The following is a 72,089-nucleotide window of genomic DNA, read 5'->3' as shown; positions in this document are numbered from 1 at the left end:
ACCGAAATAATATGTCGGGGATGGACGCCTCTTCTATATCATTCAGCAGCTGGTTATTCCCGAGAATTGGTTTTGATGTTCTACCAATTTATAGGACCTGAGAATGAAAAAATCTACTTCAATGCTTATGGACAACGATTGGAATTGACTAGGGAAATTATCTCCGACATACTTCAAATCCCAATGAATTCCCAGGAGTTCCTTTTTCCAGAGACATCATTTGATTCCGTCAAAACTTTACTAAGAGCTACCGTATCTCATGGTGAAGTGGGAAATAGACATCACGTTGTTCTTCAATGTTCTTTGAAACAGAATCAACGAGTTGTGCTCCATTGGTTGGGACACAATGTGATAGGTACATCTCACCAGTCAGAAGTCACAAAGTCTCAACTTCACCTACTTTGAGTTTTGCAGACTCAAAAGGATGATTTTTGTCTAATCCAACACCTCTAGAATGTGATCACCAGAAAAACAAGAAAGTCAGCACCTCTACCTCTACCTACTTTAGTCACACAAATTATGATGCGTTAGGGTTATCCAGTAATTTCTCTAGAAACACCACTTCAAAGAGCACATATTAATGTACTCCAAACAAACTACTCTATTGGTTTTTGGACTCCTGATACTCTGACAGATGAACAGAACGACCCAAGCTCAAACCCTGACCATTTCTTTGATGAAAATGCCATGATAAACATTTCTAATCCCATGGAAGGCATTCAATTTCTTCATCACGGCATGCGGGAACTATACGCTCGTCAGAATATCATCATTACAACTGTTAAGGAATTCCAAGAACGTCAAGCAATGCATGATGTTGAACAGGAGGAAATCTTGGAAAATCATTCTCAGTCCTTGAAAAATCACGCTCTCCTAATGGAGAATCAAACTACACTCTCTGCCAGCCAAGGGGACATTCAGATGCAGCTCAGACAACAAATTGAAGAACTAAACATTGTGGTGCACGATATGCGTCTCCAGTAGCATCAAAATAATCCATGATTTTCTTATTGAATAAAAATGGAATAATAATACTAGGTGAATAAATAAATAATCGTATATATTATTACGTTTTTCGTCGTATTATTAATTTTGTTCTTATCTTTGTGTCATCTTTTGTAAGAAATGCTTGCTAGAATCATTTATATTATGACTAACTAATTTTAACATGTGATTTTCAATGCCATTACAGGAGGGTTTATTTTCTTCCATACTCATTTATCCATCCAGTTGCCTTTCTCATTGCCCATTTCTTTACTTCATCCACCATGGCATCTTCATCAAACATGACACCTTCAAACTCATTCCTGAGCAATCCTTTCAGTCTATGATGGATTCCAATACTTATGGTCATCTCTTCCGTGACTACATCACTAATATTGGGTGGTCTTCCCTAGTTCTTCAACCTGACCAAACTTATTCTCCGAGTTTGGCCGCATACTTTTATGCTAATATGGAGGACACACCAGCATTCAATCATGCACATGCCTTCTACTTAGATGGGTTCACAATCCTAGTTGGTGACACACATCATATTTTTTCTGAACAACAGATTGCCCTAACTTTGGATCTTCCATATCACGAACCGGCCGCATCATGGCATTACATCTATTATAATTCTTACCGTTCCTTTCAGTGGCAAGTGTTTCGCGACACTTACGGTGATGGTCTTGAGATTAAACGAGAAGGAACTGGCCATGTACCATGGCGCGACATCACCATTCCCTTAGCAAGCATGACCATGAACATGGGGACTGCGATGTTGTTTGTACTCCTGAACATCAAGGGAGATTGGCATTTTTCTACTGTCAATGAGGCTACCTGCCCTAGTATTCAGTGCACTGGCTCAAGGTCATACATTATTTAACATCTTAGGTTGTGTTATTTCCAACCTGAAACGAGCTCGCACTTTTCAGGATCAGTATATTCTTTTTACCTAAATCGCTTGCGAAATCATGAAGACACATTTCCCATAGTTTGCAGCTACTTTTCATGACTGGGTCAAGGTAGATTCTATGTGCCCAGCAAACATAATCATTCGTTCATTAAGGTTTAGGCAATGGAAGCGTCCTACTCGGTACCTGTGGCATGTTCATTGTTACCCGAAGGATGAAAATATGAAAAACCATTTGAGGAAATCCGGAGACAAAGAATGGGCAGAAATTTGGCAGACTATTATCTTTTGGCGCGATGCTAAGGAAATACATTTCTTTATTGAGGACGCTAGACCTACACATCCCGTTGGATGGTAAATTTGAGCTTGTCATTGTACATATATCTAGCTAAAAATTATGTTTCGTGTGCTATTGTCTTTCATTATTTCGTGTGCTATGTTTCGTGTGCTATTGAACATTTTATTGTTTCTTTCTGAATAATATATTATGTTATCCAACCTTTCTGTTCCAGCAATCTAGCCCTAATTTTGCTCACGGTTCTCAGGTAATTTCTCTCTTTATTTATTGATACTTCGAGGACTAAGCATCATTCAGTTTGGGGGTGCTTTTAAACCTGTAGCAAAAATTAAGCATATTGTAAACTGTATATAGTTTTTATTTTCTTGTTAATAATTGTACTTAGTGACAAAGTCTGGTTTCTTTTTCAATGATGAAAATTGTCTAGAAATCTCACATTAGTATCTGAATTAGGATTTGTTTTAAGAAACTTAAGATAATACGTATGCAATAGTTTATACATCTTTTCATGAACATTCATGCACTGAGTATCATCGATTGTACATTGCAGTAAGTTTCTAGAACCAACGGTTAGTTACTTAAACTATAAATCCTGTGAGAATCTAACCAAAAGCCTTGACATGAGTGATTTGTGTGTGATGACACAGAAGAGTAGTTTTTCCGATTAGAGAAAATCACGCGTCTACTTACTTGATCACCACCCGAACCCTAGGCGAGAATTTAGGCCTTCTTTGGATCGACATAGCTAAAAATTCTTACCTGTTACAAATTTTACCGCTAGTCACTCCACTGAACCTTTCATCAAACCTTTTACTTCCACCAAAAATTCCTTACCCATCTATTAAACCAAATAAAAGAACCTACCTAAGTGATGAGTATGAAAAATAGGATGAAATATGGAAAAATAAAGAGAAAGACTTGTCCCAAATAAAAGTCAGTTACTTGCTTCAAGAAAGAAAAATAGATTCATGTTCTTAAGCAATCTAAAAAAAAAAAAAAAAAAAAATCAGTATCCAGAGGCTTAAGAACAAGGTTGAAAAACTCAGTTAGAAGAAGGAAAGAAAACAAGGAATTCTCTAGTATAAATATCTTAAAGACCCTATTATCTCATACTCGTAAATTTTGATTATCCATTTCCATTTTCTTGTACACCATCACCTAAGCCCCACAATACCTAATAAAGACCTCTAGCTTAATTAGGAGTAGGGTGGTGTAATAATAAGTAGTAAACGTGATTGATTAACATCGGCTCCTTTGACTGTCATGGAGATGTGAGGGAACGTGTGCCCACTGCACACTAAAGTTAACAAAACCTGAGTGGTAAAATTTTGAGTGGAATTGTGTTTCGACACATACCTGTGAGAACCCAGTTAGGTACGCTCTCCAAAAGATCCAGAAACATCCCTGCTAGTACATTTCAATGCAAAGTTCACTGTATGCATTATCATATGTAGATGTTTTAATTATTGAATGCATATTAACTTGAGTTTCAAAGAAATCAATCCTCGTTCCCTGCTAAGGAGATGTATGGATATCTGAGATTAATTTAGGAAACGAGTTTTTGTCACTGAGTCGTTGTAGTATAAATGAAATTTGTGAGTATCTTATTTGGAAAACTCTCACGAGGCTATAACTCGTCCACTAGGGAATTCCTAGTTGTTTAAGGCCTTGTTACATATGGTCAATGCAACCGCACTCTGCGAAACGAGAATTAGTTAGGACTACACATTTTGGATACTTATCTGTTTTAATGTCTCTTATTTGCTTGAGGACAAACAAAGTGCTGCTTGGGGGTAGTGTGATAAGCACCCAAAACTGTAATATGAAACCCCATTGAGACATATAAATTTGGTTAATTATGTATTTAATAATCATGAAATAAATATATTTTCGTACTTTTGCAGGTATTCGAAGTAAACATGAAAATATGTGTTAAACCTGCGTTAAAGCACGGGGAACGACGTATATATGAATTCTTCTAAATCAGCCATGTAAAGCCCAACAAATCTGTACAGAAGCATCAAACTTCCGAAGCTCTTACCTCTTGAACCAGGATTTTGAATGCGACAAGTGAGCTGCTCAGACAATCAGGGCGATGAACTCTACGCATAAGCGGGAAGTTGTAAAATTGCCAAAAGACCGGACCGCCACTGGACTGCACATGGACCCACTATACGGGCCCATAAGATTTGATGAGTCATCAATCATGGAGCATGTCAAGACAAAAATGCCAAATTATTGGTGCAAAGTTGACACCTTGCATGTAATTAATTAGATTAGGTGTTAATAGTGAAAAAAAAAAGGCAAGGTGTCACTTTGTTTTAATGTGGTGGATAAAAAGGAAGTAAATGTGGTTTGATGTTTCACGTGGGAGGAAATGAGATTTCTCTCAAATGAAGAAGAAAACAAAACAAGGGGACACTCCATTTACTCCTTTGACTTATTTTCCTTTACCATGTATTATTTTAGTTCCTTAGTTTTAGATGGTTTTTAGTTTTTATTTTGGTAAGAAATAGCTTGTAATAGTTTTAATGGAGGAAATCTTGTGTTCCTCTTGAAAAAATTTCACTTCTTCATGTAAGTGAGCATATAAATAAATAGTTTTCTTCTTTTTCTTCTCTCTCTCTCTCTCTCTTTTTACATTCCACACTTGTTTTAGTGTTCTCCCAAGGATCATGAGCTAACTTTCCCTTTTTGGGGAGTTAATAAAACTCATGTGAGGGAAAATCTTTGTTGTTTGGTTTAGTAAGTTGTTTAGGAACAACAACTAGACCTACATCCTATCCCAAAATGATAGTTGGTGTAGTGTCTAGTTAGGGATCAAAGTGATGAGCTTAGAGATAAGTCATTGCTTTGGTTCCACATGCTAGCATGTATGAGCTTAGAGATGAGTCATATATGTTAGGGATCAAGTTTTCTTTTATTAGGACTTGTCTATGAGTTCTAGGAAGATAATAATGAACTTATTAAAATTAAATAACAAAAGTTATCTTCATATGAGGAGGATTAACTCTCCACCTTTGTTTTTAGTAAAATTTTATTGTGTCTTAGTTGCATGATTTTTGTAACTTAATGTTTTTAATTTTTGTGTAGTAAAGAAACCAAGTATTTAGTATTAATATAATCATATTTAAACTTACTCACTAGTTCCCTAAAGAGTAAAACAACCAAGTTGTAGTTTGTCCTAAGCTTTAGGTTGGTTCGAATCCTTACTCCAACTATATGAACACGAAGATCGTGAGTAAGGAAAAACTTTGAATTCGCACTTTCGCCAAAGAAGAGAAGATATTCTCTAACATAGCAAAAGGCAAATATCACCACCTAATGATTAGTTTCATATAAGAATCGAATTATTCATTTAAAAGAGATCGTCTTTAGGTTTTCATGCAATGATCCAACCTAAAGCCTTAAGCTTTATCATCCCTAGCAACAACCTACATCTTTATAGTCATTATTACTAGCATATAGGATTATTACAGCCAAACCTCTTGACTTAATTATAACAATCCCTAGTTTAATTTACTATATATTTATTTTGGAAGTCATACAATAAACTAAACTCATTGAAATATATACACAATTAAATAATTCTACTAAGCAATCTATTTCTCATTAGGCTTCATAATCACTTTCTCTAATAGGGGGGATTAGCCTAATAACATTAGATTAATTAAACTAAAATAATAAAAGAAAGACATTATGTAAATAAGAATTGAATAAATACTAAATCTTTTATTGATGGGGAATTATTGGAGACTACACTACAAAACTTAACCCTAAACTACACTAACCTACCCTACACTAAAGAAAAGGGAGCTAGAAGAAAATAGTAGATTTTAGCCTTAACCCTCTTTATATAGGAGAGGGTTAGGGTTATATTTTCATGCTTGGGTCAAAAAGGGGGACTTTGGACTTCTAATGTGAGCCCAAAGTTCATTAGGTTAAGTCTAAAAAGGCCACAACTGCTGGAAATTACTTCAGTGCTTCATCCACTTTTACAAATTTAATTGCGGCAGGGCTAGGTCCATTAGAAAGCTTATTCCGAGATGGTCGTTTTGACATAAAGTAGACCTAATTCTGAGCCCCAAGTCCAAATATACACCCAATCGAAGTTCTATTGAATTTTATGTTCTTTTTCTACCCAAATTGACTTTGGCTTCCCAGCTTTGACTAGGTTTGAAAATACGTTTTCTTTTTTATTCTTGGGCTTTAAACATAGAACTTTTTTAGCGATCATCTTGACTAGTTTTTCACGCAAAATGACATCTTTACGCATATAAACAACTTTAAGACCTGAAATACACAAAAACACGTAAACAATACTAACTCTTATTTATTATAAACATAATTGGCCTAAATATAATACTATTAAGGGATTTAAACTACACTTTTAGGTGTTTATCACTCCTCTTAGTTACTTTAAAACCCCCACCATAATCAAATCTAAAAGTTACATCATTGTACATGATAAACTAGAAATTATGCTCTACTCCTACTTATGTTAAAGACAACTTTGGAAGAAGTAAACTATGTTTTCTAGTTTCTTTTATCAAAGTTCTACTCTCAATTAATCATGTAATATAACTATAGTAAAGAATTCGTTTCACTCCTAATTGCTTAGATATTAACTAAGTCAACTATTGGTGAACAATTAAACAACGTGAGAGTAATGGTTTCTAAAACGAACTAATATGGTGAAAACTAAATTGAATCTATTCTAAATTAAACTAGGGCAAATAAATATTGACTTGTGAATATGAAGAAGGAATTAGAGAGATTTGAATCCACCTTGATTAATCCCTAATATGCTAGTATAGAGTTTGTTGCAAACCCTAATCTTTATGTTTCACACAAGGTTCAAACATAAAGGTTAAATCTTTATTATCCCTAATTACTCATGGTATCTCTAGCAAAGTAATAATTAGCATGAGAGGAAGTTGAAACTCATTCTTATGGTGAATAAACTATCCTCTAGTCTAGATTTATTTTACTTATTGCTAAATAGAAAAACCTAGACTTGAAGCTCTTTAATACAACTACTCTATACTAAAATATTAAGTCTTCATCAAAGCTTCAATCAAAACCCTTCTAATGTAGATTTAGTTATGATTCATTAGACTATCATTGAGTAAATAATGAGAAAAATAAGACATAATTAAAGGAATACTTGTATTAAAATAACTTGAAGTGTTTAATGGTGGCTAGGCTAATAACATAAACCCTAAAAACTATATTGAACTAAAGGAAAGAGGTAGGAAAGAGATACTTAGAGTTTTGCCTTAGTCCTCTTTATATAAGAGAGGACTAGGTTTACAACTTCGTGCATGGGCTTTGGAGTTGTGTTTTGGGCCACTAAATCAAGGCAAAAAAGGGTTTCTTTACTAGAATTTATTGTAACACCCTTTTTGTCCAATTATACTACTCTAATCGGGTCGAGGCCTAGACCATTAGAAATCTCTTTATGAGCCGATCATTTTGACATATAATAGGCCCAATTCCGAGTTCTGTATCCAAAGATACGGCCTATGGAAATTCTATTGACTTTTCTGCTCTTTTTCTACCCGCATTGACTTTGACTTTCTATCTTTGACTTGGCTTTAAAAAGTCTTTTTCTCCTTGAAACTTGGGCTTTAATCATTGACTTTCTAGAGGCATACTTTAATCGAAACTTGGCCTTATACTAAACCTTTTAGAGGCATACTCTAATCCCTTGGTTTGTCTCTTGTCTCGTGACGTCATGTGTGATTATGAGAGCTTAGTCACCCAAAGTGTGCATATAGCATAAAGCTCCCGCTCTAAATTCGCAGTTTGGCGATTTTATGTGAAAAGCTCAAAAAAAGCGCGCTTTAGGATTTTAAAAACTGCGCTCTCGAAATTAGAAACCATGCTTTTCACTTTGGGAGCAGTTTATGGATGAAAATCAAACATTTACGTAAGTTTCTGACTAATTTTAAATCCAATCTAAACAGATCTAAAGAGAACTATCAAAGATTTTGGGAACCCATTCGATGATGATGAAAAATCTGATAGAAAGAGTAACTTGTATGAGACCTAATTGAAAGAAACAAAGATTCAATGATTTAATCAAAGTTTCATGATAGGTCGAGATGTACATGATGAGTTGATGAATTGTGGGTCTTTCTAAATTCAGGAGTTCAAAGGAGGAAGATGACTGGGCCACTATATTGTACTCCCCATCTCAAAGTAAAGTAACAACTGTACAAGTTTAATATAGTACAACCGTACAAGTTTAAAGTTTAAACAATACACGCCAGCCACTACAAATGGGTCGATATAATAAGATTTACAGAGAATGGGCTTGAAGCCCAGTGTTCCAATTTAATTACGTCAAAAAGACACAGCTTTTTCTAATTATATCAAAAGCCCATCCGGTCCATTCATTGGCAATATTACACAATTGTCCCTTAAACAGAAATCAAAACTAGCCAAATATGCAACATTCATGTTGCAGTCAACAACATATACAAATTTCGAAATCCTAGTTCCCCAAATTAAATCCAAATTTTGAAACCCTATTTCCCCAAATTAAACCCAAATTTTGAAACCCTAGTTCCCCAAATTAAACCCAAATTTCAAAACCTAGTTTCCCAAATTAAACCCAAATTTCAAAACCTAGTTTCCCAAATTAAACCCAAATTTTGAAATGAAGAACCCTAATGAAGAAAAAAGAAAAGATTCAAACGATAATATGCAAGCAAACACAAGATCTACTACAAAAAAAAAAAAAAAAAAAAAAGGGCAAAAAGGTTAGATACCAAATTTCATTGATAGTTTCACAATTTTGATATAATAGGATTTTCATTTTATGAAAAATTGGTTAAAGTGTATTGAATATATTCACTGCAACATGAGTGTTGCATCGAATATAATTGGATTTTCATTTGCACTGTCACTTACCACTGCAATATGGATGTTGCACTGTCAAATCCCAATACAACATGGATGTTGTAGTATCAAATCCCACTTTAACATGAGTATTTTGGGTCGAATGCAACATGAGTGTTGTTTGAGGTTTAAATTGGTGATGTTTGTTTGAGTTTTGAGGCATGTTTTCCACTGAAACATTCATGTTGCAGTCGTAATTGGTTGAAACAAGCTACTAATTCATTAGTTTTCTTTCAGGTTACGCAGCAAGGGAAGGACGCTAAATCTAAATTGAGCCTTCCGAAACAAACTAAAGATGCAACTACCTCAACGAGCAAAAACCCAAAAAACGAAAGGCAAAGAAAGGATAGAGGAGAAAGGTAAAGAAAATTTGGTGAAAAGCGAGTTGTTGAGTTATAGGTCCAGTTTAAAGTCAATGATTGAGATTATGGATTTGATTAGAGCTGATATAACGAAAGTGCATAAGAAAAAAATGATGGATACACCGTTTGCAAATCTTTTTAGTGTCTTTATTGAAAATAGGGTGAATGTTAAGACCACAATAAAAGCAAATATTGATGTTTGGTCAGTTTTGAAGACATACTCGGGAGTTGATGATGGGTTTAGTGTTGGGGGTAAGATTGTTAGATTTACCCCGGAAGATGTTGCATTGATTTTTGGGTTACCTTTGGTAGGGGAAACTGTGGTGTTGTATCCAAAAAATGTAGGAAAGAGTAACTTGTCGGAGTTTATGAAGACCTACTTTGGAGGAGATTACGAAATCAAATTATTAGGAGTAAAGAGTGAGATTACAAGTGTTGTGAAGAAGATTGGGATGGAAGATGATTTTGTGAGGTTGATGTCCTTATACTTGACTACGACAATCTTCTTTCCGAACCCAACAAGAATCAATTGGTCTTTTGTTCCTCATATTGAAGATTTGAATGGGATGAGAAGAATCTCGTGGCCAAAAGTAATCCATGCAGAGTTGATGGACCAGATAAGACGTAAAAGCGACAAGCTCTCGATGGTTTCTGGTTGTGTTGTTGCACCTTTGGTAGGTTTCGTTTTATTTTGCAAATGAATTTTGTTTCTAATACAATCCCTTTTGCTAATACTTTTGTTTCAAATTGCAGTATTGGTTGTGTGAGCATACAAAGATAATCACACCAATAAATGAATTTGAATATGCTGAGCCTAGAGTCTGTAGGTGGAGCTTAGACGAACTCAGAGAAGCCATGGAGAAGTGTCCTCCTCTAAAAGAGATGGATCCAAAAAATGTAAGTGTCAAGGTTATCCACTGCAACACTACAACATGGTCAAATACCACTGCACCATAGATGTTGCACTGTAAACTCATACTACAACATGGATGTTGAAGTGTCAAATACCACTACAACATGGATGCTGCACTATAAACTCATACTGTAACATAGATGTTGTACTGCAGTCTATGTTGCAGTGTCAAATGCCACTGCAACATGGATGTTGCACTGTAAGCTCACACTGCAACATGGTGTTGCACTGTAAACTCACACTGCAACATCCATATTGCAGTATTACATTGACATCAAATAAATGAGATTGCATGTTAGTTTTGAATCTTAATTGTGCTTTTTGTGCATCATTTTCAGGTATTAGTCGAATTGGGTACTAAATCAAGCAAAGAGGAAAAGTTGTTAGATCTCAACTTCAAAGTTGAAAGAGAAGTTATTTCAAATGAAGAAGCCATGCGAATTGAAAATGAAAATCTGAAAAGGTTAATTGATGAATTGAGAGATAATCAAAAGAAGGACAAGGAAAAGATTGAAAATCTCAAGAAAGGAGGTCCAAATTTTGGATGAGGAGAATAAGAGGTTGAAGGAGGAGAAGCAATTAGAGATTGTGCGTCACAATGATAGTGCTGTGCAAACTGAAGAAGAAAATCAGATTGGCAAGAGAGGGCCGAAAACTAAAAAGAATGAAGAAATAGGTTCATTGGTCAAAAGGGTAAAGAAGAGAACAATATTGGAAACAAGAAAGGAGAAAAAACCCGAGGACGGTGATAACAAGAGCCCCAAAAAAAGGAGAAAGGCCGAGAAGAAATAAGTAGATACCATACCTATAATTGTGGATGAGTGGCCTACTCCAATAGTGGACCCAATGTCATTAAAAATGCCTGGTGTCACTACAAGCATGGCATGGCCTTATTTGGAGAAAAATGAGAAAAAGATAGTTGAGCAATTTTTCAAGAATGCAAAACCAGAGTAAGTAACAAAGCTTAAAAATTACTGCTTTTGTTGATGTGTTATCCTAATGCGTGCGACACTTAATAAACTGTTTTTCTTTCCTTTTTGTTTATTTCGCAGTACTGTAGCGTGGGAAGATGAGTGGAAAGAGTTAACACTCAGTGCATCGATGGTTATCTACTCGTTTATAACACAATCTCAGACAAATGGACTCACTACGATTCAATGGTTCCAAGAAATAGCAAAGAAGGCATTTGCTTCAAAGATGCAGAACAATTGGTGAGTTGAACTTAAATTTTGAAATGTAAAGTTGAATTGTGTTATCTAGTATCTAAATGATTGATTTCACTTATATTGCAGCAAATCCGTGTCTCGCGAGTGATCAATGACAAAAGGCGTATGGAATGCTTAAAATTAATAAACCCTAAGGCAACGATAAAGTCATCAGTTTGCACACAACATAATCTAGAGTCGTAAGTGACTTATGAATTACTCAGGTCACTTTTGTTGTTAGATTTTGATGTAGAGTCGTAAGAGAAAGGCTACTTGTGCCCTTTGTATACGGTATACCGAACCTTAGTTTGGTGGCATGGAATCTGCATATTAAAATGTGATTTTCTTTGCGCATCCTTCGATGGTTTCTCTGAAAATGTGTGGGGTGGTTGATGCTTGCTAGAATTTATTGTTATAATCTTCTCGGCTTACTTTTGTTGTTAAATTTTGATGTAGAGTCGTAAGAGAAAAGCTACTTGTGCCCTAGAGTAGTATGAATGTTGCATTAACTGTTCTTAATTTTTTATGTGGCAGGGCTGATTGCGCACTCTACGTGTCTCTTCATGGAAACTTTGGTAGCCAAGGAACAAATGCCACATGCAGTAGGAAAGGAAGCTATGCATCGCAACCGGGCATCCAAAGCATACAAAATTTTGTCTGACAAACCATATTGTTGGGTGCCGAAACCTTAATGCAACATGAATGTTGCACTGTTAACTCATAATTATTTTGGTCTTGTTGTTAGCTAGCTAGCATCGTAGTTATTCGGGTCGTGGCCGAAGTGTCCTCTGTCTACACATTTTATGAAAAATTCCTTATTAGTGCTATCGGTTTGATACCTCATCAGTTTCATTAATTATATCTTTGAGAAGCTGGCTCAGGAATCTTCAAGGTTTGCAAGGTACAACAAGAAGTCCACCATCACTTCTCGGGAGATTCAGACTCTTCGCTCGTTTTTTGTTCTTCTTGGTGAATTGGCTAAGCATGCTGTTTCTGAAGGCACCAAGGCGGTTACCAAATTTACTAGTTCTTGAAGATGTTTGTTTAGGGTTTGTTTCAATGTTTCAATGTTTCTATCTTTAGTATTTAGTATTAGAATGTTTCAATGTTAGTGGTGTTGATGTAATATATAGTTGATTTGGAACCTATGAATCAGAGTTAGATCTTTTGTGAATGAAATTATTTTAGTGTTCTCTATTTTGGTTGATTTCTTCGTTCATTTTACCTAGTTCAGATCTGAGATAGTTTGATTACAATGCCAATCTGGTGTTATTGGCGTAAATTTCTGTAACCAGTTATAAATGATGATGGTTGTGGATCTTAAATTGGAATGATGGCAGTTAAGAAAATGTTAGCATAATTGTAAAGTTTGGTTACTTTTTTATGCCTAAATTTGTATCAATAGACGTTGAATACCTCATCATCCAGTTGCTTCCTAAATTCCAAGTTTCTACTAAATGGGTTTAGCTTTGTCTACATTATGAGTACATGATTCCAAAGACAAAAACACCAAGTTTAAAAGGAAGCATCAAACTATGTAGTTGTAGTACATAGCATGGCACCTATAAAATGGAGAAGTCTCCTTTAAAAGAGATGGGTTCAGTAAGTCTCACGCATTACGACTGCATGCAATATGAATGTTTCACTCTCAATTACAACTGCAACATGAATGTTGCACTCTCAATTACGACTACAACAGACTGCAACATGAATGTTGCACTATCAATTACAACTGCAACATGAATGTTGCACTCTCAATTACGACTGCAACAGACTGCAACATAAATGTTGCACTGTCAATTACGCCTGCAACATGAATGTTGCACTCTCAATTACGACTGCAACATGAATGTTGCACTGTCAATTACGCCTGCAACATGAATAATTTTATAGACTATAAATTTCATTATAACAAATGAAAAATAAAACAAACCGACTAGCGAATAATCTCAAATGAGTATCAACATTCCATAAAAGTATACAATGAATATAAATTTCTCATTAATAAATGTCGAAAGACCAAACTTAAAAATCTTAATTAAGACAACTAAAAACATATGGTTTGCCGAGAACATCAAAACTGATCATAGACTAACGAATCACACCGGTGCTTTCAATTCTTTTCTTCTTGGGTCTACCAGGACCAATCTTCGGACTACACGGATAAACCGCAGGAGAATCAGGCATGCGTCTTGGCATAGAACCATTCGGAACTGGCTTGATAGAATGTGAGTAGCATTGCCTGAACGCGATCACCGTATATCCTTCATCAATGTAGCCATAAAAGGAATCACCCTTACTACCAATACAGGCGATAGCATGTATGCAAGGGAAATTATCGATACGCCAATAGTTACAAGTACATGTTCTATTCATCAAATCAATTGAATGAATAACGTCGCTATGAACTAGAAACTGATTTTCATTGGATCTAACCCCCCTCAAAGTCCTTGCAGCTTCAACCTTGCTAGCTAGTACTATCTCCATTTTTGGACATAAAACAGAATTCCATTTCATAGACTCCTCCAATCTGTTCCAACTCATTTCCATCATCTTTTCCATGATTCCAAAAAGCATAGGAGTAATAGGCAGGAAGCGCTCCTTGGTGATCCATGCATTGAAACATTCAGTTAGTGTCGAGCACATCTCACCGTATCTAGCACCGCGAAAGTATGCATTTGCCCAATTTTCCAATCTAATATCTTCCAAAAACCTTTGCACAGGAAGACCGCCATATTTCTTCAACTTTTCAGCACAGGTAAAAAATTCATGATGAGAAGCTGCATAAGCACAATCAGAAAATAGCTTCACAACATATTTCCTCAACTTGTTATCTTTCCGTATAGCAGAACCAACATTGTTCTTCAAGTGCCAAAGACAATACGAGTGCAATGACCCCGGAAACACAATTGGAATATTTTTAACTAGTCCAACATGCCGATCACTCAAAAATGTCAAAATTCTATCACTTGAAATAACAAGTTTCAATTGTTCTAGGAACCAAAACCAATTTGCATCAGTTTCACTAACCACTATATCAATGGCCAACGGAAAAATCCCTTCAAAATAGAAAATAAAAATAAAAATGGTTAGTCTCATATGCATTAACAAACATTATTGCTAGCTAGTAAGCTTCTCAATAACAATATAATACTATTTCATGTTTATATAGATAACAAATAATCAATGCATTCTAAATGATATACTACGTTACCTTGATTTCCATTTTTGGCGGTTGCAGCTAACAAACATCCCTTATGCTTATTCTTCAAAAAAGTACCATCTAAGTACACTATAGGACGACAATGGTTAAAACCATAACTAGAAGCCTCAAAGCATATGAACATTCTTTCAAACTTTTACGTAGAGTCAATATCCAGAATAACGCGACTTCCAGGATTACTTTCTACAATTGCATTCTTCAACCATTTCAACTGGTGAAAACACAATCCATCTATACCATGAATCTCCTCCAAAGCCATCTTTTTAGCCGTGTACACATAGTAATATGTAATGTCAAGCCCGTAGTCAGTCTTCAACGTAGTCATCAAATCTTTTGGCTTTACCAAAGGCATACCGCGCACAATCTCTAAAATAAGATTTTCCACTAGCTTGCTCGACATCAAACAACTATTAATATCTTTGCAGACGAATCCACAAGAGTGCTCAGAATGCATAGTTTTTATCACAAAAAAGTCAAACTCAGAAACTGCATGTACACGCCACAAACAACCAATACTCTCCTTCTTAGCACAATAAACCATAACTCTCCCCGGATCATTCTTTGAAAATTGATATTTGTACCCAGTCTCAACATATTACTGCAATACTTTAAGACGGAAATCATTAGCATCAACAAATGTTTGACCAACATGTTTGAGATTAAAAGCCCATAATCTACTCCTCAATTCTTTAATAGGCACTATTTCACTACCAGTCCCACTACCAGAAGCACAAGAACTAACATAAGAATTAGAAGAATTATCACCAGATGTACTACTTTCACCTACTCCATAAGAACACAACATACTATCAAGTTTCAAAGAGACATCAATGTTAACTGTAGATAAGCCCTTTGCAAAGCTGTAGCACGCTAAAGATTGAAGCTCTGCATCATTTTCTATAACAAATGCCTTCCTATCGCGAGTGAAAGAAATATCAAAGCATGATTGATTTAACTCGGGCCAATTCATCGAAATCTCATTTTTGACATCGATAATTGAAGAAGACGGACCAATACGACTCACGAGAGTCAAATTTTTGTAGGATATAACTCCAAGAACAGTAAAATCCATCCTACAACACAAAATTGAAATGAAACTAAAAATTACAACAATTCCATTATCTCAAAAGAGTGCAGGTTATATTATTCAATGAAAAAAATGATCAAATACAGAGATGACGATAAGTTAAATTATCAGTAGTCAATTTCCATATTTTGCTTGCCCTAGATAACATAATAATAGAAGTGTAGGTGTAAATAAATGTACCTTAGTGGTAACAGTTCTAGAAAGTCCAGCAAAAGGAGAACAAGGAAGAAAAGAGAAAAGACGATCTCAATTTCAGTTTAAAATCACGATATGAGAAATCACCATTGCCAATTGAGGAAGAAAGAAATTAAGTAACAACTTTCATATAAAAGGGTATGTAAGGTATTTTGAAAAAACAATAAAGGTGCGGTTGGTTTTTTCTCACAAACTCACCGAAAACGAAACCTTTATTTCGCACTTTTACAAACCGGGTGGGCTTTAGACATAATTCAAAAAGTCAATGGGTTTTAGGCTAATAAAGACCGAAATCAGGGTTTTGAACCTAGTTTTATGTAAGATTTATTGGCCAAAGCTTATGTTTTGTTTATTTGTCCTTAATCTATTTTATTTTTTATTTTTTCATTTCTTACGCGTTATTTTTTTTTCCTCAAAGTTTGCAAAGGAAAAGTAGTGGTAATTACTATTTTTAATAACTTAGTAGTTCAATAATTAGTAAATTATTAGTATATAGAAGACGCTCTATGGACGCTTCCAAAATGGGAGCTTCTCAAGTTAGACGCTTTTACGCTTTCGCTCCCGCTCTACGATCTGGTGACTAAGTGTGAGGCGATCTGGTTTGTTAGGGATAGCCAAGTTTTTTCACTCTAATTTTTACTTCTTTTAGTTAATATTAAAGATAAGATTGAATCGGTGGAGGGAAAACTTGCCTCCAAAAATGTTTGACCTCGGTTGACCGAGGGTTTTTCTCTTTTTCTTTGCGATATATCTCTCCTCCATGATGGCTAATCTACCTTTTAGTATTGGTGGGGGTCGAAATCAACTAAATTATGGAAGTAATAATAGAGCTTCTTCATCGGCAACGGGGGAGAAGGATAACAACGCTTCGACAGAGACACTAAACCAAGGTGTTACCACTAATGAGGTGCAAGGTAAGAAATCTTATGTTGCTGCTGCCAGACCAAAATATGGTCGTAATGTGGACTTAGCTGTGCTACCAATTCTAGGACAGCAAGGTGAGTTTCCACAATTGCATTAATAGATGATGAGCTGGAAAAAGGTTTGGAATTTTGTATGTTTGCTTTGGTGGGTCGTTTAGATCTTAAAAAGATGAACTTAGAAGAAGTTCGAAGAATAGCATCTGCTTTATGGAAGCCAAAAGGTGATTGGTTGATAACACCCTTAGGAAGAGGGTATATTATGGCACGGTTTGATTTGGAAGAAGATTATCAACTAATCTGGGACCAAGGAACGTGGATTTTTGATAAACAGGTGCTCAGATTAAGTAAATGGTCACCCAATTTCTCAACGGAGAAACAAACCCAATCACATGCTGTTGTATGGGTTAGGTTTCCAGGACTTAGTTTGGAATACTGGGAGGTTAAGAACTTGCTTGCCATAGGCAGAGCACTGGGAAGACCTCTACATGTTGATGAAACAACATCAAAACTAACTCTGGGGTTCTATGCGAGTGTTCGAGTCGATGTGGATCTATCAAAGAAGATACCATATAAGATATGGGTAGAGTCAAAGAAATTTGGTGTGGCTTTCTGGCAAGAAGTGCTGCCTGGCGAGATTCCTGACTTTTGCAATCACTGTAAAGGGGTAGGACACCTTGTCGGAAGTTGTAGACTTCTGAAAATTGATTTGGCTCAGTCTAAGACAACCAGTGACGGGAATGCCGCCAAAGGAAAAGGGATTATGGTGGAACAAGCGGCTATGATGGATGGGTTATCCAAGAGTCGAGAAGGCGCTTGAAGAGAAAGAATAAGGATAAAACAACTGCCATAGCTTACACAACACTCGGTGGTGTTGAAATAGTGATGTTGGAGGTCAAGATACGAGTTAGTTAACGAGGTGTCGAGGTGAGTAATCCAAAGACAGGTTACAACCGATCAACATGCGGGTGGTCTTTGAGACTATGGTGGAAGCCGGGGGCATGAGCTAGTCAACGTTGTGTCGGAGGCTAGTATCCCAATTTGTTCGCGACTTCACCGTGGAAGTTGTAGGGGAGCGGAAGCTCATGATGTGTTGAAGAATACCGTCACGTAAGTCATAAACAAAGCGATGATGGAGCCGAGAAACAAGGTGAGTCCGCACGCTACTTGTAGATTTCTCTCAATACTCGAAAGGCAAGTTGCGATTGATCGGTGGTGGCACAGATTAGTCCCAATTCACGAGTTCACCAAAAAATCCTGAATTGCCAATAAGAAATAACTTTTCTGTACTAGATAATGAAGAGGATGCAGGGATTGAGTCTCAAAAAGAGGGTGATCTTTGGATGTGTTAATGAAAACCGGGCAAAGTTAGGCGATAAACGGCCGGTAGTTTTTAATACAAAGAGGTGTGACTACGAAACTAAGCAGAAGAATAAGAACAAAGAGAAGAGAGGGGGAACAAACTCTACAGTTGTAACCCTACAAGCACAAAAAGCGACCCAGTCTATTTCTAAATGAGGACATTATTTTGGAATGTGAGGGGGGTTAAGAAAGACGTACATAGCAGTAAAGAGAATAAATGATTTGGTTTTAGGTCATAATCCAGAGATTCTTTGTTTGGCTGAGCCTAAGATCAAACCCACAGTTAGTAATATTAAAAGACTTGGCTTGAATATGTATAAAGATTATGTCATACATAATGGTTCTCAAGATATTTTGGGAAATCTATGGGTGATGAACAGAAGGGATGTGGTGATTAGACACATTTTCAATTCCAATCAGTATATTATTGTTGAGTGGAATGGAGCTATAATTACTTTTGTACATGCAAAATGTCCTCTTGTTCAAAGGAGAGAGCTTTGGAGGGATCTGGAAAGAATTAAAAGCACGGCACCATGGCTAGTGGTTGGGGATTTTAATGTGGTTATGGCAAATAAGGATAAAAAGGGAGGTAGGCCGCCTTTAAGAGTAGCAGTTAATGAGTTCCATGGGATGATCAATAATTGTGAATTGATGGAGAGTCCTTTTGTGGGGCTTGAGACAACATGGTGCAATAATCAGAAAAGAGCTAAAAAGAACTTATTGCAAGCTGGACAAATGTTTCTTTAATAATGTTTGGTGTTTGAAGTTCACAAATGGAGTTATAAAGTGGGTTTTAGGATAGGATCAGACCATACTCCCCTCATTGGGCATTGCATTCATGATCCTAAGCCTAAGAATACACCCTTCCGTTTTGTAGAGAAAAAGGTGTTTTTTTTTTCTTTTTCACGTGTAAGGCGCGCCCCACCCTCAGTATTGCCTTAACAAGGACGCGCCCCGCGCTCATGCCTTTGGTACCCTTCAGTACTTTATGCGCGATCCGCGCTCAACTTTGCCTGGTCGAGGGCGCGCCCCACGCTCCACTGTTTTCAGCACGAAGTTCATTATTTCGGAAGTTTTTTGAAACAGTATAAATATAGGTTTTTTCTGTAGAAACCTAACCTAACCAAAATCAAGAAAGAGAGAGATTGTAAGAGAGCAATCCTTAGTAAGTTGAGTGTTCATTCTATGTGAGTGAATTGAGAGATCTTGTAATATGTTACTCTAGACATCAAAGAAAGCTTGGAACTCACAGTGTGGACGTAGGCAAATTGCTGAACCATGATATATCTTTGTCTTGTGGTTTGTTCTTCCTTTACATTAATTGTTTTACTTTAGATACTTGTTTATTTGATATTGAGAAGTGTTGGGATTACTTTGGAGGGTGTTGAAGTCTTTTTCAGTGAGAAAGATCGATCTTTGATAAGAGCCCAAAACTGTAGTTTTAACCCTGTAACAGTCATACTTTTAGACCAATTATGTGAGTAATAATTAAGAGTTAATACTGATTACGTGTTTTTATGCGTTTCAGGCTTCAAAGTCAATTATGTGCAGAAATGTGCCACTTTGATGAGATAAAGGAGCAATGTTGGTTACTAAGGAGTTCTGTGATTAAAGGCCAAGATTCAAGAAGACAAAGCCTTTCTAAAGCTCGTTCAAAGCTGAAAAGTCAAAGTCAACGCTAGCAGAAATAGCACACAAAGTCAGCAGAACTTCCGAAGGCCGTATCTTTGAACTCAGACCTCGGAATTGGGTCTACCTTATGTCAAAACGACCGGCTCGGAAAGAGATTTCCAATGGTCCAAGTCTTGGCCCAATCAGAGGAGCAAAAGTGGACGAAAAGTCTGTCAAAGTCAACTGTAGCTGAAGAGGCCTTTTTGGACTGAAAGTATTGGGTTTTGGGCCTGATTCTCTGGCCCAAAACATGGCTCCAAGCCCATGCACGATTTTTGGATCTGAACATATAAAAACAAAAGCTTAGCTCTTTGTTAATGGTAGCTAGTTAGACCTAAAACTATAGATAATTCTAGATCTAGTTTTCATTAAATAAAATTAAGTTTAGTTCATTTCAATTCTTGTTTTAGATTAATCTTTAGAATCATTGTTCTTCATTAGTTTGATAAATAAAATAGCTAATTTGTCAATTTCGATTTTTGTCATTTCAATTTATAGATCTAATTTTAATTCTTGTTGAGTATCATTTCTGAGTTGTTAAATTAGATTGAAGTATTGTAGTTAAATTAGCCAAGTTAGAATTTTTATATGATGTCTAGTTTTAATTCAATGGGAAATGATAGTTGTATGAATCAAGGCTAAACCTCCATTAGAGGGGTTGAAGAAGCCTTGATGAAGCTTGATCTTTGTTAAATTTAGAAATCGTCGTGATAGTTATTCCACTCTAGAAACGATTAATTCACCGTGAGAATTGGTTTAATCGCTCATATGCTAGTTATGAATTGGTAGAAATGCCATGTATAATTAGGGATTAGAATTACTATTTTGATATGCGAAGCATTCAATTTGGATCACGACGAGTCTTTGTTAGTAGGATTAAGTTGAGTTAAGGTGGATTCAATTCCTTTTAATTCTTTATCTAGATTCAAACCCTTAGCATTCTATCGTTTCTTTATTCGTAACTTGTTAATTGAATTCACCTCGTAGTATAGAATTCCCCTCGTAAATCTCTCACTAAACTTAAGACCGATTAATTATACTAGAAAACATTCCATGCTAAAGAACTAGGAGTGGAACGAATTTGTTATTCCACTCTATTTCGATAGAATTGAGAGTAGAAAACTTGATAAATTAAGCTCGTAATATGTTTTAGTTTACTTACGTTTTGAGTTTTATCGTTCATTTCATAGGTAAACTTTTATCATTTTTATGTTTATCAAATGGCGCTGCTGCCATCTTAGTTACCTTTAGCATTGTTTTCATAGTATAATTAGTCATTTTTAAGTCCCATTAAACCCACCCACCCTTGTTTGATTCATACTGTGGTTGTCCGTTTAAGCATTGAAAAGTTCTCATGAAAAAATTACACCGAAGCGACCGCTTCCAAACGCTGGAACCTTGAGCGACCAGCCCTCAAACACTTGTAACTTGAAGTTACACGAGCGCACTTCGCTTCAAAGTGGCGCGACTGCGCCCTGAATTTTTTGCCGAATTTCCACAGGTTTGTTTCGAACTTCGATTTTTTAAGTTTTTCAGTGTTCTAACTTGTTATATACACTGAACACGCATAAACAAGACGTTATTCATAAGCGAAGCAAGGACGCAATCAGGTATTCCTTTCTTCCATATCTCGCATCTCCAGTTAGAGGTTTATACTAATATATCAAGATTGTTTGGAGTGTTGTCGTGTTTAGACTTAGACTTGCATGAGATTAAGGTCTGGTCGGAGAAAAACACCAAACGTAATTAACCGTCAATGTCAACAAACAAGTCTATCGAGTATACCAATCACTACACCTCTAGCTACTATCCTACCCACCACACCTGACATAATGGCTGAAGAAAGAGAGACTCCTCTCTCCGACTTTTACAAATCCTTGAGCGATAGCCCTAAATCTTCCATCGTTCTAGCAGACCCAGTGGGGGATTTTCGAATCCCCCCAAACATATTTAATTTGTTACCCGTTTTTCATGGTTTAGACCATGAAAAACCTTATCAACACATGCGTAGGATTGAACAAGTCCTTAGAACATTCCATCATCCTACGGTTGGTGAGGAACAAATTAAACTGAGGGTATTTCCATTCACCTTAGCCGATAAGGCAAATTGCTTGGTTAACTCGCCCAAAGCCTAAACTCGTGGACTCGTGGGCTAAACTTGTTCAAATTGTTTATGGAACATTTTACCCACCCTTAAAGACGGATGAGATGCTTTCCAAGATTCAGTTTTTCGGTAATCCTCATGAATCATTTTCTCGAGGCTTGGAATCGTTTCACCGATCGCTTATAGAGTGTCCACACCATAACCCAGCAAAAGACACGTTAGTTCGTGCCTTTTTTCAAAAGGACTTCTACATCACCATAAAGAAGTCCTTGACATAATGAATGGGGTAGTTTCCTAAGTAAAGGAGCCTCGGAGGCTTACAAATTTTTAGAAGATCAAACTAAGCTAATAATAATCAGGGGGGTGATGATATCCCCGCTCTGCTAGTTCTTCTTCAACAATTAAGGCCACGGTATGTTTGAGATGAAACCCGATCCAGAACTTAAAATTTTAATCGAATCTCTAACTAAAAAGGTAGAGGCTATTTCTGTTCAACAAAAGCCTATCCCCGTCATGAATGTCAACTCCAACCCATGTAATTTCTGTTTGAGTCCCGAAAGCACCCCGACTCTATTGTCCTCTCTATGAACAACAACAATTAGAGCAAGATAATGTTTGCTCCATTAATAGCTATCCTATTCCTAATGCCCCATGGAGACAACATCCCAACTTTAGTTGGCGAAACAATCAACAAGTTACACCTCCAGGGTTTAATAACCAAAATGTTAGGCAAGCAAACAACTATAACCAAGCTCCATCTAGACAAGGACAAGGTCGGGGAATTATAATAATTATAACAACCAAAGCGCAAACCACCATAAGGTCAAACACAAGGTCGGGGGTAATTATAATAGTTATAATACCAATAGAGGTATTGTTCCGGTTAACAATAATAACTATCACACCCCGCCCATAAATAATCAACGTGAGATAGTTCCAGTCGCACCACCTGTGACTACTACACCTACACAATCGGATCGTTTCGACACCTTTATACAGGTTACCCAACAACTTTTCCAAACAATGACTTAATCAAACCAACAGATCTAACAATCCATAAATCAGGGCATACAACAGTTAGCCCAAGAGAAAGCCCAACGAAAAGGCGTGTTTCCAGGACAAGCGATACCGAACCCTAAAATAGCAAATACAGCCTTTGAGGTAAACGGTAATACTAGTACAGAAACTACAATTGTAGGTGACCTAAATACCATCACCACTCTCCGTTCTGGAAGAGTGGTTGATAACAAAGTAACTATGCCTATAGTTACCCCATCAGTACTCCCTACATCGGATATCGAACTAGATACCAAAATAGAAACTGAAGAGCCTACCACTGTAGAGGTACCAGTTAAACCACAAACTAAGAAACAGAAAGCCAAGGTTACACATCAAGTCGAGCCATACGCTAAATATAGAGCGAAACCACCGTTCCCTCAGAAATTAGCCATGCTAACCAGGGATACAAACTTTGAGGAGATTAGGAACGTTTTCAAAAATCTAATGATAAACCTTCATTTTCTCAAAGCTATTAAAAAGCTACCTAACCACGCTAAGTTTCTTAAAGAGTTGTGCACTACTAGGCGTAAGACCAACATATCTAAAGACGCCTTTCTAACTGAACAGTTCCCAACTTTATCCAAAAATAATGGAATAGTTAAGTACAAGGACCCCCGGGTCGCCCCCCATCAGAAAATGCACCTTAGGAGAATCCCACACGACGACCGCTTTATTAGACTTAGGGGCGAGTGTTAACTTACTCCCGTTTTATTTGTATAAATAAATAGGTCTACAAGAAATGCAACCTACAAAAATGACGTTGCAGTTAGCAGACAGGTCTATAAAGTATCCTAAGGGTGTAGTGGAAAACGTGCTTGTTAAGGTTTAGGATTTCTACTATCTTGCAGATTTTGTTATCCTCGATACAGAAGTCGCTAACGACTCTGTACCAATCATCTTAGGCAGCCCCTTCTTGGCAACTGCCAATGCGCTTATAAATTGCCGCGATTGTAAGATGTCCTTATCTTTTGGCCATCTTTCTGTTGAGGTAAATTTTTTTAAAATGATGAAATAGTTACCAGAATCGTCTATAGATGGGGAGGTTAGCATGATTGAGAGCTTAGCTTAAGATTATTTTAACAACACGTTTCCCGAAAACCAGATGTATAAATTCCTTTCTTTTGGAACTTCAGATTTTGTAAATGACTCCTATTTAGAGGAAGTCAACACCATCCTTGAGTCCACACCAATTGTAGACCTTTCGGTTGCTCCATATACTGAGTATGAAGACTTGCTACCTAAGCAAGTATTCATTATGCAAAATGGGGACCCTGATGAAACATCTATTGACATTCCTTCCACCCTAGTGCTTAAACCTCTTCCCCCGGAGTTAAAATATATTCAACTTGATCCGGATGATAGTCATCCGGTAATTATATCTTCTCAATTAACTAAGGATGAAGAGACACGTTTAATCAGGGTGATTAGGGAACATCGATCTACGATTGGTTGGTCCCTAGCTGACATTAAGGGAATTGACCCTAATGTTTGCACTCATCGCATCTATTTGGAGGATAACGCGAAAACTTCTCGCGAACCTCAGCGTCGTTTGAACCCTGCCATGAAGGAGGTGGTTAGGGAAGAAGTCTTACGATTACTCGATGCGAGTATCATATACCCAATCTCTGATAGCGAATGGGTAAGCCCCATTCATGTAGTTCCTAAGAAATCGGGAGTTACCATGGTACGTATCGAAAAAAGGGTGACTATGTTGTCACACAAGGTCCTATGAAATGGAGAATCAGATTGATTACTGACGCGTTTAAATGCTATGACACAAAAGGATCACTTTCCTTTACCTTTTATAGATCGGATGCTCGAACGCCTAGCTGGTCATGCTTTTTATTGTTTTCCGGATGGCTACTCGTGCTATTTTCAGATTATTATTGATATTGATGACCAAGAAAAGACTACCTTCACATGTCCCTTTGGACGTATGCCTATAAACGAATGCCTTTTGGCCTTTGTAATGCTCTTGGTACCTTCCAAATGTGTATGCTTCATATATTTAGTGACATGGTAGAGCTTTATGGAAGTTTTATGGATGATTTTTCTATCTATGGAGACTCCTTCACAGACTGCTTGTCTAACTTGTCTAAGGTTTTGACACGGTGTGAAGAAAAGAGCCTCGTTTTAAACTGGGAAAAGTGTCATTTCATGGTGAAAAAGGGCATAGTACTAGGTCACATTGTATCTAGTAATGGCATCGAAGTAGATAAGGCCAAACTAGATAAGATAGCAACTCTACCTAAACCACGGACTGTCCGTGATATTAGAGCCTTTCTAGGCCATGCAGGTTTTTATAGGTGTTTTATTAAAGATTTCTCGAAAATAGCTAGGCCTTTAACTAATCTGCTTTTGAAAGATGCAATCTTTGATTTTAATTTTAACTGTAAACAGGCTTTTGAAACTTTAAAAGCTGCCCTAACCTCTTCACCAATTATACAGCCTCCCGATTGGTCTAAACCTTTCGAACTCATGTGTGATGCTAGTGATTATGCAGTTGGTGCTGTCTTGGGACAGAAACTAGATAATAAGTCCACTATTATTTATTATGCTAGTAAAACCTTAAACGATGCTCAACGGAATTATTCAACTACTGAAAAAGAATTCTTAGCTGTCATTTATGCTTTAGATAAGTTTCGTCCTTATTTGGTTGGTTCTAAAACTTTAGTTTACACGGACCATTCCCTTAAGTACCTTCTTGCAAAGAAAGATGATAAGCAGAGATTAATACGATGGATTCTTCTCCTGCAAGAGTTCACATTAGAAATAAATGACAAAAGAGGGGTCGAAAACGTAGTTGCTGACCACTTATCTAGACTTACAAACGACGATAATAGTGATTCTGAGTCCATACCGGACTCTTTTCCTGATTAGCATCTATATGCTATTTTTTCAGCACCATGGTATGCTGACATTATAAATTATTTAGCGGCTGATGTTATGCCTTATAATTGGTCAAGAAATGAACGTAAGAAGTTCTTGGACAGAGTTAAGTTATACTACTGGGATGAGCCCTACCTTTTTAAGTATTGTGTGGATCAGATTATTCATCGTTGCATTCCCCAGTGAGAATATAATGAAGTTCTATCGTTCTGCCATGACAAAGAGTGTGGTGGCCATTTTAGTGGAATAAAAACAGCCGCTAAAGTTCTTCAATGTGGATTTTATTGGCCTACCCTTTTTAAGGATGCCCAAGTGCATTACAAGACGTGTATTTGTTGCCAACAACTTGGGCGAATCACGAAGCGTAATATGATGCCATTAAATCCAATCTTGATAGTAGAAATTTTTGACGTTTGGGGTATTGATTTCATGGGTCCCTTCCCTGTTTCCCACGGTTATATTTATATTCTAGTTGCCATGGACTACGTGTCTAAATGGATAGAGGCTATGGCTTGCCGTAGCAATGACCATAAGACAGTGGTATTTTTTATTAAGGAGTATATTTTCTGTCGTTTTGGCATTCCTAAAGCCATCATTAGTGATGGTGGAACACATTTTTGCAATAGAGTTGTTGCATCCCTAGTGAAAAAGTATGGAGTTACACACAAAGTAGCAACTCCTTATCATCCACAAACTAGCGGACAAGTAGAAGTTTCTAATAGGAAAATCAAAAAGATTTTAGAAACAACTATAAATCCTGATAGAAAAGACTGGTCGAAGCGTCTATCGGATGCCTTATGGGTGTATAGGACGGCTTTCAAAACTCCTATAGGTATGTCTCCCTTTAGACTTGTATTTGGGAAACCATGTCATTTGCCCGTTGAATTAGAGCACCGTGCTCTGTGGGCTATATAAAGCCTTAACTTCAATATTGATGAGGCGGGTGTCAAACGCAAGTTGCAATTGAATGAGCTTGAAGAAATCCGTAGCGATTCTTACGATCTTGCGAAGGATTATAAAGCTAACATGGAACGTATTCATGATAAGCAAATCTTGCGCAAAGAGTTTGTGGTTGGTCAAAAGGTTTTGCTTTATAACTCCTGTCTACATATTTTCCCAGGGAAACAAAAAACCCGTTGGTCTGGTCCTTTTCTGGTTATTGAATTCACCCCTTACGGGGCAATCACCTTGGTAAATCCCAAGGACAACAGTACCTTTCAAGTTAATGGTCAACGGTTAAAATATTTTCACGAACTTCTATCCCCTGATATTGAGGAAGTCCTTTTACAGGACCCTGTCTATGAGGATTGACCTTTGTCATTTGGTGTACTTCCTTTCACTTCCATATAGTGGTAAGTGCACCATTCAGGTAATCGGGCCTTCCCTATGGAGTGTGTGGCTGTAAGTACCGGATCCTAAGTCCACGTTTCACATAATTCACGTTTTCCATTTTTGCATGTTTTCTCAGTTTTTGAGTCATGTTCCTCTATGGGGTGAATTATGTATTTATTATTTTTCATTTTTCTTATAATAAACTAATAAAAAAATAAAAAAATAAAAATAAAAATAAAAATAAAAATTCTAAAATCATAGAAATAGCAATCCAACTAGTCTTAGGAATCTGACTTTAAACGACCCACGTTTAAAACAAATTTTGTGTTTAAAAATTTGTTTGGGGGTGGGCAGTCGGTCTTTCCATCCGGATTGCTCGAACTTTCCATTTGTGTTGCTTAGGCCCATTAGTTGTAGTTCATTTGGGTTGACGTTATCTAAAACTTAGATTTCCTTCGTTCGCATAACTTACGTCACACACGCACTTTGAGGCATTTTTCCACCTTCTTATACGTCACCCATGGTTGGAATTGAGTGTTTTATGGATCATTGGATTGGAAATTCTCTACTGATCATTTCGATAACTCATTCACCAAAATCGGATCAGTAATGAAGCGGCAAATTGAATTTGAAATTGCGCGAAATATTGGAAAAGTTCGGAATTCGAATTGGGCTTGGGCCCAAACCGCACGCACGTCTGTGCGTCTCCTTCCTTCCCAAAAACGCACAGTTGTTTCCTTTTCCAATCCCGCCGGTTACCAAAGTTTAAAACAAACCTTAAACACCAAAATAAAAAAAAAAAAAAAAAAAAAAAAAAAAAAAAAAAAAAAAAAAAAAAAAAAAAAAAAAAAAAACCTAACTACACCCACGCCAAGCATTTAAATCAAACTGAAATCTTCTCCAAACCATTACCACCACCAACCCCAACAATTTTAAAACTCCGAAAACAGCCACCAATTCAAGCTTTAACCTGCCACCGTACCCACCATCGCCACCACCGTTGTTTTTAGTCGTTTTTCATCAAACTCGCCTCCGCCACCTTTCTACAAAACCATTGCTTGTTTCAAAAACTTCAATGGTGCTACGACGAAGAATTTTGCCGGAGCACGCGTTTGCTGCCGACCGCTTCGGGCCATTTTACGACGCAGAGATGATTAAAAGGGATTGGAACGGACTGTGGTACTCGACTGAGGAGTTCTATCACTATGATTTGGTAGAACAGTTTTATAAGAAGCGAGAATTGGAGGGGGATAGGATTTTCATTAAGGTAGCAGAACGAGGAGGGAAGTAACGAGACAGGTTGTTGGGAAAATGCGTTAGGAATTACACCTGAAAGCAACCTAGAAACGACCATTCAGGAATCCCAGTATACTGGAGTTCCTGCTTTGATGAAAGATACTGTTGTGGAGGGTGAATACAACCCGAGATCTCATTCGTCCCGCCGATTAAGTCGAGAACCAACCAACCGACCGTAGCTCGGTGGATTGGTAGGAACGCGCCCTGAAAGACAAAGTCAGCGATATCGGTCTGCAATGTCTGCACGTTCTCTGGATTTTGCAAACGAATAAGTATAATTTCTGCATCCTCGATTTAATTTTTAATGTGATTAGAGGAGTGGGAAAGAGCATGGCGCCTCTTCCCGTATTGATCACTAAGATCATGCTCTTATTTAGAGTTGTCGCAAAATCTGCTCCCATTAAGATCAAATTGCATTCTAATGCAAGTATTTATACGGATTGCATCCAAGAGACTTGGCCGTTGCCTGAAGGAAATGTAGTTGAGTTGGCGGATGAAATGGAAGATATGACATGTCTGGATGAAAATGCATTAGATAGTTGTAATTCTAATTTAGAACGCGTGCAAGTGTTGCGAGACCGGGCTTGCATTGGTTTTATGGTATTTGTGAAGATATCCGAGATAGACATATTGTAGTTCGAAATAAACAAACGAACCTTCGACGAGAGTTGAAATGCTCGAAAGGGGTCGGGGAAGATATCTTGTCTAACATGGAGACTATCCACCAAATCACCAAAGCCAAGCCCAAGATGCGACTCGGGATCGAGATGGAAGCACGGCTTGTTCGAATAGAGATGCTACGACGTATACCACCCGTGGAGGATTCTTTTTCACCGAAGTCCGAGAGGCATGAGCGCCGGCGCCGGGGACGATGGCTCAAGCCATTCTTCATCCCGGACCAATCTCCATCTCGGGTCCATCTTCATCACATGGCTAGGTGTTCACCATCGGTTTGTGTTCGGCCGTTATTTCATTGTTTTATTGTTTTATTAGTTGGATTTTAATTCAGTTGTTAAATTTAAATATTAATGTGTTTGTTTTATGTTGTTTGGATTTAAGTTTTAGTTTTAATATAATTGGTTATTTTCAAATTGTGCGTGTTTTTTATTAATTAATCCCACCTTCCTAATTGTTTGGGGTGGTAATATTTATACCGAGCATAATTCGTTATATGATCATCTTCTGTAAGGTTGTCTTGGAGTAAAGGTTGAGAATTTGGCCGATATCGGCATATCTATGATTATGTGTGGTGGTAGCATGAAACCTAGGAGAGTTTAGAAGTTACTATTCTAAATCCAGTATAAAAGATACCAGGGTTGTTATAAAATCAAAAATATGGTTTGTTTCCGTTTTCGGGTTTGGAAATTTTCTATTTCCGGAAATTGCCTTAAACAATTTGGCAACTTGCCGATTCGTTTTGGAAGCTCATAACCTATTTAAACTTCCTTCATTCTACACTCACAACCCACACTACACCCCACCATTATCTCTCACCTTTCACTCCAAGCTTTTTCTTCTTTTTCCTTGTAAACTTCTGTTTCAGCACTTAGGAGCGCACTCGCTACTCTGACATCTTGTCGAAATTTTACTTTCGAGTGCACTCGCTTCAAACACTGTAAATCCAAAATCACCAGAGCGCGCTTTCGCTTGCTTAAGTTGAAAGCAACTTCGCTTCCAAACAAACAATCAAAATCCAAAACACCCGAAAGCACTTCGCTACCAAAGTGGAGCGACTCACGCCCTCCTCCGTAAACACAAAAATTTCCAATTTTCTGAGGGTTGTTCCAGGATTTTGGGAGTTGTTCAAAAGAGTAGTTGAGATGACATCTCCTATAGTCATACCTGAACAGTCTTTCGAAGATGTGTTGGGAACCGATACCTATGGAGCATCGTTCCGCGAGCGGATCGTGTAGTTAGGATGGTGCCATCTATTGGTAAGTGATGACGATTCATATTCAGCACAGCTTACTGCTTATTTCTACGACCATGTTAGTTTCTATTGTAATCAGGATGGAGAACAAGAATTCTCCGTCGTAGTCGATGACGCGACATTAGAATTCAATAAATATGTGGTAGCTTTAGTTTCGGGATTACCAATACCTGATCCTGTTCACACATGGGGATATATGACCGATAATGCATACCTTTATGATTATACATATTTGCATGAGTATTATGGGGGAGGGGTATTTCGAGTAATGGAGCAGGGGCGATATAGCATTGCCCTTGGTAGCCTGTCCCTAAACGTAGGCACCTCCATGTTATTCATCCTGATGAATATTTTGGGGGAATGGCAGTTCACTTCTGCAAACAGTACTGCTGGTGACATTTTCCTCGCTTTAGCTGAGGGATGTTGCCGATATGACATTCCCCGAGTTTTAGTCTCTAGTCTTAAAAGAGCCCAAAGCATGAGGCGCAAGTATCTTCTTATGCCTGTTTTGATAAGCCGCATCATGCGTAGTTTTTTACCTATATTCTGTGCCCAATTCACAGATTGGAAAAGGGTTGAAGTCATGAGACCCACCAATTGGGTGGTTCGCTCATTGCGAATTATGACTTGGCCGGGATGGCAGGTGCAGCCTCATTTGGTCGCCTCGTACATCCCATCAGACATAATAACACTTAACAGGTTAACATTAGTAGATGATAAATGGCGGCAAGCTTAGCAAGTTATAATGGCCTGGCAGGATGCGAAGGAGGAGGATGCTTGAGTGGGAGATAAGGTAAGTTTTTAGTTTTGTTATTGTCTGCTTATGTCCCAAGCAATTTAATTCTGTTAACCCCATAATGGATGGAACTCTTATAGAGTTGCGTCAGTTTTTTTTTTTATTTTCCTATATTAGTATGTTCTAACTTTGTTTTGCAGATGTTCCAGAAATTCACGCGTTTCCATGGTATTTTTCTACCCTCTTTATTTAAATGCTTTGAGGACAAAGCATGCTTCTTGTTTGGGGGCATAGAAACACGTGCAATTAAGGCATCTGTTAGGATATAGATATGTATAATATGCATTTGTTTTCAAGTTAAAAATTTCAAAAATATAAATAAATAAGTTTATGCTATACACTTAGGAATGTTGGTATTGTTTTCTTTCTCAATGCTCTTAACAATCTAGAAGTCTCACGTAGCTTTTGCATCAGAATAATTGTTAGAAACTTAGTTTAATATGTAGGTAATAATCTTTACATCTATCTATAAATATATTACATGAGTATTTATGATTGTTAGCAGTAAGTTTCTTAAATCTAGGCTAGAGTACTTATTCTACAAATCCTGTGAGAATATAGCCTAAAGCCTTATATGAGCGAAACATTTGAGAAATGACACAAGGGAGAAGTAAAATCCGGATAGAGAAATCACACCTCCACTTGCTTGATCACTATGCCATATCCTAAGCGAGAATTTAGGCCCTCTTTGGATCGATATAGCCAGGAATTCAAACCTATGAATTATTTTCCGCTAGTCGCCCCTCTGAGCCTTTCTTTAGCCTTCCATAAACCACAATTCCTTTACCCTATTACAAAAACAAAACAAAATAAAAAATTCAACTTACCCAATCTAGAATAAGTCTGAGAATAGAATGAGTGAAGAAAAAAAAGAAGAGAAAAACCTGTGTAAACAAAAATTAGTTAGTTGCTTCAGGAAAAGAAAAGAACTTTCCATCCAAGGAAAAGAAAAAGAAAAAGAAAAATAAATAAAAACTCCAAAAATAGAATAAAAGGGAGTCAAAAGCCAAAGAAAAGAAAAAGAAAAATATGGCTAAGGATGAAAACAAAGTATAGAAGCAAAAGAAAATAACAAGGTTTTCTCTAAGTTACATAATGTGAAGACTCTATTATCTCGGACTTGTCCTTTTGAATATCCATTTCCTTCCTTCTTAAACCATCTCCTAATCCCCAACACACCTAATAAAGACCTCTAGCTCAATTAGGAATAGGTTAGTGTGATAGTAAGTGGCGATGTGTTTGATCGACTCGCTTTCCTTTTTTTGTCATTGAGATTGTAAGGTAAAGTGTGCCCACTACACTGAAAGCAAAATGAAACTCGACTTGAGCAAAAAATCGAGTGGTTTTTGTCTTGACATTTATGTGAGGACCTACTTAAGGACGCTATTTCGAGTTTTCAGAAACGAACCTGCTAGGCATTTCATAGTATTACTCATACTATATATTTGTATCATAGATGATTGATTATTATGCATATATTAGTTTAGGTTTTTGACTTGGTTATTCTTATTCATTTACTAGTGAGATGTATAGATAGTTGAGACATGAATGAGGAAACAATAGTTTATTTCTTAGTCGTTGTAGTATAGATGAAGTTTGTGAGTACCTTCACTGGAAAACTCTCACGAGGCTATAACTCATCCACTAGGGAATTCCTAGTGGTTTAAGGCCTTGTTGCATATGGTCAATGCAATCGCGACTCAAATAAACGAGAGTAGATAGAACTCCATTTTTGTCACTTATTCTAATTTCTCATCTTTGCTTGAAGACAAGCAAAATGCTGTTTGGGGTGGTTTGATAAGAGCCCAAAACTGTAGTTTTAACCCCTCGTAATGATCATACTTTTAGACCAATTATGTGAGTAATAATTAAGAGTTAATACTGATTACGTGTTTTTATGCGTTTCAGGCTTCAAAGTCAATTATGTGCAGAAATGTGCCACTTTGATGAGATAAAGGAGCAATGGTTGGTTGCTAAGGAGTTCTGTGATTAAAGGCCAAGATTCAAGAAGACAAAGCCTTTCTAAAGCCCGGTCAAAGCTGAAAAGTCAAAGTCAACGCGGGCAGAAACAGCACACAAAGTCAGCAGAACTTCCAAAGGCCGTATCTTTGGACTCAGACCTCGGAATTGGGTCTACCTTATGTCAAAACGACCGGCTCGGAAAGAGATTTCCAATGGTTTAAGCTTTGGCTCAATCAGAGGAGCAGAAGTGGAAGAAAAGTCTCTCAAAGTCAACTGTAGCTGAAGAGGCCTTTTTGGACTGAAAGTATTGGGTTTTGGGCCTGATTCTCTGGCCCAAAACATGGCTCCAAGCCCATGCACGACTTTTGGATCTAAACATATAAAAACAAAAGCTTAGCTCTTTGTTAATGGTAGCTAGTTAGACCTAAAACTATAGATAATTCTAGATCTAGTTTTCATTAAATAAAATTAAGTTTAGTTCATTTCAATTCTTGTTTTAGATTAACCTTTAGAATCATTGTTCTTCATTAGTTTGATAAATAAAATAGCTAGTTTGTCAATTTCGATTTTTGTGATTTCAATTTATAGATCTAATTTTAATTCTTGTTGAGTATCATTTCTGAGTTGTTAAATTAGATTGAAGTATTGTAGTTAAATTAGCCATGTTAGAATTTTTATATGATGTCTAGTTTTAATTCAATGGGAAATGATAGTTGTATGAATCAAGGCTAAACCTCCATTAGAGGGGTTGAAGAAGCCTTGATGAAGCTTGATCTTTGTTAAACTTAGAAATCGTCGTGATAGTTATTCCACTCTAGAAACGATTAATTCACCATGAGAATGGGTTTAATCGCTCACATGATTGTTATGAATTGGTAGAAATGTCATGTATAATTAGGGATTAGAATTACTATTTTGATATGCGAAGCATTCAATTTGGATCACGACAAGTCTTTGTTAGTAGGATTAAGTCGAGTTAAGGTGGATTCAATTCCCTTTAATTCTTTATCTAGATTCAAACCCTTAGCATTCTATCATTTCGTTATTCGTAACTTGTTAATTGAATTCACCTCGTAGTATAGAATTCCCCTCGTAAATCTCTCACTAGACTTAAGACCAATTAATTAGACTAGAAAACATTCCATGCTAAAGAACTAGGAGTGGAACGAATTTGTTACTCCACTCTATTTCGATAGAATTGAGAGTAGAAAACTTGATAAATTAAGCTCGTAATAAGTTTTAGTTTACTTACGTTTTGAGTTTTATCGTTCATTTCGTAGGTAAACTTTTATCATTTTTATGTTTATCAATCTTTGTGTAGGATTGATCTATTTGTTGTGGGTAACGTTGTTTCCGTATTATACTATTCACAACAATTGGTATCGGAGCATAGGTTTACAACCTAGGATTTTGAGTTTTGGTGAATAACCATAGTGCTCGAAATTTGTGTAGACAAGGTGTTCGATTAAATTCCGAAGTGAAATTGTTTTTTGGGTTATTATGTGTAACTTGAAAGATGGCTCCCAAGATGTCAAATGCTAAATTTGAAGTAAAAAAGTTTAATGGGAAGAATAATTTTGGGATTTGGAGGATCCAAGTTAGGGACATCCTCATCCAACAAGGTTTGCATAAGGCTTTAAAGGGGATTAACTCAAAGGCTGCAAGTATAAGTAATGATGATTGGGAAGAGTTCGATCTTCAGGCTTGTTCATCAATCCGGTTGTGTCTTGCTAATGAGGTAATGTATAGTGTGATGGGAGAAAATACCGCTGTCGGCATTTGGATCAAACTAGAGTCTATGTATATGACCAAGAGCATGACGAACAAGATTTACCTTAAGAAGCGTCTTTATCGGTACATGATAGTTGATGGTTCAACGATGCAAGAGAACGTTAGTGAGTTCCGTCAACGTCTAGCTGATTATTTTAATGTTGGCATGAAGATGGATGGCGGCATGTTTAATATTCTCCTTGCCAGAAAGCTATGAGCATCTAATGACTACATTTATGAACAGAGAAGACGTTGATCTTAACGAAGTTCAAAGTGCACTTCTTTCTTATGAGTTGATGAAGAAGGCACATGTAGATAATAACATTGATGCAGGTCAAGGGCTAGTGGCAAGAGGAAGGTCGCATGAAAAGGCTTCTACAAGCAATGAGAAGTCTAGGTCCAAGTCAAAGAAGCCTTTGACACATGTGAAGTGCTACAACTGCGATGAAAAGGGACATTATGCAAGTAATTGTCCTCACCCGAAGAAATAGAACAAGAGAGATGGTAAGAAGGAAGGTAAGGCAAAAATTGAGGCAAGTTATGCTTCAAGCTCTGAAGGGGACGAGTTAAGTCTCTGTGTGTCCACACAAGACTATATGGCCGAAAGGTGGATTCTTGATTCCGGATGTTTCTACCATATGTGCCAGAATAGAAAGTGGTTTACTTTTTATGAGAGTATTAATGGTGGTTCCATTTTGATGGGTAATGACGTTGCTTGTAAGATGGTAGGAATTGAAACTATACGGGTCAAGATACATGATGGTATAGTGAGGACTTTAACTGATGTGAGGCATGTTCCTGAGCTAAATAAAAACCTTATTTCTCTTGGTACCTTAGATTCCAAAGGCCACAAGTTTGTAGGCAAAGGTGGAGTCCTAAAGATTGTCAGTGGCTCTTTAACTGTTATGAAGGGTCAAAGACATGGAACCTTGTATACTTTGATGGGTAGTACGGTGATAGGAGATGTAGTAGTGGTTGCATGTAGTGATAATTTTGAGTGCACTAAGATGTGGCATATGCGACTAGGGCATATGAGTGAAAAGGGTTTATCTGAGTTGTGCAAGCGAGGGTTCTTGAAGGACTTAAAAAAGCCAAGTATGGGGTTCTGTGAGCATTGCGTCTATGGGAAGCAGTGCAGAGTCAAGTTCAAGTCAAGCAAGCACACGACAACAAGCATCCTTGACTATGTGCATACGGATGTTTAGGGACCCTCTAGAGTGGCTTCAAAGGGAGGTAACCGCTATTATGTCTCATTCATTGATGATCATACACGCTATGTGTGGGTGTATATGATGAAAACGAAAGATGAAGTGTTTGAGACATTTAAGAAGTGGAAGGCAAGGGTTGAGAATCACACAGATAGGAAGGTAAAGACACTACGGTTTGACAATGGTACTGAGTATACCTATGGGCCTTTCCAAAAGTTTTGTGCGCAATAGGGAATTGCTAGACACTGGACAGTCAGGGGCACGCCCAGCAGAATGGTATGGCAGAAAGGATGAATAGAACCTTGCTTGAAAGAGCGAGATGTTTGTTGTCTAATGCCAGTCTAGGCAAAGAATATTGGGCAGATGCAGTGTCCATGGCGTGTTACTTGTATAATAGGTCACTAGTTCCAGCTATAGATTGCAAGACACCTTATGAGGTGTGGTCAGGTAACCCAGCTGATTATAGTATTTTGCAAGTGTTTGGATCGACTGGTTACTACCATATGAGGGAGAGCAAGCTAGATCCTAGAGCTAAGAAAACCATATTCTTAGGTTTTGCAAATGGGGTAAAGGGATGCATATTGTGGTGTCTAGAAGACGACAAGTTCCTGGTCAGCAGAGATGTTACCTTTGATGAGACTTCCATGTTATCTTTCAGTAAGCCGGAAAGAGCTGGGAAGAATGGTGAGTCTATAGAAGTTCAAGCTATTGAGCTTGAGTTGTCTGATGCAACAGATGACTGGTTGGTTCATGATGAGGTACCAAATCATGAAACCACACAACAACAAGAAGAAGAGCAAAAGCATCCGCAACTTGTAGTGGCTGACCCTAGGCCAAAGAGAAAAGTTAAAGAAGTGCACAAGTATGGGCACAAGAAGCTAGTGAAACACTATGGTCAAGTGGATTTAGTGGCATATGTACTGAATATCGAAGATGATGAGCTAGATAGTTTCAAGGAAGCTGTTAGAGATGCTCATTACAGAGATTGGTTGGTTTCTATGCAAGAAGAGATGGAGTCTCTTGATAAAAATCACACATAGGACCTAGTTTTATTGCCAAAGGGCAAAAGGACTATCGGTAGTAAATGGGTGTTCAAAAAGAAAGAGGTCATTCCTTAGTCTGATAGTACTGGGTACAAGACGAGTGGTAGCAAAGGGTTTCTCACAGAAGGAAAGAGTCGACTACAATGAGGTATTTTCCCCGGTGGTCAAACATACTTCCATTCATGTGTTATTGAGTTTAGTTGCTCACTTCGACTTGGAGTTAGAGCAACTTGATGTGAAAACTGCTTTCTTGCATGGGGACTTGGAGGAAAAGATCTATATGAGACAACCTGAAGGGTTTGTTGTTGCTGAGAAAGAAGATCATGTATATAAATTGAATCGGTCACTGTATGGGTTAAAGCAATCGCCCATGCAATGGTACAAGCGCTTTGACACATTCATGATGCAACATGAGTACACCCGAAGTAAGTATGACTGTTGTGTTTACTTTCGTAGACTTCGTGGTAATGACTTCATCTATTTCCTACTTTATGTGGATGACATGCTTATTGCTTCCAAAAGCATGGTCGAGATAGACAAGTTGAAATCTCAACTTAGCTCTGAGTTTGAGATGAAAGACTTAGGTGGAGCCAAGAAGATACTGGTGATAGGGTTATATACTAAAAGCATTACTTTTGTATTAACTCTAATTTTTTATATTTTGAATGAGAATCATATGGGCAAATGTTATGCATATTATATATGTTATTAGTTATATGCATGTGTCTAATACTTTATGTTGTAGATGATATGGTGTGAACACACAGAAGATCATATAATCAGTACCTTATAAAGTATAAGTAATCGTTCACAACCTAGATAGATTTGGACAAACCATTAGTACGATTGTAGTATAATCTGGTATTAGTCTATCTTGACTATAGGATTATACTAGTACACTTTGTGTGTATTGAATAGGACCAAGTGAGGTTGTTTCTCTTTATACTGACTATATAAGAGGACAAACGCCTCTGTTATTATGGATGCTTATTCTCCTAATTCGGATATAATAACGGGCACTTACATGCATTGTACATTACTTTAAATTATCAATGAGTGAGATTTATTTGTGAATCAACAAACTCGATGGATTGGGTAATGACATTGTATGTAAGGTGTGTTGTTGATTATAGAAGGAATTCGTGTCCCGCAAGAAGTCGAGTTGATGATGTCCCCTTGAGGAGCTCAAAAAGATTGTCATGTAAACCCTGCAGGTGGATTTATTCTTACATGACAATGAGGTTGAGTGGTACTACTCAAGGACATAAGAAGTTAATTAATGTAGTTGTCAGTAACTTGACTTAATCAATAGACATTCGATATCTTAAACACGGGGAGATCAACAAGCATATAATATGGAGCCCATAAACGCTGACATGTAATTTGGGATTAGGGTGGTAGTGCAACAATGACCTTTAGTGGAATAAGCCATTTGTTGACGGACTTGGGCCGTGTGTTCTGGGCAAACGTGGGAAGCCCAAGCCCTCGTCAGGAGGCCCAACCCTAATTTCTCCTCATGGTCCCTGTTGTAGCCTATAAATAGAATACTCTCTCTTTGGCCGAAATTCACTATTCACTGGATTAGAAAAAGAGGCAAGGAAAGATAGATCCAAAATTGGATCTAGCTTTGTGAGAAAGAAGGGGATTGGTAGATCGTTGCCCACACAACGTCCAATCTGTTCTAAAGGAATACAACAGAAGATCAAGGGGTTGATTTTGGATTTGATAAAGCTTTGATTCTCAGAGATTACATTTTAGCCGATTCTAAAAGGTATGTTCTCTAATCCAAAATCGTGAGAACCCATTAATTCCGCTGCGCGTGGTTCTCGCGGTTTGTAGAATATTCGTTCTGAGAATAATGGTTCCTACAACTGGGCATGGAGATTTCCAGAGATAGGAAGAAGCGACGGATAGTTGTATCTCAGAAAAAATACCTTCAGAAAGTAATTTCTCGATTTGGTATGGAGACTGCAAAGTCAGTTTCTACTCCTTTGGCTGGGCATTTTAGGCTTTCAGCTAAGTTCTCTCCTAGTTCGGTGGAGGAACAAAAGCATATGGCTAATGTTCTTTACACAAGTGTCGTGGGCAATTTGATGTATGTTATGGTGTGCACACGCCCATACATTTCACAGACAGTTAGTGTTGTAAGCAAGTATATGGCAAATCTTAGGAAGCAGCATTGGGAGGCAGTAAAATGGGTACTAAGGTACTTGAAAGGTACCTTGGATGTGGGATTAGCTTATGGTGGAGGCACTTGTTATGTCAGTGGGTTTGGGGATTCTGATTATACTGGTGATCTAGATAGACAACGATCGACTACTGGTTATGTGACTGCTGGACACAACACAAGGGTTTTATGGAACTGGTGAAAAATAATTGGAATCAGGAGTTGCGAGGTAAACCATTGTTTGTAGTGGCTGATAAACTAAAGAGATTGAAACAAGAGTTGAAAAAATGGAATTGTGAAGTGTTCGGTCATACGGATACTAACATTAAGAAAGCGCAGCAGGAATTGTTTCAGCTGCAACTACAAGCAGAGGCAGATCCTGAGGATGAGAATATGGAGTTCTTAGCTATTCAAGTCGAACACGCATTAGAAGAAGCTCTGAATAACAAAGAATCTCTTGTCAAGCAGAAATCGAGAAGTAAATGGTATGATGAGGGAGGAAGGAATTCTGCTTACTTTCATGCTCTGTACAAAATGAGGTTAGGGACATCTATGATTGAGGAGATTCTTAATGATGACGACCAAGTACTGAAGGAACAAGATGAGATCTCAGAATTTATAATCAAATACTTTGAGACTAAATTCCATGAGAAGGAAATTCAAATGGATGAACAGCTATTGGAATTAGTCCCAAAACTAGTTACTGATGGTGACAATGGAGAACTGACAAATATACCGGAATTTTCAGGAGATAGAGAATGCTATTTTTCTATCAACAAGAATAACTCTCCAGGTCCTGATGGTTTTAATGGGGTGTTCTTTCAGCACTGTTGGACCATTATCAAATGGGATGTATTTGCGGCTGTTACATCCTTCTTTGTTGAATGCCAAATACCAGGTGGACTAAACTCATACTTCTTAACACTGATTCCGAAAGAGAAAGAAACTAAGAAGTTGTCCAAGTTTAGACCCATCTGCATGGGAAACTTGTTGATGAAAGTGATTTCAAAGGTGCTCCAGTTGCGACTTTGCAAGGTTGTTACTAAGCTAGTGGCACATGAACAAGCTGGCTTTATACATGGAAGATGCATTCAATCTAATATTGGGCTTGCTTCAGAGATGGCAAATGAAATGAGGAAGAAAAGATATGGTGGCAATGTTGCCATCAAAGTTGACATCTCACAGGCTTACGATACTCTGAGCTGGGAGTTCTTACAAGCAGTGTTGGTAAAATTTGGGTTTGCACAAAGATGGATAGATTGGATTTTTTGCATCTTCAGAACTGCAAAAATTTCAGTTTTGGTTAATGGGGGGCCGTGTGGATATTTTGGTGTTGGAAAGGGTCTCAGGCAGCCAGATCCATTATCACCATTACTATTTGCGTTGGCAGAAGATGTACTGAGCAGGGGAATAAATTTTCTAAGAGAACAGGGTTACACTAAGCCAATGGTGATGATCAAAAACACTCCCGGGCCTAGTCATCTCTTATTTGCCGATGATATTTTTCTTTTTCCAAAAGGGGATAGAAGAGGCATCAAGTACATCGCATGGCTATTACAAAAATATGAGAAAACCTCGGGACAATGTGTCAGTAAGGAGAAAAGTAAACTATTCACTGGTGGTATTCATCACACAAGAATAGAGGCTATTGAGAAAGTGTTAGAAATTACTTCTGGAGTTTTTCCCAAAAAGTATTTAAGGGTGCCAATCGTACAAGGAAGAGTTACTCATGTCACTCTGAGGTGTGTCGTAGATAAGATTAAGAAGAGAATAAGTAGTTGGGCTGGCAAGCTACCCACTTTTCAAGGAAGAGTGGTGCTAATCAAATCGGTTTTGAGCAGCATCCCAATATATAACATGTCCATTTATAAATGGCTAGTGAGTTTGATTAAGGAAGCAGAAACAGTGATGAGGAATTTTCTTTGGTCTGGGGACCAAAAGTCAATTACTGTTAGCTGGGACAAATGTTGTAAGCCCATCAATGAGGGGGGTTTAGGTCTGAGAAGACTTAAAGAGGTGAACTTGTGTATGCTGATGAAACTGGGCTGGCAGATTCTAAATGGAGATGAAGAGTTTGCGAAGTTCATTAGAATCAAGTACTACAAGAAAAATGGAGATATGATTAAGTATTACAGACCCTCATCTATCTGGGGAGGCATTAAAATGGCATTAGGAGAGGTGATCCCTTGATCACAGTGGATGGTTGGAAATGGTCAACACATTGATTTGTGGAGATTGTGGTGGTAGGATTTGGGACCAAGGAAATCAACGGTCGGATGCGCCCACGACAACTTATCGCACAGAGCCGCGGTGAACAGGATCAGGATAAAAGCACGGGGTCCCGGTACGGAAGCCCTACGCGTGGAATGAAGAAAGTCGCAAGATGGGGGGACAGATGGAGGGCTAGGATGGAGTGGGGAAAGGAGATAAAAGGGAAAGAGAAAGGAGAGAGAAAGGGATTCATTTTGTCTAAGAGAGACTAGACCTAGGAGAGAGAGAGCGGCTGGAAGAGAAGAGGAGTGAAGGAATAGTGCTGAAGGTTGTAATAGTGCTTGAGACCTAGTGAACAGTGATTGTAATAGTGACAGGGATACAACATTTGGCGCCGTCTGTGGGAAACAGAGAGCAAAGAAACATAGAAATGGCAACAGGTGCAAAGAGAGGAGTAGGGCGACCAAGGAAGGTAGTGGTACAAGAGATGGAAGCGAAAATGGTGAGCAGTGAAGGAGGAGACCAAAGAAAGGAAGAGGCCACCGCTGAGTCAGACGCGGGGGAAACAAGACGTATGCAGGAAGAGATCAGGAGGTTGAGAGAGGAGAATGAAAGGCTGAGGAAGGAAATGGAAACTGCTGAGGAGGAGAGTGAGGAGTCGGAGAACAAAGAAGACGAGCCGGACCTCGTGGACAACTCGGTGGCTGGAATCATAATGGAGCAAGTCCAAGAAATGATAAACCAAGATCGGGAGGCGAACCTTCAGCAGGTAAAGACTTAGATGGGAGCGGCTAATCAGGTGGTGGCTGGGTTGAACCGCAATCCGTTGGCGGACGCTATATGGACGTCAGAGGTGCCAAAACGGTTCAACCAACTTAGGTTTGAAAGATATGACCGCAAAGGGGATCCAGCAGATCACATCCATCACTTTAGGCAACAAATGCCGCTCTGGCAAGAGGCGCGGTATGATGGACTATAGTGCATGATGTTCCCAGCTAGTCTGAAAAGAGTAGGCATTAGATTGGTACTATCGATTGCCTTCGCGGAGTATAAATAACTTTCAGGAGTTAGAGCAGGCGTTTATAGACCATTTTATACATCAGAAGAGGAGGGTGGTGGATATCGCGGTGCTGTTCAACGTGAGGTAGCGGTCTGCGGAGTTGGTGAGGGAATATCTGTGTAGGTTCAAGGCCGAGACGTTAAAGGTAGAGAATTTGGATGAAAGGACAGCGGTAATAGCATTTGAAAGGGGATTGCGGCCTGGGATGGGAGTACATCAGTTAGTGGCTAAGAATGAGATCACGACATTGTACGAATTGTATCCGTGAGTGGAAAAGTACATAAGATATGAAGATATTATGCATAAGGATTCCAAAAGGTCAGCAAAGGCGATATTATCATTAGAAAAGAGTGGGGACCATCGGAAGGTAGAATCATTAGACAAAGGAGAGGGAGGGTACCGTGGCTATCCGTCGCGGCTGGAGAGGAGTAGGGAAGGGGCCTTACCATGAACCGGAGTGAACACCGTTGACCAAGCCACTGAGTGAAATTCTGCCGCTGATAAAAAATAGGTCGGGGTATGAGGGGCCACGGAGTACACCGATTGAGATGCCAAACAAACGGTACTGTGCCTACCATCAGGTACGAAACCATGAGACTGATGACTGCTATGCATTGAAATGGCTGGTTCAGAGGTTAGTTGAAAAGGGAATGATGAGAGAGTTTGTAGCGGGTGCCCCGAATGAGGAGCAAACGCAGGCGCAGGGAAGAATATTGGGGACCATCAATGTCATTTACAGTGGGGAGGCTCTGAGTCATAACGCGCACAAGGAAAAGATAAGAAGAAACGCGAGTATTTAGCAAATCAATGAAGCTAATGAGGTTCCGCGACCAAAGCCATGGTCAGCGAAAGGAGGGGATCGAATCGTGTTCACCAGCTCGGACCTGAAGGCTATTGATTTACCCCATGAGGACGCACTAGTGATCACAGTGGCGATGGGAAACTACATGGTAAAAAGGGTGTTAATTGATTGCAGAAGTGCAGTGGATTTATTATTCAGTGAAGCCTTGGAGGAGATGAGAATTGATCCCAGACAACTCAGAGCGCCGCAGACCAATTTATATGGGTTTAATGGGAGTGTGACAGAGCCGATGGGAGAACTTTTGCTGTCGGTAACCATGGGTCCGGTGACAGTGTTTACTCGGTTTATGGTGGTGGATGCCAGTTCTCAATACAATACGATTCTGGGGAGGTGGTGGATCCACAAGATGAAGGCAGTGCCATCCACATACTACCAGGTAATGCGATTCCCCACCCCAACAGGGATGCACGAGGTCTGTGGAGACCAGGTGGCAGCCAAGAATAGCCATCAGGGGACGGTGAAACGAATGGTTCGTGGATCTGAATGAGAGTCCTCAAACCCCAGAAAGAGGCAGGCATAGCAATTATAGGTCACGACCACTGACGATGAAGCGGAGCTCGTTGCGGGGCTGAAAACTCTGGATGAGATCGAGGTAGTAAACTTGGGGGTTGGGGAGGAAGAGAAGTTCACATCAATAGGGTCTGCTTTATCAGATGAGTGGAAGGGAAAATTATTACAGTGTCTGACAGAGAACAAGGATGTGTTCGCATTGGCAATTGAGGATATCACGAGTTTGGATCCCGACTTCGCGTGTCATCGGCTGCACATGAAGGAGGACGCGAAGCTAGTTAGACAGAAAATGAGGAGCGTGAGGCCGAGGTTTGCCGAAAGAATGTGGGAGGAGGTGGCAAAACTGAAAAGGGCAGGGATAATCAGAGAGGTGGAGTTCACGGATTGGCTGTCTAATGTGGTTGCGGTACCCAAAAAGAATGGCAAGGTACGGATGTGCGTTGATTTTACAGACGTCAACACATAATGCCCTAAAGACAGTTACCCTATGCCGCGAGTTGATGAGTTAGTGGACAGAACGGCAAGATTCAAAATATTCTCATTCATGGATGCATCTATGGGATATAATCAGGTCGCGATGTACGGTCTAGATCAGGAAAATACATCCTTTGTGGTAGAAGGGGGCACCTATTGTTACACAAGGATGTCGTTTGGGTTGAAGAATGCGGGGGCCACCTTCCAGCGGGTGGGAGAAAAGATGTTCGAGGACAAGATACAGAAGGGAATTGAAATATATATAGACGATATGGTTGAAAAGAGTATGTCAGAGGAAGAACACTTGGAGGGACTGAAGGAAACATTCAACATACTACGGAGACATAACCTAAAGCTCAATCCAGATAAGTGCACATTTGGAGTAACTACCGGGAAATTCTTGGGCTACATTGTTATCCATCGGGATATAGAGGCAAACCTCGAGCAAATAAGGTCTCTTGTGGAAATGCCCTCACCTCAGAATGTCAAGGAGGTGCAGCGGTTAGCGGGGAGAGTTACGGCATTGAACAGATTCATTTCAAAGTCATCCGACAAATGCAGGTCGCTATATCGGTTATTGAGAAGGACTCTAGATTTTGTGTGGACTCCGAAATGTGAGAAGGCCTTTCAGGAATTGAAGAGTTATCTAGGAAAGGCTCCGTTATTGTCGCGACCGGAGCAGGGCGATAAGTTATACCTCTACTTAGGGGTTACGGAGTATACGATCAGCTCAGTCATCCTCGTAAGGGTAGTGGACAAGGTGGAGAAGCCAGTGTATTTTCATAGCAAAACTTTGCTGGATGCCGAGACCCGATATAGTAGAGTGGAAAAGTATGCCTTAGCACTAATATTCTCTGCCCTGAAATTGAAACCTTACTTCAAGGCACATTCAGTAGTGGTGGTGACTAACCTACCACTCAAGCAGGAGTTAAAGGTAGAAAAATCTGGGAGAATGCTTAAGTGGGAAGTAATGTTAAGTTCTTATGAAATTCAGTATCAAATCAGAACCACAGAAAAAGAGCAGGCAGTGGTAGAGTTTTTAGCGGAATTTCCGGCGGAGGATCCCACTTGGGGGGAGGAAATGCTCATGGAGCCCCAACGAGAGGGAGGGGAGCAAGATCCATTGGACCCTTGGGATGAGCGAAATGGGTGGAGGGTGTTTACGGACGGGTCGGCCACAGATGCGTGCAGCGGAATAGATATTGTGTTGGTTAAGCCGGACAATAACATAAAAATAGAACAGATTATGAAGTTGGGATTCGCGGCATCCAACAATGAAACAGAGTATGAGGTCGTGATAGAAGGACTGAAAATGGCAGAGGATTTGGAAGTGAAGGAATTAACTGTATATTCGGATTCGAACTTGGTGGTGTGCCAAGCAAACAGAGGTTTTGCTGCGCAGTGTCCTCGAATGGTGAAATACTTGAAGGTGCTGAATCGAAGAGCAGCTAAGTTCACAAAGATCAGATTCATGCATCTGGGCCGTGGGGAGAATCGGCATGCGGATGCCCTAGCCTACGTAGCCGAGGCTATACCAGGATCCGAGGAAAGCACTATCAAGGTAGGGAAGCTGATGAAACCGAGTACCGAAGAAACATAAGAGGTGTTTCACATCGCCCCCGAGGAGGCGGGATGGATGGATCCCATCAAACATTTTTTGTCTAGGGAAGAGGTGAATGACAAGAAAGAGAAGAGGAGGATAGAGCAGACTTCACAAAGGTACACCGCTGGAGGGTAAGTTGTATCGAAAGAACTTTGATGGGCCGTTGCTGAAGTGTCTGGGGCCGCGGTTGGCGCAAGAAGTGTTGGCAGAGCTTCATGAGGGGGATTGTGGGAGTCACTCAACGGGGAGAACCACGGCACACCGATTGTTAACTCAGGGGTATTTTTGGCCCCACATGAAAAGAGATGCAGTGGAGTTTGCGAAGAAGTGTGAGAAGTGCTAGAAGTTCACTCAGCTGATATTCGCGCCAGTAGAACCGTTACACAATGTGTCTAGTCCTTGGCCATTCGCCATGTGGGCCATGGATATAGTAGGACCGCTGCCCATGGCCAGTGGCAAGAAAAGATACATGCTTGCGGCCACGGACTACTTCACCAAATGGATAAAGGCTGTCCCCCTACAGCAAATAAAAGTGGAGCAAGTGATCAAATTTTTGTGGGAAAACATCATATGCAGGTTTGGGTTACCGTACCCTATCGTCGCGGAAAACGGGACTCAATTCACTGGGTTAAAGGTGAAGAGTTTTCTGGAAGCGTACCATGTAAAACAATGTTTTTCAGCCCCATACAATCCAGAGGGAAACGGACAAACTGAGTCCTCCAACAAGACTATAATGAGCAACCTCAAGAAGAAACTGGAGGATAAGAAGGGGTCATGGGCGGATGAGTTAAATCATGTGCTGTGGGCATATCGGACTACACCGCGGACGACAACAAGGGATACCCCATTCTCCCTAGCCTACGACATAGACACAGTAATCCCGTCAAAAAATGGTGGCATCCACAACACGGACCAGGGCTGTAGAGGAGGGTGAGAATTGGGGTATACTAGCTAGGGATTTGAATCTGACAAAGGAGAGGAGAGACTCCGCGCGCATCAGGTTAGAGGAGTATCACCGAAGATTGTAGAGACAGTACGGCAAGAGAGTGAGACTGCAACGTTTCCAGGTGGGAGATTTTGTGCTTCGCCGAGTAACCCCCAGTACTAAAAAGATGAGTGATGGAAAGTTTGGGCCGAATTGGGAGGGACCTTATCTGGTGGTGGACGCTAGAGGGGCTAGCACCTACAAGCTACAAACCATGGAGGGGAAGTTGATAGAAAGGGCATAGAACGTAAGGATGTTAAAGAAATTCCACACTTGAATGTAATGAAAGTCTGTCCTAAGATACTTGAGCTATTTGTAAATATATAATACAATGACACTTTTGAGGGAGTACTCTTACCTATAGTGATTGGCCTAACAACCAAAAAGTGTGAAGGGGATAAGCTATTCATGGACAAGAGGTTCAAACTAAACTAGGGCAAAAAATGAGCCACCGGAACCGAGCTTGGGGCAAAGTGAGTTGTCCCAAGTCGCGGACAAGAGATCCAAACTAAACTGGGGCAAAAATGAGCTACCCCATCACATATATGAGGTCCGAACCGAGCTGGGGCAAGGTGAGTTGCCCCGATTCGCGAACATGAGATCCAAGGCAAGCGGGGGGGAAGGGGGTTGCCCCATGCTGCAAACGGAAGGTCCGGCCTGAGTAGGGGACAAGGTGAGTTGCCCCTTGTCACGGGCATGAGCAATCGAGTTGCATAATCAAAGGAGGGAAGGCAAATCGAGTTGTTTTCAGTGGGAGGGAGTAAACGTGGGAAGATGAGCTTCATTATGATAGCAGCATTACCTTTTATTTGGCCCACAAAGGGATAGGACGTCGACAAATACAGATTTTGCAAAAGGAATAACGTAACAATCAAAATCAAATAGAGGCGATTAATCCTCACCAACGATCTATATGAAGAATAAAAGAGAATAAAGGTGTAGAGTGTCAAATGTAGTGAAACACAGAAGCATGCAGGGGAAGCAAAACACAACATGATAATAAGAAAAAGACAAGGAACCCGGGGACTAAGTACAAAACCATCTAAGCATCTTCGCGGATCACTTCTTCAGCGGCCTCCTCAATAACGGCATCCGCAGCCGTGTCAATGGCCCCAACCCCAAAATCCACTACCTCAGGAACTGAGACCACCGTAGAAGAAACAGGGTCCGCGGGTACCACAGCGATCTCGGATCCAGGGGCCAACACAGGTGCTTCTGGAAGGAGGCAGCCTTCCTTGATGAGTCGGTCGTACTCCTCCTTGATCATCTTTGCCACCCTCTTGTCGGCCAGTGCCCTGAAATGATCCTGGAGTTCATCCATGTCAGTTTCATGCTGTTTGAGAAATGCCACAGTGTCTGCCAGGTGTTTCTGGGAGAGAGCGAAGGTTACATTGTGCTTTGCAAGAGTAAGGTTTCGCGCTGATGACTCAGGCGGTCGTTAACCTTGTCCATATATGCTAGGTGGGAGGCATCAGCGGACTTGAGCTTGTCCTGGGCTTTGAGTTTATCCAGTTCTACAGCCTCATTCAGTTGTTCGAGTTGGGTGACTTCTTTCTCCAGCAATTCCACTTTGGACTTAGCACCAAACAGGCCACGGATCATGTAGGAGATATCCAGGCTCATCTGAAAGAGAGAGGAAGGGTTAGGCTACCTAGAAGGGAGGTAAAAAGCTATTAAGTTAGAGGAAAAGAGTACCTTCTCCCAGCCTATGTAGAACGAGGTTCTGTGATGATCAAAAGAGCCCCCTTCCGCATAAGCGAGGTCCTTGGGAAGGTGAGACCCATAGAACAGGGCAGAGGCCACAGCAGGGTTCTCCAAGGCCGAATCATTGGTGTTCACGATGCGACTGCGAACCTTGAAGGTAGGGCAGAAGGCAGGGGCAGCCTCCTTTCCAGACTGCGGCGTTGAACGAGCAGGTACTAAGGTAATGAGAGTGGTGGGGAGCTCATCAGACACAGAGTTCTGCGGACGCTTGGAAGCCAGTTCGGGAGAAGAGCAGGCAACAGTGGAGGGAGCAACCTCGGTGACGGCATCCTCGTCTGAGTTGCTTTCAAACAACTTCCTCTTGTTAGCACCCATGTCGGAGTTGGGGGAAGCTACAGATGGAGAATGAGGGGATAAATATTGATCTTCCCAGGTGGTCAGGGATTGGTAAGAGGGATGAGCTGCAGAATGTGAAGGGGAGCGGGAGGAATGAGGTGGGGTTTGCGGGTAGTTGCAGGGGAGGGGCGGGATTTCTTTGTGTGGCGTCTCTTTGGGGGAAGTGGAGAGTTCCAAGGTTTTCGTTCCTTGGGTGGAGGGGGACAGAAAAAGGGGGCACTATAACCACCAATGGCCTTCAGTTGAGGATCTGACAGTAGCGTAGTGGCAATGGTGGGGTTAATGCCAAGAACCATGGATTAGGAGGGTCCCAGATCGCGGATCTTCTGAAAAATGGTGGAGGAGATATTGTCGTAAGGTCGCAACTTCAAGTCTGGCCTCCAACCTGTAGAAAAGAGTTGCAAGATCAGATTGCACACCGCGATACATGCATATTGAATGGTAAATAAAAAGGATACTCACCACTGGGAAGAAAAGCCAGATGATTAAGGGTCAGTTCAGGAGGAAGATCCGCGGATAGAAAATTTCCTGAGACATACAGCGGATAATGGTGCCATACCTTGTCTGAAGTGGTGACACGGAGGACAAATGACTGTTTCCTAGGATGGACGCAGAAGGAATGATAACTGACACTGACGTCCTTTGTACTCTTTTTTATGTAATAGTGGGCAGTCATATCGTGAACCGTTATCTTGGGTACCCCAGATTCATTATGGTGGTTCGCGGCATACATGACCCTCCAGAAGTTGCCAATGCCTTGGCAAGGAGGGATGTTAAAATGGTTGCATACCTCGACGTCAAGGCGAGTAAAGGGTAAGCGGAGGCCAGCGATAATTTGTCCAACCATGGCCACGAGACACCCCGGTTTGTAAGGGACTAAATGGAAAAAGTAGGTTAGGTCAGGCACGTGTTCAAAGGTGACGTCAGCAGGAATACCATAGGCAGCCTTAACCACCTCTAGATTAGGTCTACAGCTACGAGGTGGGGGCAGCGGAAGGGCAAAGGGTTGCCCAGAAGTGGATGGAGCCTCGGTTGGATCGAAGGGAGGGTGAAATGCCACACTACGAGAAGGGGAGGAAGAAAAGGCGTCGGATCTGGAATCTGACATGTGGGAAAGACTCAAAGGAAGGAGGCACGCAATCCCAACATAACTAAGATGGAGGAAAGAGAGAATTGTAGTTTAAAAGGGGAATGCACAGTACAAAAAGGAAAAGGAAATAGAGAGAGAAGAAGACCAACCTGGGGAAGGGAGAGAGTGGCTGACACTAGAGCTTTAGTAGAAGGAGAAACACTGGGGACAGCCGCACGCTTGACCGGAGCAACCAAAAGAAGAAGAGTGAGTGTTAGAGGAAATAAATTTAGAGAAAAGCAAGAGGCTAAATGAGAAAGAAGGAAGAATTGAGTAGGCTTTTATAAGAGGTAAGGGTAAAACTGTAATTTAGGGGTACTAAAATCGAGGGGACACCGAAAGGGACCAGCCAAAAGATGATGCGTGGAGGCACATAACTTGAAGGGACATAGGCAATAGGCATGTGGGGAACGCGTGAATCCAGCGATGCAAAGGAAGTAGTAGGCCACGACAGGAAAATAGAGTAAGCCGGGCTCTCGACCCCCCGATCACATGAGGATCGCGGACTCAAGAGGGGGCATCTGTGGTGGTAGGATTTGGGACCAAGGAAATCAACGGTTGGATGTGCCCACGGCAACTTATGGCATAGAGCCACGGTGCACAGGATCGGGATAAACGTATGGGGTCACGGTACGGAAACCCTACGCATGGAATGAAGAAGGCCGCAAGATGGGGGGACAAATAGAGGGCTAGGATAGAGTGGGGAAAGAAGATAAATAGGAAAGAGAAAGGAGAGAGAAAGGGATTCATTTTGTCTAAGAGAGACTAGACTTAGGAGAGAGAGAGAGCGGCTGGAAGAAAAGAGGAGTGAGGGAATAGTGCTGAAGGTTGTAATAGTGTTTGAGACCTAGTGAACAGTGATTGTAATAGTGATAGGGATACAATAGAGATCAAATTGGTTGGGAAGGAAGTCCATTCAGGAGCACCTACAGCTATCAGATGAGGCTCTAGTGAATTGTAATGCTACAGTAAGTGATTTGATCCAAGATGGAAGCTAGGCACCACCAGAGAACTTCAAGGAGTTTCTTACCCAAAATGGCATTGATACTAGTACCATGGATAAACCCTTGACACAGGATGAGGATCACAGGATTTGGTGTCCAAACTTGAAGGGTGAATTTACAACTGCATCAGCATATGAAGATATTAGAAGCAAGGAGAGTAAGGTCAGCTGGCATAAGGTGTTATAGAGTGCTCACATACACCCAAGTACAGCTACGAATGCATGGAAACTGATGAGAAACTGTGCAGCAACTCAGGAAAAACTTTAGAGAAGAGGGGTGCAGCTGGTACCAAGATGTGGAATTTGTAAGAAGGATGTTGAAAATCTGAATCACTTGTTGTGGTATTGCCCATTTGCGAGGCAACTGTGGGAATGGATATCAAGTAAGTTCTAATTCAAAAATGGCTTCTCCAGTCTGACACAAACTAGAAGGATGGCTCAGGGCAGTAGCGTGCTAGTGAGGCATATGTGGGAAGCAACAGTAGTGGGTGGCATGGTGGCTCTTTGGTTTCACAGAAATAAGGTACACTTTGAAAATGAAAGTAACAACTTTACCTTTTGTACAAAGTATGTGAAGTAACAAGTTAATTATGTTATACACACGTCAAAGGGTACTATGTATGGTACTGCACATGATCACTTTGTGAGATTGGCTTGGGGTGCTGAACTAAAACTAAGGAAAGCTCCACAGATCAAAGAGTGCAAGTTGGTTACTGCCTGAAATAGATCAAGTCAAAGTTAATATTGATGGGTCTTCCATGGGAAATTCTAGACCAGCAGGGTGGGGTGCAACGTATCGAGATCATAATGGTGAGTTTCTGCTCGTGAGTTGTAAGGGCTTAGGGGTGGAGATGAACTATGTTGCTGAGTGTTACGCAATTATGGAGAATATGGAAGTAGCAATTGAGAAAGGTTGGCTGAACTTATGGTTAGAATCAGACTCAGTGGTTACAATAGAAGCTTTTAGTACGGCAAGATACCATGGCAACTTAGTAAAAGATGGGGGTGGTGTAAAAGCAAATTGCAAAGATGTATGCTCTCTCATACATGGAGATAAGCTAATTTTGCAGCAGACATTGCTGCAAAAAGAGGATCTAGCTTAGATAAAGATGAAGTAAGTGTGTATGTAGGTATTCCCCCATGGTTGCATAAATGGGAGAATCCTAAAAGGCTGTATTTCAGATTTGTAACATGAACTTGATATGAGGTGTTACCGACCATCATGTGGCTGGTGAGTAACTCTCATGGAGTTCATACACTTTTGTAACTTTCCTTTTTCTTAATATACAATAGATAAACTTACCAAGCAAAAAAAAAAATTGACCTTCTCTAGCAAGCAATTTGACTCCTTCCTCTTGCAAAAGTGACGTAATTCTTCATATAATTGACTCCAAGAGCTGAAATACACAAAAACAAGTAAACAATACTAACTCTTATTTATTATAAATATAATTGGTCTAGATTTAATACCTGTTAAGGAGATAAAACTACAGTTTTGGGTTCTTATCAAACCACCCGCAAACAATATTTTTCTTGTCATTAAGCAAAGATGAGAAATTAAAATAAGTGACAAAAAATGGAGTTCTAACTAATCTCGTTTCGCAGAGTGCGATTGCATTGACCATATACAATAAGGCCTTAAACTACTAGGAATTCCCTAGTAGATGAGTTATAACGTCGTGAGAGTTTCCCAGAGAAGGTACTCACAAACTTCATTTATACTGCAACGACTAAGAAATAAAATTAATGTTTCCTCATTTAATCTCAGATATCTATACATCTTACTAGCAATGAATAAAGAATAATCAATTCAAAACCTAAGCTAATATGTGCATACTAATCAAATCATCTAAGGATAAACATATATGCAATGAACTATACTATGAAATGTAATAACATATCCGTTTTTGAAACTTTGGAATAGCGTCCTTAAGTAGGTCCTCATAAATGTGTCAAGACAAAAATACTATGATTTTTCCACTCAAGTTTTGCTCACTCCAGTGTATAGTAGGCACACTTTTCCTCACAATCTCAATAATGTTCAAGGGAGCCAAGGTCGATCAAACACATCTGCCACTTACTATCACACCAACCTATTCCTAATTGAGCTAGAGGTCTTTATTAGGTGTTGCGGAGATTAGGTGATGGTTTAAGAAGGAATGAAATGGATATTCAAATTGAAAAATCTTAGATAATATGATCTTCAAAATATGTAACTAGAGAAAACCTTATTTTTACTTTGCTTCTACACTTTGTTTTCATCCTTAACCCTTTTTTATTTTGGCTTTTGACTCCGTTGATTCTGTTTTTAGAGTTCTAACTTTTTTATTTTATCTCTATTTATTTTTCTTTTCTTTGGATGGAAACTTTCTTTTGTTTTTCTTATTTTGATTAACTAATAAATTATTGGTTTTCCACGGGTTTTTCTCTTTTCTTTTCTCCATTTCATCCTCATTCAAGACTCATTCAAGGTGGGTAGGCTAATTTTTACTTTTATTTTGTTTTTATAAAATAGTAAATGATTTGTTGTTTATGGAAAGGCTAAAGAAAGGCTCAGAGGGGCAACTAGTGGAAAATAATTTCATATAGGTTTGAACTTCTGACTATATCGATCTAAAAAAGGCCTAAATTCTCGCTTAGGATATGGTATGGTGATCAAGTAAGTGGACGTGTGATTTCTCTATTCGGAATTACTTCTCCCTTGTGTCATTACTCAAATATTTTACTCATATAAAGTTTTTAGGCTAGATTCTCACAGGATTTATAGAATAAGTATTCTAACCTAGATTTCAGAAACTTAGTGCCAATACAATTATAGATGCTCATGTAATATATTTATGGAAAGATGCAATGACTATTACCTACATATTAACCTTAGTTTCTAAAAACTATTCTAATTCAAAAGCTAAAGTGAGACTTCTAGACTACTTTCATCACAGAAAAAGAAACAATACCAATATTCCTAAGTGTAGAGCATAAATACTTTTTATTTATATCTTTATTATTTTTTTTTTCATTTTTTTTACTAGAAAGCAAAGTGCATATTATATAAAATTTCGTGTGTTTCTATGCCACCCCCAAACAAAAATATATTTTGTCCTCAAAGTATAGAAAGAAGAAGGATAGGAAATACCATAGAAATGCATGAGAATTTTAAAGCACATGCAAAACAAATTTAGAGCATACTAATATAGGTAAAGAAAAATAAATGCATGCAACTCCTATATGAGTTTCACCCGTTAGGGGAATAACAAGAAATTAAATCGCTTAGGACATAAGCGGACACTAATAGAAAGTAAAACTTACCTTATATCCCAATAGTTAGGCATTTGCCTCCTCTTGTATCTCATCTTGTGAGAAGTGAGGTTCTTTTGCATCCTGCCAAGTCATGATAATCTGTCAGGCCTCATGCCATTTATCATCTACCTTTGCTAACATATCAAGCGTTACTTGGTCTTATGGGGTGTAAGGGGTAACCCAATGAGGTTGTAGATGGTGCCCTGACCAAATCATATATAGCACGTAAAGAGCGTACAATGCAATTGGTGGGTCGCATAATGCTAACCCCAACCTAATCCGTGAACCGGTTAGAGAACTCAGGATAGAAGCATAGCATTATGCGGCAAACCATGACAAGCATAAGAAGGTACTTATGCTTCAAGCTATGAGCTCGTGCTAAACTAGACACTATGGTATGGGGAAGGTCATAAAGCATACATCCCTCAGCTAGAGCAAGGAAGACATCACAAGTGGCGTTATTCACAGAAGAAAAATGTCATTTGATAAGCACCCAAAAGTGTAGTTTTGAACCCTAAATAGTTTTATATTTAGGCCAATTATGTTTATAATAAATAAGAGTTAGTATTGTTTACGTATTTTTGTGTATTTCAGGTCTTGAAGCTGATTATGCGTTTAAATATGTCATTTTACATGAAAAACGAGTCAAGATGATTACTAGAAGAGTTCTATGTTTAAAGCCCAAGAATCAAAAAGAAAAAGCCTTTTCAAGCCCAATCAAAGCTCAGAAGTCAAAGTCAATTAGGGTAGAAAAAGGACAAAAAACCATCAGAACTTCAAAAGGGGTGTATCTTTGGACTTGGGCCTCAGAATTGGGCTTACTTTATGTCAAACTAACCGGATCGGAACCAGATTTCCAATGGACCCAGCCTTGCCCCAATCAGAGCTCTAAAAATGGACGAAAAAATTAATGAATTAATTTCCAACAGTTGTGGCCTCTTTAAACTTAACCTAATGGACTTTAAGCTCACATTAGAGGCCCAAAGTCTAGCCTCTAGGCCTATGCTCGAAAATGTAACCCTAATCATCTTCTATATAAAGAGAATTAAAGCTAAACCTAACTTGGCTACTCCCTAATTAGTTTAGTGATAATTAGGTCTCTTCTATCCCCCCCTTTCTTTAGTGTAGAGTAGGTTAGTGTAGTTTAGGGTTAAATTTTGTAATGTAGCCTCTATTAATTCCCTATCAATAAAAGATTTAGTATTTATTCAATTCTTATTTACATTATGTCTTTATTTTATTGTTTAGTTAACTTCAATCTAATGATATTAGGCTAATCCCCATTTAGGGAGTGATTATGAAGCCTAATGAAGAATAGATTACTTAGTATAATTATTTAATTGTGTATATATTTCAATGAGTTTAGTTTATTATATGACTTACAAAATAAGTATATAGTAAATTAAACTAGGGATTGTTATGATTAAGTCAAGAGATTTGGTTGTAATAATCCTACATGCTAGTAATAATGACTATATAGATATAGGTTATTACTTGGGATGATAAAATTTGAGGCTTTAGATTGGATTATTGCGGGAAAACCTAAATAAGATTCTTTTTCAACGAATAATTCGATTCTTGCATGAAACTAATCATTAATTAGGTGGATTTATTACTCTCTCAATATCTTTCTCTCATAGTTAATTCACTGATTTCATACCTTAGTTTACTGTTTACCATCTCATATTACTCTCTCATTAGTGAATCGTTTGTTTAATCTAAATAAGCATTCAAGTACGTGAAAGAAATAGTTGATCGAAAACGATTACTCCCATATAACAACTATTTTAGAGCGTATTATTATATATTGATTAGCATGTTTTAGTACTGTAGAAACACTGTTTTCACACTATTAAAACACATTTATCAAATGGCGTCGCTTGCCATCTTGCTTTGTTACGTATTGCGTGTTTAGAATACAAAAATTGTTCACTGTTTTCATAATTCTCTACTATTTTTACTATTCGTAATTTCTCTAAATTCCAACTCCTTGCACTCCCATGACCTGACCCTAAATAAATCAAACCTTAGTTTTCACTTAAGAGTGCACACGCCCTAGATTTGCATCTACACAGCGCGCCCCGCATTCAACACCATAGGCGTGACCCGCTCCCAATTTACCATATTCTGATGCGTGCGTGCCCTAGCTTAATTAAATTAAATTAATTTTTTTTATATTAACTGCAATATTATCTTACGAGTACAGTATAGTACTCGTATGCCCAAAAAAATTAGTAATTAAAATTAATTTTTCAAATTATACGATGTCTAGAAAACTCAAAGAATTAGGGTTCTCTAATTAAGGAACATGCATGCACGGACAACCTCCCTCAATTCTTAAGTAGCCTGGCCGTTAGTTTGATACATAAATACTAAAAAATTAATTAATATTAGTTAAATTAGTAAACCCACCCACTACCAAAGTCCGTTTTCACAGGCCTGACATCCAAGCCCAACATGAAGCCCATAGTAAAAAGCCTGAACATTATACTTAAAACTTTAGCACTAATCAGGTTAAACTTTGTACAAGACTTCACAATCCACCTCGTGTAACTAGACCAGTACTCGTATAATTGTTCAAGTAACATAGATGAGCTTCAAGGCTGTTGAAGGCGCTATTTATACGCATAGCAAGGACGCTCTAGGTAACACTTCTATACATCCTCGAATCCCCAGCTAGAGGAGTATTTAGGCATTGTTTTTCTCATAATTTTATAGTTAGAATTTTTGTATATTAATTAACATAGAATATATCTTTAAAATCAATATGGTCTATCAATATGTAGACCAACAATCATGTGGGTATTATGCAAACCCTTCCCATTGTTCATGTTGTGGTAGTCCTTACCATTGGCCTTCTCAGTGCCCATTAGACCAAGAGTTTGGGCCTATTATAGGATATAATTATAATTATGAGCCTCAATTTTCAAACTTTCATATTAACCCAAAGTAAGATACAGTTCTTTAGACAGAGTCCAAGTGAGACATTTTCCGAAGCATGGGATAGATTCTCTGACTTACTCAATTGATGTCCTCACCATAAACTAGAAAAATCCACTCTTGTCCAATGTTTCTTCAAAGGTTTTCTCCAAGAACACAAAGTAACCCTCGACATCATGAGTAATGGTAATTTTTTGGATAGAGGTGCAACCGAAGCCTTAACCTTTCTTGAAAACCAAACTGAAAAGAGTACCCATTGGGGCAATATAAACAATTCTAGAATAGCCCAACCTAGTACATCTAAGGCTAGTGGTATTTTTGAGGTGAAATCCGATCCAGAAATCAAAACTTTAATCGAAGCCCTCACAAAAATGGTAGATGCCCTCACAACCAAACAAAAAGACCAACCCCTCATCCTGTCATGAACATAAATACCTCACCATGCAATTTCTGTCTAAGTTTAAATCATATAGATGTCACATGTCCCTTCATCACAAACCTTTCATCACTTCAGCTAGAAGAAGTGTGTGCTTTCAATGTACCAAATGCACCATGGAGACAACATCGTATCCAAACTTCGCATGGACTAACATTCCACAAAACCAACCACCTCCAGGTTTTAACAAACTACCAAATACATTCAGACAAGGACAAGGTACCCATAGCAATCAAAACAAAGCATTTGTTTCATCCCAGTTTAACTAGAACTACCAAAACCCACCTATCAACAACCAAAGAGACCTAGTTCCAGTTACACCATCAACTAGCGTCTAAACAGACAAGCCTACCGAAATAATGGTATCTGTCATGCAACAACAAACCAAATCTTAGCATCCATGCAACAATCTCTGAACTTGTTAGTTCAAGAGAAAACTCACAAAAATGTGTTACCAGGACACAAGGTTCAAAACTTTAAAACTCAAGAGATTAAAGCAGTCACAACTTTGCGATCTGGCAAAATAGTTGACAACAAAGTAGTCTTACCAGAAAACCCCACACCAATAGAAGTACCAGTTCCAATACCAAAACCAGAAATTATAAGCAAGATACATCCACATATCCCTATCAATGTTTCAGTCCCTAAGACATCGACGCATCCACTTAACCCAGTTAGACAATTCAAACCAAAAGCACCTTTTCCACCTCGCTTAATGACACCCAAGGAGGATGAAAATTTTGATAAAATTAAAGAAACATTCAAGAGTCTTACCATAAATCTGCCATTTCTCGATGTCATCAAGCATTTACCCAAACATGCTAAGTTTCTTAAGGATATATGCGCCAACAAAAGAAAAACTAACATTCTAAAAGATGTCTTCCTTATAGAACAATTTACATCCCTCACAGAAACTAACGGAATAGTCAAATACAAAGATCCTGGTCATCCTACCATCCCTTGCACTATAAGAGACAAGTACACAGCCACTGCCTTGCTTGATTTTGGAGCTAGTGTTAACCTCCTTCCATACTACCTATTTAAACAACTCGGTTTCCACGAGCTTACACCTGCCACCATGACATTACAATTAGCCGACCGCTCCATCAAATACCCAAAAGGAGTAGTCGAAAATGTGCTTGTCATGGTTAAGAATTTTTACTACCCTGTTGATTTCGTCATCATTGACACCGAAATAGCTCATGATTCCATACCCATCATTCTAGGGCGCCCATTCATGGCAACTACCAACGTCCTCATAAATTGCCATAACGAATCTATGACCATGTCTTTCAGAAATCTCTCAGTAGAAGTCAATGTTTTCAAGATGATGCAACAGCAGATGGAAGAAGAGTTGGATGAAGAGGTTAGTATGATAGACAGTATAGTACAAGAGTAATATGACAGGACTTTCTCAGAAAATGAGGTGCATCAGTTCTTATCCTTCAGAATTCGATATGGATCATTATAAAGACAATACCACTGCCACTTTAGAATCAATTCCTTTATACACTTCAGATGATGAATTACCTAAACATAAAGAGACGTTACTAGCCCAAGTATTTACTGTGGAAGAACAGAATCCTATAGAGACCTTGTTATCCATATCACCTACTCCTGCCCTTAAGCATCTCCCTCCTTACCTAAAATACATATATCTTGATACTGATGGTACTCATCCCATCATCATTCCATCCCAGTTGTCAAAAGAGGAAGAACAGCGCTTAGTTAGAGTGATTCAAGAATATCGTTCTGCCATTAGTTGGTCTCTTTATGATATAAAAAGAATTGATCGAAAGATTTGCAACCACCGGATTCACTTGGAAGAGAATGCCAAGACCTCTAGAGAGTCGCAACGTTGGTTCAACCCTGCCATAAAAGAGGTAGTAAGGGAGGAAATATTAAGATTACTAGATGATGAAATCATTTACGCCATATCTGACAGCGAATGGGTTAGTCCTATTCATGTGGTGCCAAAGAAGTCTGGGATTACAATGGTCCGCAATGAGGAAGGAGAGTTAATTATAGCATGAGTTCCCATCATATGGAGGATTTGTATTGATTATCGGAAGTTGAATGTCTCATAAGAAAAGATCATTTTCCCCTACCGTTTGTAGATCAGATGCTGGAACGTTTAGCAGGACATGTTTATTACTGTTTCTTGGATGGGTATTCAGGCTACTTTCAGATCTTAATTGATGGAGCAGATCAGGAAAAGACTACCTTCACATGCCTTTTTGGAACATATGCTTATGCACCTATGCCCTTCGGTCTCTGCAATGCACCTGCCACATGTCAACGCTGCTTGTTACACATTTTCAGTGATATGGTAGAGATATTCATGGAAGTTTTTATGGATAATTTTTCTCTCTATGGAGATTCTTTCGATGATTGCTTGTCTAACCTTTCCAAAGTATTGGCGCATTGTCAGGAAAAGAATCTAGTCCTTAATTGGGAAAAGTGTCACTTCATGGTAAAAAGGGAATAGTGTTAGGCCACATTGTGTCTAAAAATGGTATATAAGTAGATAAAGCTAAAACAGACAAAATTTCTACTCTACCTATTCCTCAGAACATCTATGACATACGAGCCTTTCTAGGCCATGCTGGATTTTATCGAAGATTTATCCAAGATTTCTCAAAAAATGTTAAGCCTTTAAATAATCTTCTTATAAAAGATGCACCCTTTGAGTTTAACTCGGACTGCATGCAGGCTTTTGAAAAGTTGAAAGTCGCCTTAATTGCACCTATAATTCAACCTCCTGATTAGTCAAAACCGTTTGAGCTCATGTGTGATGCCAACGACTACGCTGTTGGCGTCATTCTAGGTAAAAAACATGATAAGGGACCTACAGTTATTTACTATGCAAGTAAAGCACTAAATGAACCTCAACAGAATTACACAACCACTGCAAAGGAATTCTTAGCTATTGTCTATGCTTTAGACAAATTTCGTCCTTATTTGATAGGTTCAAAAACCTTAATCTACACCGATCATGCAGCACTTAGGTACCTTCTTGCGAAGAAGGATGCTAAGTAAAGGTTGATCCAATGGATTCTCCTCCTGCTAGAATTCACCTAAGAGATAAAAGATAAAAATTGAGTTGAAAACATAGTGGTTGACCACCTGTCTAGGTTAACTAATGATAGTGACAGTGATTCCGAGCCCATTTTATATTATTTTCCTGACGAACACCTTTACGCGATCTTTTCTGCACCTTGGTATGCTGATATTGTGAACTATCTGGTGACTGAAGAGACTCCACCATTATGGAATAGAAATCAAAGGAAGAAGTTCCTGGCTCAATTAAGTAAAGTATTATCATTGGGATGACCCATATCTTTTCAAATACTGCCCAGATCAGATCATCCGATGTTGCATTCCAGAATGGAAACAGTCTGTAGTCCTTTCCTTCTGTCATGAGCAGTTTTGTCGAGGACAATTTAGTGCAAATAAAACCGCTACCAAAGTCTTACAATGTGGATTCTATTGGTCAACACTCTTTCGCGATGCATTTCTCCATTGCAAGGCATGCCTTCGTTGCCAACATCTTGGTCATATTTCTGCCTGTAACATGATGCCCTTAAATCCCATTCTCATAGTGGAGATTTTCGACGTCTGGGGCATCGATTTCATGGGACCTTTACCAACTTCTAATGGTTTCATTTACATCCTAGTAGCCGTAAACTATGTATTCAAATAGATTGAGGCCATACCATGTCGTAATAATGATAATAAAACGGTTGTTGGTTTCTTTTAAGAAAACATTTTTTCAAGATTCGGTGTTCCAAAAGCCATCATCAGTGATGGCAGATCACATTTTTGCAATCAAGTTTCTGAACATATCATGAAAAAATATGGAGTAACCCACAAGGTTGCAACTCTATATCATCCTCAAACAAGTGGCCAAGTAGAAGTTTCCAATCGAGAGATTAAGCATATCTTGGAGCAAACAGTTAATCCAAATAGGAAAGACTGGTCACTCCATCTAATCGATGTGTTATGGGCATATAGAACCGCTTTTAAAATACCTATAGGGATGTAACCCTACAGGCTTGTTTTTGGAAAACATTATCATCTGCCAGTTGAACTAGAGCATTGTGCCCTATGGACAATAAAAACCCTTAATTATAATCTCGATGCGGCAGGTGAAAAGTGTAAACTACAAATAAACGAGTTTGAAGAGATTCGAAATGATGCTTATGACCTTTCAAAAGAGTACAAAACCAACATGAAATGGATTCATGACAAGCATATTTTATGAAAACATTTTGAAGTTGGTCAAAAAAATTTGCTTTATAACTCAAGATTGCATATTTTCCCAAGAAAACTGAATACTCGATGGACTGGTCCTTTTAAAATAACTGAAGTCACCCCTTATGGGCCTATTACTTTAAAGAACCATAAGGACAATAGTACATTCCAAGTAAATAGTCAGCGCCTCAAGCATTTTCATGAGTTACGATCTATGGATGTCGAAGAAACTCTTCTCCAAGATCTTATCTATAAGGATTAAATCATCTTTTTTGTGATGTATTCCTTCTCCATTCCATTCCACCTTTTGCTTTAAGGGAATACATCAATAAGGTAACCGGACCCTCCATTTGGAGTGTGTGGTTGTAAGTGTTGGAGCCTTAGTCTACGTATATCTCGCATATTCTTTGTAAAATAGTTTTTACACGTCGTTTGAGTAAGTGCGAACCTATGGAGCGAGTATACAATTTTTCTTTTCCTTATTTTACATTTCTTTTTCAAAACAGTTATTTTCTCTGTTCTGTTAATGCTAGATTCTCGATACATCAATAGTTATGTATTTTCCAAAAACAAAATGGGCAATGGATTTTATACAGACCAACCCCTATAACAACGCAATCTAGAGGCGGTTTGAGATAAGTTTTGCTTACTAAAGGTCGCTTATATCACTAAACTATTCGCCTTGGTCAGGACATTCCATGTATTGCGCAGTAAATCCCCTAACTCACGTAGCTGAAGATCTGTCTGTCTAGATTGGGTTCGCCACAGAGCCGACACAAAAGTTGCCTGAGATTTCCAATTATGGTTTGTTTTTTTATCACAGCTTTTTGAGTATGAGCTTCTTCAAATATCTCTTCATAATTTTCAAAACTAGAGGATATAAAAATGAAAGTTATACGCCACGGAGTAACCAAAATGATACCGGATTCACGTATAATTTTATCTTCTTATTAAAATCTATATACGGTTAGAGATATCTTTTGCTTGAGAAAATCAACTAGAAAAAAATGAATTTGCTAAACAATCGATGAGATTTGGTTTTGGATGATTTTGGATTTGTTTGACGGGTTTTGAGATTTGTTTGTATTGGGTTTTGTGTTTTGTTCGATGAGTTTTGGTGGGGGTTTGGTATTTGTTTGTTGTGGAGTTTGATATTTGTATGTTTAGGGATTTGTTTGTTTTGGAATTTGTTGAGTGTCGTCGAGAATTAGCTATGAGAGGGAAGAAAAGTTTCGCACTCTCACTTACTTCTTCGGGGTTTCTTGCCCCACCCCCTAAGAAACATGTTCATTGTCCTTTCCGGGATCATCATGGATAAATGCACCAATAGGGTGAATGGTAATGGGTTTACTGTTCCCTACATTTTCACACATTTCGATAAACAACACTTGGATTGCCAGTTGAGTATTGAAAGGGTACGAGATGAAATTAAGGGTGATCGCGTACTGTATTTGTCACTAGAGAACTCCTTAAAGTCATTAGACAAATGGATATGTGGTATTTGTCTTTGCATCCACGCTCTTGGTATACTGTGTCGTCATCTAGATGATACCATAGAACCACCTACTATGATGGAGAGTGGAGAACTCACATGTGTCATTGTGGGCATACCACAGCCGCCTCCTGATAACATGTAAAATACAAGGTTTCTATCCTGATGAATAATGATTTATGCTAAGAATAAGAAAGCTATTGGATTTACTCTATTTGATTATCAAAGTTCTACTCTCGATTATCTTATAATAACATGGAGTCAAAATTCGTTCCACTCCTAGTTTCTTAGACGTAATAATTTCTCTAAATTAAACAATCCTACAATATCAATGAGAGCAATAATTTAATTATACTAATATGGTGAAATTAACTAAATTAGATATTCTAACTTATACTATGGAAATTTAATACTGAGATGTGAATGAGAAGAAGAGATTAGGGGGATTTTATTCCACCTTGATTAATTCTTAATATGCGAGTATAAATTTGTTGTAATCCTAATCTTTATGTTTTCACATAAAGGTTATGTCTTTTTAATCCCTAATTATTTATAGCAATCTCTACCAACTAATAATTAACATGTGAGGCAATGTAAACTCATTCTCATAGTGATTTAACTACTTTCTAGAGTGGAATAAATTACTACAACTATTCTATACTAACACATCAAGTCTTCATCAAAGCTTCAATCAAACCCCTCTAATGGAGGTTTAGCTATGAATCACGAGACTATCATAATTAAAATAATAAGAATAAGACATAATTGAAACAATATAAATAACTTGGCTTTATTAATGGTGTCTAGGCTAGAAAAACAATAATTAGTGTTTTAAAACTAAAGAAAACTAATGATAGAAAGCTTAATTAACTAAGGGGTTCTTATTCTAAGTAACAAGAGAGAGAGAGAGAGTTACAATTTTGCCTTAGTCCTCTTTATATAGGAGAGTGTTAGGTTTAAAATTTCATGCATGGGCTTTGGAGCCATGTTTTGGGCAATTAAATCAAGCCCAAAACCTAATTACTTAAGTCTAAAAAGGGTTTCTCTGTTGGAAATTACTGCAACAGCCTTTTCGTCCACTTCTATTCCTCTTATTGGATCAAGGACTAGATTATTAGAAATCTCTTTCCGAGCCGGTCGTTTTGACATATAATAAGCCCAATTCCGAGGTCTGAGTCCAAAGATATGGCCTGCAAAAGTTTTGTTGACTTTTATGCTCTATTTCTACCCGCGTTGACTTTGACTTTTCAACTTTGACCGGGCTTTAAAAAGGTTTTTCCTCCTTGAAACTTGGGCTTTAATCATAGAACTTCTTAGCAACCAACTTTTGCTCCTTTCTCTTGCAAAAGTGACATATTTTTTCACATATTTAACTCCAATACTTGAAATACATAAAAGCACGTAAATAGTACTAATTCTTATTTATTATACACATAATTGGTCTAAATGTAATATTATTAAGGGGTTAAAACTACAATTTTGGGCTCTTATCAAACCACCCCTGAACAGCATTTTGCTTGTCCTTAAGCAAATATGAGAAATTAAAATAAGTTACCAAAAATGGAGTTCTAACTAATCTCGTTTTGCCGAGTGTGACTGCATTTACCATATGCAATAAGGCCTTAAACCACTAGGAATTCCCTAGTGGACGAGTTATAGCCTCATGAGAGTTTTCCAGAGAAGGTACTCATAAACTTCATCTATACTACAACGACTAAGAAATAAAATTACTGTTTCCTTATTTATTCTCAGATATCTATATATCTCAATAACAATGAATACAGAATAATCAATTCGAAATCTAAGCTAATACGTGCATAATAATCAATTATCTACGTATAAATATATATATATTATGAACTATGCTATGAAATGCAATAACAGGTATGTTTCTAAAACTTTGGAATAGCGTCCTTAAGTAGGTCCTCACAAATATGTAAAGACAAAAATACTCCGATTTTTCCACTCAAGTTTCACTCACTCCAGTGCACAGTGGGCACACTTTACCTTACAAACTCAATGACGTACAAGGAAGCCAAAGTCGATCAAACACATCTGCCAATTACTATCACACTAACCTATTCCCAATTGAGTTAGAGGTCTTTATTAGGTGTTGCGGGGATTAGGTGATGGTTTAATAAGGAAGGAAATGTATATTCAAAAGGAAAAGTCTGAGATAATAGAGTCTTCAAAATATGTAACTAGAGAAAACATTGTTCTTACTTTGCTTCTACACTTTGTTTCCATCCTTAGCCATTTTCTTTCTTTTTCTTTTGGCTTTTGACTCCTTTGATTATGTTTTTGAAGTTCTAACTTTTTTTTTTTTTTCTTTTCTTTGGATTGAAACTTTCTTTTCTTTTCTTATTTGAAGCAACTAACAAATTCTTGGTTTTTCACAGATCTTTCTCTTTCTCTTTTCTTCATTTAATCTCTATTCTCAAACTCATTCAAAAATGGGTAGGCTGATTTTTATTTTTGTTTTGTTTCGTAAAAAAGGGTAAAGGATTTGTGGTTTTTGAAAAGGCTAAAGAAAAGCTCAGAGGGGCGACTAGCGGAAAATAATTTCACATAGGTTTGAATTTCTGGCTATATCGATCCAAAAGGGGCCTAAATTCTCGCTTATGATATGGTATAGTGATCAAGCAAGTGGACGTGTGATTTCTCTATTCTGAATTTACTTCTCCCTTGTGTCATTACTCAAATATTTCACTCATATAAAGCTTTAAGGCTATATTCTGACAAGATTTGTAGAATAAGTATTCTAGCCTAGATTTCAAAAACTTACTGCCAATACAAACATAGATGCTCATGCAATATATTTATGGAAAGATGCAATGACTATTACCTACATATTAACCTAAATTTCTAAAAACAATTATAATTTAAGAGCTAACGTGAAACTTCTAGACTAATATTATCATGGAGAAAGAAACAATACCAATATTTCTAAGTGCATAGTATAAATACTTATTATATATACTAGTAAATTGGCACGTGCGTTGCACCGTTTAAGTCATATAGTTGATTTATTTATATAGAATTTAATATGACAAAATAATAAGATAGTTGTAAGTACAATAATTCGGCAGCATTATTGTTTTGGATTTGAATTTGGAGACGCTAATTGTTTTTCTCAACAGCAGCAGCTTCATCTTTAGTCATCCGCATGTTTGCCTTTTCACGTGCTGAACAAAAATATTTGAAAAGATATCTAGCTGCCTGTTTTCAATTAGCAAGTTTTTAGTAATTGTGCAAGGAACTATTTAATTAAAAAAAATTAATATATAAAAAAAAGGAAAAAAATGAGAATAAATTACTCAAATTAACCTTGATGTTGCTGCTGTTATAATTGTCACCAAATTCGGCGTTTTTTTGAAAAAAAATGCATTTAAAACCTGAGATATTGGTAAGGCGTCTTGTTCCAGTTTAAAACCCGGGTTTTAAAAAAAACATGTTTTAAACTTAAAAAACGTTTAAAACCCCGAGATTTTGAAAATCTCCCATATAAAATTTTATTAAAACTTTTTTATTTTATTTTTTTAATCTAAAAAAAAACGCGAGGAGAAAAAGGGGTTTTGGAGTTTATCTTTTTGAAGAGTGGGCGTTAGATTGACTTATTGAGACAGTTCTATTTTGCTTTGAACTATTAATAATTAGAAATTTTAAAGTTATTAATTTATTTGTAGTACTTGATTATGCCATTATGGTTGGTAATTAATATTATCTTATTTAGAGTCGTGTTTTGGTATTGAATCTAAAACTTTTAGTATTTGGATGAGTAATGATAATTTGATACTTTCATGTATTTGAATTTTTTTTCATTTGTATTATTATTATTTTTATTTGATGTGTCTATTATGTTTACTCTTATAAAAAATCAAACTCCTTATCTATTATATTCTTTATCATCGGTTTTTACCGTTTCTTTTACATATTATACGTTTTAAACCCGTTTTACTATTTTAAACCCATTTTTTATGCCCCACGTTTTTTAACGTTTTTTTTCCAGAGACAATCCATTTAAAACACAAACTAAGTTTTTTTCAAGTACACCGTTTTAAACCCGTACCGTACTTGGTGACAATGGCTGTTATAACTTGGTTTTTGAAGTTGCGCATTGAACTGAACAAATTCATTAGATTTTAGTGAATTAATGCCCTGAAAAAACGTTAATAGTTGTTTGTTTGTAATAAACTCCTTTTTTTTCGATGTACATTATAAAAGATGTATATGATGAATCATAAGCACCACTTTTACCTTATGGTATTTGAAATGATCAATCGAGCCCATTGGTTTTATGATTAAGAATGCCAAACGAATCTTACTTAACTAGCAGAAACTCTGCAAGATGTTAGAGAGAGTTTGGGAGAAAAAAAATTGTGATTAGAGATGGTGAAGATGAAAAAAAAAATACATTTAATTTGCTTGGACAAATTATTAATAGTTTGTTCCTTGTGGTATATAGAGTTTTTGATGTTTTGTTTTGTGGAGCTATAAAAGTGGGCATAATTTATCGGATCAATTTTTTTAGTGTTAATGATTTGGACCAGCAAAGGCAGTAGCACATTACCCAACCGCTGACCTTCCTGTTACAGACACATTCGATCGGAGTTTCGCATGATTCATCTACTACGGATATGATATTCTCAGCGATATCTTGAGATGTCATTGTACTAATGGATGAGGTAAAAACAATCTGTTTCACGGACTTTGCTCTTGAGCAAGCATTAAGGAGGTTTAAGGCACCTTTAATAGCAAGGCCAAGTATATGTGACTGAGCATAACTCTCTGATAAGTTAAGAACAATCTAGCATTAGTTAGTAATCAGTTTACCGTTTGCACGCCTGTGATAATAGACTCATCATTTATTTTAGTGTCTTGAGATCTAAGCAGTTAAAATCGGTTTTTGGAAGTAATTGGTATAGGAACGATATGCGATTAATCGGGAATTTAATCGGTTTAATAATATTATATACATATTTAATTACTTATACTTCGAAATATAGAATGAGTAGCAAAACGCTAAAACATATCACTTGCAGACTTGCTTAGTTGCTTACCCACTTCACAGCATAGTACAAAATATCAGGATATGGGTATTTATCGATATTCAATTTCTGGATATGTATCGTGGATATATTTTCTTCTTTGGAGATATTTGACATTGTTTCACATATAAATATCGTAGATATATCCAAAATATCGACAAATATTGTGGATATTGTGGATATTTCTTGATATATCATGATACATTATTTATATTTATTTGAAATATAATGATAAATATTAAATGAAATTGTTATATACACAAAATATCACCAAATATCACAAAATATCTCAAAATATCACAAATATCATCAAAATATCACCGATATTTGCAGTCGTATATAGCTCTGAACATATTGTGATATTTATATATCTTTATCTGAAATCTGGATAAATATCCCCAAATATCTCGATATATCAGAATATTAGAGGATTTCACCCGCAACTAAAAAAGGCTACACGCGTCCGAAAGTAAATAAAGACAGAATCAAAGACACCATCTAAAACGGGATCATCCCTTTCTTCCCCGTTTTGTTATTCCTGCTCCAGCAACGCTGCAACATCACGATTGCTCACCACCAATTAAACTTCATCTTCTAAATTCTTCACTTCTACTGCATGTATAAATGAAACGAGTTGATTGAAATAATGTTTAACAAAACATATAAGTGGAGGTAAAGTCCAATTGCCATTTTTGCAAACATTTGAAATCCTAAACGACCTCCAAATCTTGTTCACTCACCTTTCGGCATATCTTTGGTTTGAACAACCAATTTAGCAGCATCTTTCCGTGTTCTTTTGAATTTTTTCAGTATTGAAGATGGTACGTAGGGGTTGAAAATTGTTGGGTTCCGATATTATCGGTGACTTTTTGTTCCTCGTTTGTCCGAGATGTAAAATACTGAATGGCTTTATGTCCGGCTTATATTCTTATCTAGAGAGGAATAAAGAGCTGAGTCCACTGCTCAAATCCAACTTTGTAAAGAAGGCATGCTGAAGCCCAATGATATTACTTGCAAGATTTAGAATATGTTCAGTATGGGAGAAATGAGGAGACGATTTACACTGAAGGCAGTCCAAAAAAAAATGAAAAGGAGAAAAACCTTCATCAATCAGGATTCAGGACTGCTTAATGGAAAAGTTTGTGGTAAAAACCATCAGAACAGCTTTAGAGCATTATTTTGAAAGTGCAAAATGCACAAACCCAAGAGGTCATCACTCGTGTAGTTCATTAAAATAAAATCCTAATTAAACATTGGCCTCTGCAAGGTGTGGCTGCCAGTAGGTTTTCTGGTGATTTGCTTTCACAGCGCGAGTTTGAGCAGTGGGGGAATTCTCTTGAGGGAAATTAACCTTAGCTTTGTTTCCACGGATCCTGTGTGCCTCAGCATCATAAGCTCTTGCAGCTTCTTCAGCAGTGTTGAAGGTTCCAAGGCACACCCTGACACTGCACCCTTCCTGGTCCCTGATCTCTATTGCCCATTTCCCCCATGGACGCTGTATGATACCTCTATAGTCTGTACTGATACGTCCTTTTTCTCTTTGCAGACTTCTCAACATATCCATTGAATTCCACATTTTTCAGAGCAGCAGATGTTTCTACAGAATCAAAAAAAAGAAAACAAATTCATATACCAGGCACCCTTCTTACAAAACCACAGCTAGCCATAACAATGAAACCACCCATGAGTCTTGCAATACCTTCTTTATAATTTTCCGTACTGGCTCCACAATGTTGCGAGCTTCGACTGTACCACATGTTACACTTGGCAACAATGGGGTAAATGCAAAATAATTACGGGGTGACACCACCTGAACATCATAGGAGGAAATATCCAGATCTTTCAGGAGAGTAATGCCCTGCCCATCCATCACCGAGCACGGAACCTTCTTCTTCTTTTTTACATCTTGTAAAGATGGTTCAAGAGCGCACATACCATGGTCTGATTGTGACTCTGAGTATGATATAATACCTCAACTACTGCAATGACCACCACAGAAAGTGAATAATAAAAAGGAGGGTGGTTTTTTATAATGTGGTATAGAAAATGGAGTTGAACTTGATTAATTAACACTTTAATAGGCCGATAAACAAATAACATATCAGTATACTATTTAAGATATAAATTTAATGTCTACAATTCAAGGAAAAATATTAACTCATAGATATAGTGATTGACATAAAAGGATATACAAAATGATCCATATTCAGGGAGGAGACTTAATAAATCTCATGGTACATGGGAGATCTCGGCAAATTCAACAATCAACAAAATGCCTACAGAGTTTCAAGTATAACTACTTGATACATAAAATGTGCAGCAACTAATCAAACATGGCCTAAGCGTTCCGAGGACTTTGGTATAGCCTAATTAATCTCAACTTGCACCATATAATTAAAGTCCACATTCCAGTCATACATATGCTCTAAAGAAAAACAGTTATGCCTGATTGAGGGCTTGAACAGCATTGTATTATGTATGCAACGAAAAACAATATGCATGATTGAGGGCTTGAACCGTGTAGGCTTGTCACTGGTAGTCTAATGCACTCTAATGCACTAAAGCAGTGCAGGGGCAAAGAGCATGTGACTTGTTGTAGAATCTTGATAAGGAAACACTTCACGCTGCTAAAAAACTTATCAGAATCTAATGCATATCTCCTACCAATTAAGTACTGGTAAAAGAAAATGTGTGCGTGGCTGTAGACTCATGGGCACAAACACTCAACACTGAAATGTGATAATGAATGTGGCTAAAAATATGCATGCATTCTCTTACCTAGTCTATAAACCCTGGACAGAGGACATAAGTAACATCAAGTAACCAGCCCACCAAGTATAAATGGGATTTCTCATTTAAACATCCAGATAGCGGCTTAGTATAAATTTAGATCATGATGGTAGTTCAAATCTATGGCAATGGATACAAAGTTTTAATTAATATTTTCACTAAGATGGCTGTATTTGGTTGAGGGACCTTCTAATCTAAAACAATGAGACAGTCCTCCGAACAGAAGTTCTAATCCAGAATTTTGTACCTTTTTGGCTTTGCAAACATTGCAAATGTAGTCAATAAATAGAATTGTGAATGCCT

General features: G+C 38.2%; 3 protein-coding genes and 2 long non-coding RNA genes across 9 annotated transcripts in view; 2 read left to right on the top strand and 3 right to left on the bottom strand.

Moving 5' to 3' along the window:
* Positions 1-13,583: 13,583 nt before the first annotated feature.
* Positions 13,584-15,351, bottom strand: LOC147488699 (protein FAR1-RELATED SEQUENCE 5-like). The gene is made up of 2 exons (XM_086573281.1): positions 14,793-15,351; positions 13,584-14,637 (listed from the first exon to the last, which is right to left on the bottom strand). The coding sequence occupies exons 1-2, from the start codon at positions 14,923-14,925 to the stop codon at positions 13,670-13,672; spliced, it is 1,101 nt and encodes a 366-aa protein (XP_086429407.1). The 5' UTR covers positions 14,926-15,351; the 3' UTR covers positions 13,584-13,669.
* Positions 15,352-16,846: 1,495 nt separating this feature from the next.
* On the top strand, positions 16,847-17,823 carry LOC147488698 (uncharacterized). The gene is made up of 2 exons (XM_086574461.1): positions 16,847-17,081; positions 17,165-17,823. The coding sequence occupies exons 1-2, from the start codon at positions 16,847-16,849 to the stop codon at positions 17,821-17,823; spliced, it is 894 nt and encodes a 297-aa protein (XP_086430587.1).
* A 25,975-nt stretch (positions 17,824-43,798) lies between these two features.
* On the top strand, positions 43,799-46,309 carry LOC147488697 (uncharacterized). Its single transcript, XM_086574460.1, has 3 exons — positions 43,799-44,194; positions 44,405-44,662; positions 44,807-46,309. The coding sequence occupies exons 1-3, from the start codon at positions 43,799-43,801 to the stop codon at positions 46,307-46,309; spliced, it is 2,157 nt and encodes a 718-aa protein (XP_086430586.1).
* A 23,150-nt stretch (positions 46,310-69,459) lies between these two features.
* Positions 69,460-70,849, bottom strand: LOC147488696 (uncharacterized). The gene is made up of 3 exons (XR_015202485.1): positions 70,696-70,849; positions 69,737-70,593; positions 69,460-69,608 (listed from the first exon to the last, which is right to left on the bottom strand). It is a non-coding gene; the product is annotated as an uncharacterized LOC147488696 (long non-coding RNA).
* Positions 70,850-70,877: 28 nt separating this feature from the next.
* LOC147488695 (uncharacterized) overlaps positions 70,878-72,089 on the bottom strand; it is a 4,729-nt gene continuing 3,517 nt past the window's right edge. For all 5 annotated transcript variants that reach the window (XR_015201594.1, XR_015201593.1, XR_015201595.1 and 2 more), the window contains one exon: positions 70,878-70,975. This is a non-coding gene — a long non-coding RNA (uncharacterized LOC147488695). The remainder of the gene's footprint in view (positions 70,976-72,089) is intronic.

Source organism: Coptis chinensis, chromosome 7 (assembly GCF_015680905.1).
Source record: "Coptis chinensis isolate HL-2020 chromosome 7, ASM1568090v1, whole genome shotgun sequence".
NCBI classification, from domain to species: domain Eukaryota; kingdom Viridiplantae; phylum Streptophyta; class Magnoliopsida; order Ranunculales; family Ranunculaceae; genus Coptis; species Coptis chinensis.
The sequence above is the reverse complement of the archived record's forward strand: the minus strand, read 5'-3'. Positions and strand labels throughout refer to the sequence as shown.

Excerpts from the sequence above, each read along its gene's own strand:
- LOC147488699 (XM_086573281.1), bottom strand. The coding sequence starts at position 14,925 with ATGTTCATATGCTTTGAGGCTTCTAGTTATGGTTTTAACCATTGTCGT. Across the intron at positions 14,638-14,792 it reads CGCCAAAAATGGAAATCAAG|GGATTTTTCCGTTGGCCATT; the intron begins GTAACGTAGTAT and ends TCTATTTTGAAG.
- LOC147488698 (XM_086574461.1), top strand. The coding sequence starts at position 16,847 with ATGGCTAATCTACCTTTTAGTATTGGTGGGGGTCGAAATCAACTAAAT. Across the intron at positions 17,082-17,164 it reads ACCAATTCTAGGACAGCAAG|ATCTTAAAAAGATGAACTTA; the intron begins GTGAGTTTCCAC and ends TGGGTCGTTTAG.
- LOC147488697 (XM_086574460.1), top strand. The coding sequence starts at position 43,799 with ATGGGAAACTACATGGTAAAAAGGGTGTTAATTGATTGCAGAAGTGCA. Across the intron at positions 44,195-44,404 it reads AGGGGACGGTGAAACGAATG|TGTCTGACAGAGAACAAGGA; the intron begins GTTCGTGGATCT and ends AAATTATTACAG. Across the intron at positions 44,663-44,806 it reads TACCCAAAAAGAATGGCAAG|GTCGCGATGTACGGTCTAGA; the intron begins GTACGGATGTGC and ends GGATATAATCAG.